This window comes from Dermacentor albipictus, chromosome 8 (genome assembly GCF_038994185.2).
Source record: "Dermacentor albipictus isolate Rhodes 1998 colony chromosome 8, USDA_Dalb.pri_finalv2, whole genome shotgun sequence".
Lineage (NCBI taxonomy): Eukaryota > Metazoa > Arthropoda > Arachnida > Ixodida > Ixodidae > Dermacentor > Dermacentor albipictus.
This window is the reverse complement of record NC_091828.1, coordinates 8,568,526-8,640,614: the sequence shown is the minus strand read 5'-3', so window position 1 is coordinate 8,640,614 and position 72,089 is coordinate 8,568,526. Positions and strand designations below refer to the sequence as shown.

The window sequence follows — 72,089 nt, the reverse complement described above, 5'->3', positions numbered from 1 at the left end:
GCAGAAAGTTAGGTGGGCGGATGACATTAGGACGTTTGCAGGGGCAACATGGCCACAATTAGTACATGACCGGGGTAGTTGGAGAAGTATGGGAGAGGCCTTTGCCCTGCAGTGGGCGAAACTACGCTGATGATGATGATGATGATGATGATGATCACTAACGCTGATTTCCAATCTTCCGGTAGGCACCCTGTATCGAGTGTTTGCTGAACTATTAGAGATAACAAAACTGAAGAGTAGTGCGAGGGGAATTTTAGAAGTTTAGCAGTTATACCGTCAGGACCTGGGCTGGCTTTATAAGGAAGCCTGTCAATGGCACGAGAAACACCATGTTCCGTTATTATGATGGATGAAAAAGGGAATCGAATAGATGGTTATTCAAGTATGTGAGTGTTATCAAGTGGCAGTTCGCTAGTTAAAACTGCAGAGACGCATTTGTTAAATACCTCAGTGCTATCTTTTGTGTTGAGCACTGCTCCGTTTTCGGAAAGTAGTAAGGGAGCAGTGTGATCTGCTTTTGGGTCAACTACTTGCCAAAACTTTTTAGGATCAGTTTTTATCATATTGGGAAGGGTGCAATTAAAAACTTGTGTTTAGCTTCGACAATTGTTGTTTCTGTATGGCCTGCTATGGTTTTGTAATTTTGCCAATCTTCTGGAGCATTTGTTGGGGCAGCTTTTCTGAACGCTCTTTCTTTCTTTTTTATACACTTCTTCACTTCGCGGTTAAACCACGGATCGTTCTGCCTTGAGCTGATGGTCATTCTTGGTGTGCCTGTAGTTTCAACTTCTTTGAGTTTATCGCGGAACAAGCTCCAGTTATCATGTACCATTCTGTTTTGAAAATTGCTTCAAAGTCTGCTGTAAATGAGGCTAACATGTCAATCGTTCTGCCAGTGTGGGCGCGTGCGTAGTTGAGAATGTATATGTTCGCTGTATATTTCTTGGCAGGTGTCAATGAAAAGGAACATTGCACCACCCTGTGATCACTTAATGGTTCTAGCACATGTGTCGCAGCAAGGTCTGCATGATTTGTTAAAATGATATCTAGTATGTGCACACGACTTGAGTTAAGTGATGAAAATACAAGGTTTGTAGAAAATGAAGACACTCAGATCTGTAGCAATTTCTCTTTAAGGAAGAGGTTGACCACTTGATACCTGGGTAATTAAAATCACCCCCTTATATTAGTATGCATTTTGCAAACTTGGATAAGACCTGTTGTAAAGCATCATTGAAAAAGTGAACAAATTCCAAACGGCTATCGGGTGGAGGATAGCATGCACCAATGACACATTGCGCATGTCCGCTACGTGCGGAGACCCACACTATTTCAAGAGGAGAGTCGAGTATCACTAGAGAGGGTTGATAGTCATCTTCAATGACCACAATAATTCCGCCTCCTCGGAAGCCTTCCCGGTCATTTCGAAAGATTACAAAAGATGGGTCAAGTGCAAGTTCGCTATTAGTGATGTCTCTGGAAAGCCACGTTTCCGTACCTATTACTATATCTGGTGTGCAAGAATGTATCAGCGTTTTCAGTGCATCCATTTTATGAAAAATGCTGCGGAAATTTGCCAAGAGCAACGAGACTGCATGTACGGGCGTAAGCTCACGCCTCTCAGTTGTTTTTCGTTAATTACTGGAAGGTTGGTTCATTGCAGCAAGCTGTACAACATTATTAGTGACTGAATCGAACCGGTAAACAGAATCTTTAAAATGTAGAGACATACAAGGAATAGAAAAACGTTCTTTTACCTCACGATTGCTCTTAGCGAACTCGCGCAACTTCTTACGAGCCAACTGTACCTTCGGCGAAAAGTCTTCTTCTATCCACACTTTAGGGGACTCGAGATTTTTCAGTTTATGGGCATTTTGTAGGACTTCTGTTTTAGTTTAAAGTTGAGGAATTTAATTATAGTAGGACGGTGAGAACCGTGACAGCGCTGACAAATACGGTGAGCGCGCTCAATGTCTCCAACGTTTACCTTCAAGTGAGTGGAACAAACTTTCTCCACAATGGCTTCGGATTCGGCGTATCTTTCATGGCCTTCTTCGGTATACCCTTGATTATAAGGTTGTTGCGCCTCATTCTGTTACTTATATCGTCCACAACATCGACGAGTTCTTCATTTGCTTTAGATATGTTTGTCTTAACTTCCTGAACAAAATTTTTGACAGCGTCAAAGTTCTTTTTGATTTGCGCTACGCTACTAATCCTTTTTTCAATGGCGGCGACCCGGGTATTTAAGCTTGCGATTTGGTCGTTAACTTGTGTTAAACCGGATGAAATTTCTTCACGAAACTCTTTCAGAAAGGTCAGTACGTCCTTAATCTTGGGCCCGGGATTACTCTCCACGTCTCCAGCTCGAAGCAAGAGGAGAGTGAGACAAATGCACAGCAAAGTCAATGAGGGTCTGGGGCTAAGCGGGCGAATAAAGCACGAGCTGTCGTGTAAAAGTTCAAGCCCACTGTGACTGCGGCATGCAAACAAAAGAATGCATGCGCGGTATGTGCACAGATCCATACCCATTTGAATATCAAAAAAGACACATACACGGGAGATCGACGGCCAAAACAAAAATCACCTAGGGCTAAACGAACAACTCAAAATATGGCCTACCTATGACAGCAAAACGCACAACTCAGTGCATGCTGCTTGTGGCCGCGAACCCCAACGAGTCGCTGCAGTGCTGGTCCTTTTATAGGTCCAGGTGGTGCTGCTTCCGATACCGGCGACGAAGACTCAGTGAAGTTCGCTGCGGAACCAAGATAATCTTCAGGTGATGCAGAGCTTCGGTTTCTGATGATGGGCGGCCAGGCAGCACACGGCGACAAGCACGAGTCAACCTATGACAGGAAAATACACAACTCAGTACATGCTGCTTGTGGCCGCGAATCCCGTGAGTTGAGAGGCTCTCATGAGATATATATTGCTCGCCGATGACATGCCGATGAAATGATGTTTAGTATTTTTCTCGCACAAAATTATAAACGAACTTCCTATTAGCCTGTGAACGAATGATGAGCGCAGCATATATTTACAGTACCGTGCATATTGCATATGTGCAAAACATATGTGCATAATTACGGACAGGAGTTGGCTCTGTCTGAAACCAGCTGATGTCTCCATTATAACCGTAAGCAGCAGTGCTTGTGTCACGCCCTGCTGCCTAATTTCAGAGAGACTAAGAAATGAATGAAAGACATAGATAGAAACATTGAGATGAGCTTTATTTATGTTCTTTTGCAATATCATGCTGCACTTACCACAAATTATAAACACGGCATTAAACACTGCAATAGTTGTCTCTAGCTTGCTCATTTTATTAAGAGTTGCATTCACAGTCTCAACTGAACATTGTTACAAAACATATTGACTTATTGTACTAAAGTCTGAAGGTGTCTTGGTTAGGCAGGCATTTACGTGTACTGGATGAGTGAGAGGCATATGAACACACTCAGTGCTGCTTTCCAACTGAGATTATTCAATCCATTGAGCAACCTGGCTTTAAGCCTTCGCAGGTGACTGTTCAAATCAATGCACATACATTTGCCCACATCTACTGTTTGTTCTATATTGATTTCTCTCTTACGAGTAATCATGGTGGATTATATGGGATACTACAATTTTAAACACTGAAGGCCATAATAATGGATATAATATAGCCTTTCAAAACAAAAAGCATAGCCAGGCTATCAAAATGACAGCAAAAATAAAGAATAAATTAATTATTTGTTTAAAAATAAAGCCTAATAAACTCGTAACTCAGCATGGATGAGATACTACCTGTAGTGTCCACAATTTAGTTAGCGGGGAGGCCTGTATAATGGTCGGCTCAACAAAGAACGCCACTGGTCAGGCATTTTGGCGGCTATACTACACAAACATACCACCTTTTCACAGCTGCACTGATGATGAAATGCTTGTACAGTTTTAATGTGACAATTCCATCTGTCTGAGAAAATCCGGGATTTAATCACCCATGACATGCCTCTTGGCTCTTGAAAGTTGAGCTCCAAGACTGGTAAGCTGTGTATATCACCGCCCGTAAGCACCAGACCAGCAATAGCAGAGTAACAGGGGAATCACCCATTGCAATCGCCTTTGAAAATTTGGTCAATGGAGTTAGAAAGCTCTTCTGAATCACCTTTATAGTAGCGGAGTAACACTGTACCATTTTGGAACAATACATTTGTGTTTCTCTGACATGACCCAAATACCTCAAATGGATCCCGGCACATATGGGAGAAGTAACCATGAATGGCTCTCCCAACCTCACGAGAAGGCCCATCGAGCTGCGTGAGAACTAACCCACTGCGGCTCGGACAGTGACGGCCCAACACCCCACAACCCCCGGGGAAAGAGGAAGGACTGAGAGGAGGTGACGACAACAAAGTAGCGATACGAAACAGGGATAGACCGGTCAGGCACCACGACATACTGACACACTATACGAAACAAAGCGAAACATACCCACGACCCCGCAAACAACTCGACAAGTCTCATGAAACAGATTGGAGAAGGTTGCAAACCAGAAAGTTCCGAAACCCAGTACATGTAAACAGAGTAAATTCAACACAATATCCAGATGCGAGCTGCAAGCTCTGCAAACACGAACACGCACACATGGCACACATCTTATGGAAGTGCGCACAGATCAGATCAATATATGGAGAGGACAAGATTGAACCGGGCCTTCTCGAGGAATGATGGCTAAACGCTCTGACTAGCTGGGAATTACACAACCATCTATGAGCTATCCAGTGGGCCTGGCAGCGGTGGAAAGGCTATGCCTCCCCGCACATAATGCCCGGGTGGCCCGAGTCCAGGCTGGCAACCTTGCAGATCCTTTTCTCACTGAAGTTCTTTCCGTATGCCCCTCCCTGGTTAAAAAAGCTTACCTTCCTAAACGCCACGTGCATCTTTAGAGCCATGACTTGTAGAGATACATTGGCGATTTAATCTCTCCACCATGGATGCTAGAAAGTCTCGAAAGGCAAAATTCTACTTGCTGATAGATGCTCCATTTCAAAGAACATTTGCCCCTTCTTACACGCAATGCTTTGTTTACGGTCACATTCAGAGCAAGTGAAAAGCACAATTAGGCCTATAATTCCCTGCCTGTAATGATCCTTTGTACAAACTTGCTGTGAAACAGTATTGCATGAAGTTACACTGATTCTCTACAGCTGCAGAAGATTACTCTCTTCATTCAGGCAGCAGTGAAATTTCTTTCCATTCATAGTAAGTGAGTCAAAATGCCTGTGCTCACATTATTAAAATTACGCATTTCCTGATGATAAATTGCAGTTAAGAATAATGTCCTTAACAGTGCTGGCAAAATTGATGCAGCAAAGGCTGTTAAATTTGAGCGTAAAAGCATGTGTCGCACCAGAGCAAACTTTCCGGGGGTAGAAAGATGGTAAGTGAGCCTGGCACAAGAGGTGTGGGTAGATACATGGTCTTGATGTTGTTGTGTTTGTTATCTGCCATGGCATTGAAAATGCCATAAGAGTGCCCCTGTACCTAGTGTAAGCAAGCATTAAAAGTGAGTAGCTGTGAAGCTTGTGTATCTTCTGAAAACGCTATGTTGCTTTACTGTCTTGCTTCAGCTGTTAAATGGCACCCAAGGAATTGGTGTGTGTCTGTATTTGGGCGATGTTTCATAAAAATGAGGCTGCCTCATTGGTATCATGTGTGACTTTACCGTGTACCAGCCCTGTTCTGCAGACTCTAGTCATGTATGGTATGAAGTTCAAGTAGAGTTACAGACATCCATTGCATATTCCTTATTTTTATAAAGAGGGAAGTACTTAAGGCTTACTCATACTATGCTTCCATCTCCTGTAATAGCAGCGCCTGTACAAAATACGTTGGTCCAAAGGAACATCAGTGTACAGCAGTGCCATAGCTTTAAGTCTGTTCTTGCACCCATTCAATCAGAAGTGACTGCAACATGCAACCTCTTTAATTCACATGCTCATTCACGTTGAATTAGCAACGCTGCCATGGTGTTCACCTGCGCGTGTTCTTGAGCGAACAGAGAGAGAGCAGCTATTGCCCTCATCACGTTCTGAATAACGATCTCAATCTGGTCTCTCTGCTTCGGTGAGAGCCAGTAAAACTGAGCCTGATAAATAATACGTGGCTGGAGTACAGACCAAACAACATTACTGGCTACTTCAGTACATGCCCCTCCATATTTTGAAGCAATCCTTCATATCAGCTGGGAGGTTGACATTGGTGTCTTCTTTACTTTGCCTAGCCAATTTTATCGTGTTCCAGATTGGCAAACTTCGAGACCAAGGATCTGTACTTCTATTTCTTGTAACGAGGACCAGTGCGGTAGCCACGAATATTTTAGTGGATGTGCGGGGGGCGGGGAAGCAAGGAGGGCAGGGGGCAGGTGAGCACTGCCTGCACATCGTCGTATGCCAGGTAAACAGAAATTTTGGGTTCGAGGGCAAGAAGTTACGTTCCCGGTGTCAAGCATGCTGCAAGGCAATGCCGATCTAGTCTGGCGTGGTTGGAAACGCCTCTCTCAAACTAATTGCCAAGAATTGGTAGAAAGCTATATTGTGGCTCCTTTTCCTTGCAGCAAGGTGTGTATTGTCCAAAATGAGTGATGCACGAATGATGGATGTCGCTGCACCTATTGCTGCCTGCAAATGTGAACCACGATTGAGGAGCACAGCAGTATTGGGCGGTAACGCTAGTAAATTGACATAAGTAGCAAGGCTTCATTATGCATATACTGGAGTTAAATGTAATTTTTGATTAAAATGGACGTGACATATGAGTAGGCTTTGTTTTTTGTGGCTATTATCTGGCTTTCGTGCACCCCCTGGACGGGCTGTATTATTCTTGCATCCCTCTGACAATAAACATTTGCTTGTGAGTACTTCTTGCTACCTTCATTATTTTTTTTCTTGATACTCAGATCCCCGTGTTTGCAGTGTGGCGTCCGGCTGTTTAAGTTCTTAGGAATGCAGACTTGTATGATGTTAACATACCTGAAAAGAAGTGGTATGCACACTGAATACTAGAATTACAGGAAGCCACTGCTGTGAAATTAATGGTTAGTCTTGAAAAGGGTCAGCTGAATTTGCCCCAATGAATAATTTACTGAAGCTATAAAAGCTGCTTTCCTCGATAAATTTTCCAAGACAAATACAGCAATATGTATGTCATGTTTGACTAGAATTCACAATTATCTGAAACATATTAGCTTTGAGAATTTCTCCCAGGTGCCAGAAGCACACTTATTGCAGAAGCTTGAAAGCAATACAATGACAGCCACACACCTCTACCACGTGGAATAAAAAAAGATCAGACGGTAGCACACTACCCAGCGAGTAAAAAAAAAACACATGTTGTCATTTACTGAAATTGCTCTTTATTTTTTAAAGTTCAATTCAGAACAAGTTGCTGCAGAGTCTATTAATGTTTACATCGGTTTCCATATTACATGCACCTCTGTGGTAGCAAAATGTTGCACATACACAATCAATGATTCGCGCCCTCCGACAAAGAGTGCATTTTCTGGATGAAAACTGAGTGAATAAAGTGACATGTGGCTCATTTGCAATTGCACGTAAACTTGATGGCTGATAACACTAAGGGCAAGTAGTAGTAGTATAAACTTTATTTCCCTTAGTGGTTTGGGCGGTCGGTGCGTACCTCAGTTCAGGGCTAAATTGGTCTCCGGTTTGCTGGGCTTCATCGAGAAGAGCTCTCTGGCTCCCTACATTTTCACTAGCAAGCCAAAGATCCCAGTGTCTGTTACTTGGCACTTGCGCCATAAGGGGCGAATTTGAATTTGGAGGCTGTAGTTTATACATTCATGTTACATGGGCAAAAGTTGGCAGCTCCCCGCACCACGAACACGTACTTTCATAGAATGCAGAGTGTATCTTACTGAGTATTTGTAGGTTTAGATACGTGTTAGTCTGTACACAGCGCTAATCCCTGGCCTGTTCTCCCATAAGGTTGGGGTGCGGGTGGCTGTATTTTTGTCTCTGCTTTTCCTGGTTTTCGAAGGGTTGGTGTGGGTCAAATAGGAACCCACTGGTGCTCGGATGCTTATTGCCCGAGCCGTTCGGTCCACCCTTTCATTTCCCTCGAGTCCAGAATGCGCCGGGCACCAAATTACTACATGGTGCAATTCTGTGAATTTTGCGTGGGATGGTACCCGTCATTAACAAACAGCATGCTGCCTTAGAGTGCATCATGGCAAATGCAGATTGTTTCTTTTGCTTCTGCATATCGAAAGGCCAGTGGATGTCCGGAATATGGCTGCTGCATCCACGGTACAGGTTGAAGGGTTCCGAATGGAGGTTATCACTGTGAGCCGCTTGAAGGCCACTATTGTGAATTTGTCTGTTGCCACTCTACACGCATCTGTGCAGTACGTGTCTGGATTTCTTTCATATTTCTTTTGTAAAGCCTTTGATTGCATTTTTCTACTTTGGTGGTGTTCCGTACCCATATTCTTTGGGATTGGTGAAACTAGAATTTTCTCCCTTGTTTGTGTGGGTAGCAAAACTGTTTTTTCCCAGCCATTTTGCGCTCTCAGGGGATATACCACCTTTTGCAATAGGGCATTTTCTTGTTTTGTCGAATTCAAACGTTCTTGTTCTGTCTGAGGCGTGACCACTGATGTGGCATGTGTTGTGAATACCGAGAGTTTTCAGATTTTTGGCGCTTGTGTTTTTGGGAACCCTAACTGCCCTGATGATGGAACTCACTTTAGATATTTCAGCCTTATTTAGTTTTAAAAGGGGGGGCTATAGGTCACCCTGCTAATGATGAATGCTTGCACAAGTCTGACTGCCTCCGCTTCTTTGAAGCTTCTTTGTTGTTTTGTGACTCTGTGGATCATTTGTACCACATTCCTTGTTCTTTGATTTAATGTTTCTAGCATCTGCGATGCCCTGCCGTTGTCTTGGTAGAAAAACTCAGAATACATTCAGGTATGTGGACACTAAGGGCAAGAAAAGAAATTGAGATTGGCTAGGTGCTTTCTTTTAATGCAGTGAAACAAAACTAAAGTCCAAGTATGCATTCACACGACATCTGCACATGAAGATATGTTACTAAAATACGTCAAAGCCTGACCAACCAGACAAATTCGCAGGCTTCTTTGAATTTATTCCATTTATCCATTTCAGCACTGGTCAAACGTGCAATACATGACTATGAAAACGCAGTTGGTGTCTGCATACAGAAAAAGAAATTGTATGCTGTAACTGCCTAAAATTTATTTCTAATGCACAATCTTTTGTGCATAGACAATTCGGTACAAGAAAGTGCTGGTACGGATTTCCCAGTGAAAATGCATGCAGTTTTAAGCTTATTTCACAAAACTGATAAAATGAACATAATTGTGTGCACACACTGCATGCCTCCTTTTAACACAGAAACAGGCTGCCTGTTCGTATTGTTCATGCCGCATAACAGTAATTTGCCGCCTTAAAAATAATGATGCTGTGACACAAACCGCTGTCACAACCTATATCGACATTTAGGGAATGGTTACCAAACACACCTCATGACGAAAATACAACACTCTTTGACCCACCGTGGTTGCTATAAGTGTCCTTGGCGTTGTGCTTAGTATTAAGCACGGGGTCGCAGGATAAAATCCTGGCCATGGCGGCCGCACTTCGATGCGGTGGCGTGCAAGAACGCCCGCGTGCCGTGCAATAAAGAACTGTGCACGGTAAAGAACCCCAGGAGGTCAATATTAATCCAAAGTTCCCAACTGCATGCGGCGTGCCTCGTAATCAGCTCGTGGTTCCGGCACGTAAAAAGGGAGAAATATAAAAAAGTCTCTTTTTTGTGCGGCACTAGCTCCTTGAGTTTTCTTGAGCGGACCGACGTGTCTCAACACCGCAAAAGAAAAGGTGTGAGCATTATGTGTATTAAGCAATGGGTCCGCGCCGTACTCACCAGCGCAGCTGAATATATAAGGCCACGTGAAACATGAGGCAACTGGGCAAGCGGTAATCCGAAACGCGCCGTTTCCAAAGCAGTCGACACCGTACGCGCTCCCATTTTGTGAGGACTGTGGGTGAGGTTTCACTTGACATAAAAAACGTTTACAGCGCAAACACATGCCTGTCCATGCCTGTCCAAACACATGCCTGTCCCTTCCCTTACTTTGTCGTTGCATGTGTTTGCGCTGTAAACGTTTTTATGTCAAGTATGCACCAACTCGCCCAGAAAGAAGTTTTAATGAGGTTTCACTAGCCGCTTTTATATTGTGGCGCAGTAGGGAATGCCCGAGCACGGCCACGCGAACCACAAAAGTGTATTGTAGTACACAGATCACAAGGCGACGGCTACGCGGTGGCCGATCACCGCGGTGCTGCGAAGTGGGGCAGGTAGTTTTCTTGTGAGGTTCCACATTAGACGAAACACTCTCCGACGGCCGCCGTAATTCTCTCGTAAGAACGCAATAGACACACACGCAGAACTAAAGAGCAAAGCAGGTGCCGTCACCGGCGCCGACGCCAGTGACGCTTCGCGGGCTTTGCCTTCAGTTTCACTTTTAGTTGATGGGAAAACGAACAGATGCGAGGACATTCTGCGGCCGAAGCCGTCGAAGTTTTGCATGGTCCCGCTTCCGAAGTCAGGTCGTCCGGTGCCGACCGGGGGTTCTGGCAGCGCGACAGGACATTGTGGTCGACGAGGCGAACAAATCGTCTATTATATTGCCCTAAATAAGCTGACTTGCACTCTGGAAATGTATAAAGTTGCAGAAATAAAAAGAAAGAAAAATAACCACTTGGACAATATATCTCTCCTTTCTCATCTCCTTCTCACAGATGTGTATATTAAAATAAAATAACGCTTAAAATAGGAACCAGAGAACTCCATTTACGCTAAAGGGAGGCCTCTATCTTCTAACCTCCCTCTTAAAAAGGATGTAGAATTGAGGTTCTTTCTCCTTCTTTCATCCCCAATTTGCGAGGGAGCGAAATGGAGGACGCTGAACATTTCTGCACCACTGTAAGGGAGCATGGTTTTCAAGCACGTAGTCTCAAGGGATGTCACATCCGTTAAAATGCCCTTCTCGGCTCATTTCCGTTTACAGTGTAAGATATCCGCTGACTTTCTAAGAGTCTTCAATTCTTGCGTCGAGGTGTGTAGCTGGTAGTTGCTTTTCTGCTATGGTATGGGGTCGTGCGAGAAAATTAGTTTTATGTTTAGAATGTTTGATTAGTCACTTACACAAATTATGGCTATGACTGGCTGCTACGCGCTATAATGCTACATCTTCATGTACTGGTTTTACGTAGTGATTGGTTGAGGATCGGCTGATGCTACAAACTTTTCTACAAATCCTGCTCAATATATATATATACATATATATATATATATATATATATATATATATATATATATATATAGCCAAATGTTTTTGATCCCCTTACTATCGCAGATTAGTTTAACTGCGATTGAAGTATGCAGCTGTATAGTAACTGCATAATCTTCCGCTGAAGCTAGTTTTTACGTCTGTAAACGGTACAAAAATTTGACTCAAGCTTTTTCGAAATATGATCGACGTATCCCACGACGTACTTTGCGCAAAGATTACACCGGCTGTTTAAGGTTGACAAACTAGTTCTACATAAACGAACTTGCCAAAAAAACTAGGTATTGATAAGAAGCAAGATGTGAAACCGGACTAGTTGCTATTCCATAATGATATTAGCAGTGGGAAAGCAGACACAGGACGCAAAACTCTCAGTGCTGGTCCTTCTCGTTTCTTTTCTGTAGTCTGTGTCCGCTTTTCTGCTGGTGGTATCATTATGACAAGCAAATGCACCAATATTAAGGCACTGATCGCAGGAAAAAAGTTTAAATTGTCTATACCAATATAAATATTGTGACAACTAGAAGGATTTAGATATAATTCCACAGATACCTTTCACAGAAAAATGTATCAAGCATAAGAGAAGTCACTATGATTAGCACCTATGGCGGTACATTTAGCTAATACGACATTCACGACCTCGGCTATCAAACTTCTTGCAGCGAACAATGGAGTTGGAATACTACATCAGTGAGGAGATGGCCGCTTAAAATAACGTGTCCGCTATCTTTGGTATGTCGGAGCCCATCAACTTCAAATCCAGACGTAATTTTTCTTTTTGATATACCGACAGCGCTTGTGCATGGTGCCAGCGTTGCGGCCGGAAAACTCCGCAAGAACATAACAAGAAGAGATATTATATTCGCCAGGAAATCAAAAGGAGAACTAAACATACATATTATATGGAACAATTTCTCTGATTGCGGTTTCTTGAAGCCATCAGTTTTTGGGGAAGCGCAAGCGAGCTCACAGAAAAATTGTTTCGGTCAAAACCATTTATTCAAGCCCATATATTAAGCTGGCCACGCTCCTCCAGATGTTTTTAGATGATTTGTAAGGGTTGATGCTGGTTCCTCCGTCAGTCTAGTAGTAAAAGTGCGTTTCTCCAAGGCTCCGTTCATGGCCTACGGCAGAAGTTTTGGTTTGCTCGAGTAATTTTCCCAGTAGTGGCGGCGGGAGCTTATGCTTGACGGTAATTTATTGTTTCGAAGGGATGGAAGCTCATTTTGCTGCTGTAGACGCAAGAGCCTCTTCCGAAGAAAATTACAGAAATAGAAAGTCACGTTTTTCGGAACAAAATTCATATTGAGCTACTTGATGGGCCTCCGCTCCGTTGTTTGTGAAAGTCTCCCGTGCTGTTATAGCGTTAGAGCGAAGAATTATTTCGATTTTCGGAAAAATTATTTTGATTTCGAGTTTGGTCTATAAACTTGTTGATGCTAAATGCTGGCAAGTTCGCTGGAACGGAAAGGCAGCGGTAAGAAGCCCATTAAATAAATTCATGACGAATGGTCATGTTTGCGTCATGAATGAATGCACTGGATTACGAAAACGAAGGAGAGGGAACTCACACGCTGAAAAGACCGATAAACATACAGTACGACGCAACTTGAGAAATAATATTTATATATCCAAGAATTTAGAAGACAGAAAAAGATTGCATCGTCGCGACGGCACATCAGATGTCGCCGTAGGTAACGAAGTCTCCATAGCGAAATTATTTTTGCATGGTTCTGATAGCGTACAAGCAACAATGGTTGCTAGGGTACTGTCAAATGCGCACATGCGGCGGCCTAAAGCTCACGGCATGGTGCGAAAACGCGCTCACAGAGAAAGCAAGACATTGTGCGCGGACATGATGCAGACGCGCAGCTGGTCTCCGCGATCCCGTGCGATTGCTGCATTAAGGCTTCATTCTGTTATGCTCCATTTGGTTATACAGACAGCCCTCTCTAAGAACATATTTCGCATAGTTTACTCTCTGCGTTTGCTTACCTTTCACGCAAGAAGCCGGTTCGGAAGACTCCATCGCGGCGACCATGCGCAGTGGCGTTCACTGTACGTACTCGGTAAAGAGATAGCGTCTGTAAACGATTCTGTGCTTTCAGTTTACAAAAGATTATCATATCGACAGTCAAAAACTTCCCTCGTTTCAAATGTACCCACATAAATGTCCAGGAGGGCTGCCGCGTAGTGTATTTATTGAGCGCCGCAAGCCAAACCTATGAGGAGCATGCCGCGTGATCCCTCATGCTACGCAACGGAGGCGCTTCCGACAGCTGGCGACTCCGTAACTCCTCAGCCCCAGTAAAAAGGAAGAACAAGCATGTGCTTGCTGCGGTAAATCTAAGGAAACGATGGATCATGTTTTATTAGAATGTGAAGACGTGTGCCCAAAGTCAGCTTGGGTTCAGCGAGAGCAGTGGAAAAGTAAACATGTCTGGCAATGGAGGTTAGTAAGGGCCAATTTGAAGATTGGTGGAAGAAACGTAGGGAAACGACCATAAATGAAGACATACAAAAGCAAAGTTCGCTATAGGGGATCAGGAAATTTGGTTGTCTGCGTTCATAGTGTTTTTCTTTCTTTTTTACCTAGGAGGACATCAGGCAGAGTAATAGCAAGAGCTTGGTGGCACAACCCACCACCCCGTTCCAGAGACACTTATAACATCCATCCACATCCATCCATCCATCGTGGGCCACGCAATCATCCGCGTTTCTAAGAGAAACGTGCCTTCATGCTTATCGTTTGCGGCCAGCGTTTCACGATAAACATTGCGCTTGCATACGCTCCGGTAGCCGGGAAACCTAAGAAGCAATCGGGGATGAAGAGTCCTTCATCTTTCTTTGCCTAGCTTCATTGTGGCAAGTGCAGTGACTAGCGCAATGAATGTGGCACTATCAGGCTTAAAGAAAGGTACGACTGGCAAGTAACTAACGCAAACTACCTTATGACACGCACAGACTGGAAGGACTTGCAATCAAAAAGAAAAAAAAAAGCTATAAACAGAGCTGGTGTTGCAGGCATTTCAGCCTTGTTTATCGTGCTGTTTTTATTGCCGGATGCCATTGTGCCGAACAGATTTAAGAAGAAATGCAAAGTTGCTGACAGGAGTGTGTACTCTACTCCGCATATTCTGAGAAAGTAGCTCGAACAGTTTACAGTTTTAAAAATGACGTAGCGCTCCTCGGTTTCGGTCTTTAATGTAGTAGAAGGGACCTGCCACGGTGGCTTAGCGGCTATTAGAGAGTCTTTCAACAGGGGCCCCAAATATTTTGTGATACCAAAGAAATAGCGTCTAAGCCACTGCACATGCGCGACACACTAACTGCATTTGGGTTTTGCGTCGTGCATGTAATTTCAATGATTCAGCAGGAGCCGCAAAAGCTGCCCCAAAAGCTTTGTGGCAACAAACATGGCCGCAAAAATCGATGCGACGACTGTAACCTAGCACCAAACTGGGCTCGATTCCTGGTAACGTGTGAAGTTCGTAAACTAGAAGTGGCTGCGGTTATAACTTTCTTTCAAGTAAGGTGTGTCATAAAGATTGATTCATTAGACACCGCTGATTCGGAATTCGATTGGTGATTTTATGGCTCGTAGGCTTAACACAGCTTAACTTGGTCGGTGAAGGCATGTAAAGGTGGTCACTTAAAACTAACTCCAACTAGTTGCTTGCTGCTACAACAATAACATAGATTTCGCGTAAACACGAAAGTCATAATTAGTCTTGTTATCATAATGTGGTATATTTTATTTCATTACTTAAAGTAGCTTGTCTTTGAACCCGTAGTCGCACTGTTAAGCGCAACACGCTATCCGAAAACCCAAATTACTATTCTAAATCTCTTCACTCCTCCGTGCCTCAATGACAACACCCTCAAAGCTCTTTAGGGCCACAAACGATATTGTGAAACTTTCAGTTGTTTTGCGCTGCTAAGCACGCCGTGGCGGTATCGTATCCCGGCCGCGGCGCCTGCATTTCGACGTCACCGAAATGCAAAAACTCTTGTGTTCTGTGCATTGGGCCACGTCAAAGGTCCCTTGGTGGTCAAAACTAATCCGGAGTCCCTAAGTACTGAAGAGAGAGGGAAATTTATTTAGAGAAAGGCAGAAAGGTCGGCCAGAGCTATTACTTGCTCTGGCCTGCTACTCTACACAGGGGAAAAGACAGGGAGGGAAAGGGCTGATGAATCATGATGGTACAAGGAAGAGATGCGTATATACAAATTCAGAGAGTTGTAGCATCTCTAAAGCCGTGCGTCCAGCCCAGTGGCTTGGAGAAAAGCTATAGCGGCTCTTGTTACCAGGGCTGCGTTGTTTGCATTAGTCCAAGGACCGAAAAGAAGCTGGTCTGATAGCTGTCTCTCATGGATCTTTGCAATGGAAGAGACAAGTTGCTGTCGTTCTTGCCCATACGCGGGACACACACACAATATATGTTCCAGTTTTTCTGGCACCTCACAGTATTCGCAGTTTGGGCTAGTATCACTGCCACCTATCATATGTCTATAACATTTGGTGAATGCGACACCAAGGCGAATCCGGTGCACCATGCTCGTATGGCTTCTTTTGAGCTTGTTAGGCATACAAAATTTCATTTTTTGGTCCCATTTGTGTAGTCACTTGTGTCGTCGATCAGGTTGGGTCCAGTATTCCAACGTAGAGTTACGGTTTACGCGACGAAGTAGGGCGTTTGTATATGTTCGTGAGAACGGAATGCGTACTTCACAAGCATTATCTAAAGCAGTTTTCTCTTCAACGTCTGCCTATTCATTGCCGATCAGGTGACAGTGTGAGGGTATCCACCGAAAGGTGACATTGTAGCCATTTCTAGTTGCGTGGTCCAGACGCTCCGTAATTTCTATGGCCATGGAATTATACGGGCCCCGTCTGAGGACACAGTCAATCGTTTGAAGAGCTGGCTTGCAATCGCAGAATATAGTCCATGCGTGAGGATGCTCCTCGGAGAGAAATCGAAGTGCCTCCCGGATAGCAACAAGTTCTGCGGCAGTTGATGTTGAGCTATGGTCAAGTTTAAACCACCGAGCGATGATCATATGTGGATTGACGAAGGATACAGTGTAGGCACTTGGTGTGACAGAGTCATCCGTGTGCACGTGTACAGTATTTTCGTACATTGCAGAAATGTGCAACAGGGTGAGTTGCCTGAGGCCAATAGATGCAATGGATGACTTTTTAGTAATTCCAGGGATCTGCAGTGTAACGACAGGTGTAGGCAGAACCCACGGGGGTATTCTCGGAATACAGGCGGGAGAAAATCTTCACGGCAAAACACTTTGATGACACGATATAGTCCTTGAAACGCTGGAACCTGGGTGGGTGGCAGGGAGCGATGACAGAGGATGGTGTCTGTGTCGGGTCAACACGCGATGGTACATTCGAAGACGCTCGCTGAGCAAGTATACCCCAATGGGACACGCACGAGCTTCCACTAATGTTCCATCGGTTGACGTGCATCGTGGGAGGCCTACACATGTGCGCAGTGCTTGAGCTTGAATGCTCTCCAGCGCGCACACACAGCGAAGCCCCATGTTTGAGAGCGCCGGAATGCTGTAGCGTATATACCATACAAATAGTGCTTGGCACAATTGAAGTAATGACGACTCCGAGGGGCCCCATCTTGTTCCTGCAACGACGCGAAGGACGTGAACAAAACTCTTCAGCTTTGGCTTCGGTGCGGCGACGTGTCTTGACGAAGGTAATCCCTGGTCTATGACTAAGCCAAGGAATCTGCGGTGTGTAACCGTAGGTATCGCTACTGCGTTAACAATTATTGGATACCTGGTCATTTGTTTTCGCGTGAATGTAATCACGGAACATTTTTCTGTTGAGAGTTGGAGGCCTTGACGCCACAGATACTTAGCTGTGATTGTCACTGCGCGCTGAAGCCTAGCACGCATTTCGGGACGGGTGGCTCCAGATGTCCCTATGCATATGGCGTCCGCATATGCGCTAGTCTTCATCGTGCTAGGAAGTTCGGATGCAAGGCCAATCAATGCAACAATGAAAAGAGTTGGACTGAGAACTCCCCCTTGTGGAACACCTCGATGTAAGTGGTACTGTCCGGTGTCGCCATTACTTGTCGACATATACACCGTGCGGCCACTGAGGTAGCTAACAATCCATGCATATAGCCAGCCACCCACGTCTAGGTCTTCCAGTGCATCAAGGATGGCACAATGGAGTACATTGTCACATGCACCCTTAATATCCAGAAAAACAGCTCCAACCAACCACCGGCGACTTCTTTCCTGTTCAACAGTGGAGACCAAGTCGATAACACCGTCAGTCGCAGAACGGCCTCTTCTAAACCCGTGCATAAAATTAGGGAAGCAATTATTTCTCTCCAGAAACCATTTCAGCCTTGAAAAGACCATTCTTTCCATTACTTTGCCGACGCAACTGGCTATGGCGATCGGTCTGTAGGAGAAAAGCTCGTTAGGGCACTTCCCCGTTTTTAGCAGCTCTACAACGCGACGGCATTTCCAACAATCTGGAACATTTCCTGTCTCCCGCGTCGTATTATAATAAGATAGAAGAAAACGTCGAGATTTGGTGCCAAGATGGCAGAGTGCCGCTTATGTGTTTCCGTCTGGTCCTGGTGCCGATGAGCGTCGAGAAACCGAAATCGCAGTGTCAAGCTTTCGCATCGTAAACGGTACTTCGAGTCACTCATCAGGTGACGGAGGTGCGATGGTGACAAGGATGAAGTCACTGCATTAGATGCGTCCACAATTAGTTAACAGTAGTCCTCTGCTACCTCTAATTCGGTCTGGCGTTGATGTAGAGCCACCGTACGGAATGGGTGTCTCTGTTGTGGAGTTGCCTGGAGACTTCGTATGACCCGCCATATCTTAGAGGCTCTCTTGGATCTACGGATCCACAGAATGCCCTCCAACGCTGTCTGTCAAGCTTCTCCAGATGTCGAAAAAACATGTCGTTGAGCTCGGCGACTGTTCGAAAGATCTGACGGGGACTTTGTTCTTCTGTATCGCCGTTCCGCGCGGTGACGGATTGCACGAAGGGTCTGATATTGTATGTCGACCGATTATCTGTGCCTCGGTATGTTGACTTCTCTGGTTTTGTCCCGCAGATTAGAGGCAATGATGTCCTCTATTTCGGATGGAGATGTCATACTCTGACAGGTGGTGTCGACAGAAGTCTTAAATAAAATCGAGTCTGTTTGACGAATGCAACGTGAGGCTGAACGGTGAAACCAGCTAAAGTGAACGTAAGTAGGGAGGTGGTCACTACCATTGGTCTCTGGATCCGTCGAACAGCATGCCGAAGACTGAAGCCTCCTTGATACAAGTGTAGGGTCTAGACAACTGCTGTAGGACGTGCCACGAATAAATGTAGGAGAGCCGTCATTCAGCACATCTTGTCCCTAACTACACATTAAGTCGGCCAAATATTTGCCATGAGAATTCGCAGAAGTGCTACTCCAAAGGGGATGGTGCGCGTTAAAGTCACCAATGGCAATATGAGGACCTTGCGATGCTTGCAGCAGAGACATCAGGTGCGAGCAATCGATGCTCGCTCTTGGGTGGATGTATCCTCCAAACACTTAACTGTGCGACATCTGTGTTTTATGGTGAGGCATAAGTATCCATTAGTGGTATGCGATGGGACGTCATGTCTTAAATACACCAGATCGTGACGTATACAAACTAACACTTTGCTCGAGGTTTGGTCGTTACGAGACCACATCTAGACATTTCAAGAAATACGGAAAGAAGAAACCATATTAGGTTCACAGATCATAATAACTGGAAATTGGTACTTAAATGCCCGCTGTCGGAAATCCGACAAACAACCGCGTAGACCATGAGCATTCCATTGCATAACAAGCGATTGACGCATCCGTTCTTCAAACATCATCGCCATACTTGCTTAGTGCAGAACCACTAGCAGTAGTTCGAACACTTTAAGTAGCTGCATGGCAGCCTTGGTAGCCGGGATATTTAAGCCGGAAAGAATCCTGCGCATAGAGGCAATCAAATTTTTCAACATACTTGTGACATCAATGTCATCCATCTTTTCATTTTCTTCAGTGCGTGTAGGAGTGGTGAATAAGGGCGTTCCCTCAGGCCTTGATGGTAACTCACATATCGAACCTTGACATGCGTTGGCAAAGTTTCCGACTGGAATACCAATTTCACACATCGGTACCGTATAAACGGTGAAAACTGACCACCGGAGCCGACGATGATAGTAGTTTCGCTAAGTCAGTGTCTATAATATCAATGTCCACGTCGTAGATGACGCCTGTCGTCGCTTCCTTGCCGTATGTGGGGAATGCGCGAACATGGATGTTTCCCAACTGAGTGACCTTTTTCAGTGTCTCCAGTACTGTCGATGTATTGACTTCCACCGAGAGGATGTTCTTTCGGGCGTTTATACGTATTTCTTCTACTTGACCATGGACAGTTCGTTCAAAACATTCCGACAGGCTCTGCCTGCTTAGTGTGTTGAGGTTGTCTGTTGTCGTGGTTGGTACGTATGCAAGGATGCATGACTGCTTGCCACTTGCCTTTTTCGTCGCCTGGCAACTGATCGCTGATGTTCTTTGTATCTTTCTCTTCAGACGTCGGCTTGACACCACGGTAAAATCACTGTCCGAGCCCACATCAGTAGAGGAGCCATCAGGTGACTCAATCGGGACCATGCTGGGTCGAAGCGGTCACCCACGTCACCAGCATAACAAACTGTAGCCGTTCAGGACCCAATTGCTGGACGGGGTTTGGGTCCCCCATTGCAGAGGACGATTTCCCCCAGTTTTCTTGTCACTGATTCCACCGATCACAGAAAATAACATAGCAGAGAGCTCGAATAAAATAGCGGAAAGCTCGAAGCTGAAGCTGCTCGCTACGATCACTTCTTCTTCCTCTGTGTATTGTATTGTGTGCCTCATAATCAAATCGTAGTTTTGGCACGTAAAACTCCATATTTCAGTTCAGTGATAGACGACGTATGTTATATTATCTTTGGAACTCAGCAACATCACAACGAAAAATAGGACCTAAATATAGGTTCTGACGGAGTCACATACGCTATTCCTTAAATTATCATGTCGCTGCGATTTTGTCATAATTCTGGTGTGAGTATCGTACCTCAGTACATGTCTCGCTTACATGATTTATTCTGTATGCTTGTTGCTTATTCTGTGTTCTGTATTTAGCTCATCTTTGTAATTCAGTGATTCACAGGTGCATACAGAGGTATCGTCAGCAATAGTCAACCTGTGGGGGCGCCATTCACTATCCGCGCAGTTGGTTTCAGGTTATCGTGCAAGCTATTGGCAAGACTATCTCAAGAACTCATTGGTGGTCAGCGGCACTAAACATGGAATTCCACTCTGGCCAAAACCGAATTGAAGCACAGATGTCTTCGTACTTCGGGATATATTTTGTGGCAGCGAGCACTTAAAACAGTGCCGTCTGTGTGCGCGTGGACAACTATCGGAGAGATAATCAAATCAAGCCAGTTCACGATTTGGATGCCCTGTGCAGCCCTCGGAAGCAGGTACCTTTGCAAGGTTGGTGCTTTTAGGTTACTCGTAACTTTTTTAATGTGGCGTCCTTTAAGAAAGCATTTTCTACTGGATTTGTTACTTGAAAATTGCTTTTACCTATGGAAATTGGGGAAGGACCTTGGCTATAGCTCACGGCTAAGAAATTGGGTCAGGAATTGTTTGAGCCCAGCCGCGTGCCTAACGTCTATGCGCAATATAAGGATAACCAGTCTAGTGGGCGATATTTTCCTACACTAGCCTCTTTATGCAAGTTACGATGCAACAAAATATAAAAGAACTACAAGATCCCACATTTTCCCGCAGAAGCGGCTTTTCGCGAAGCCTCCAGCACATATTTCTCACAAAGAAACTACTAGAATACGTTCACCCGGCATGCATATATAAACCCGAGCGCACATATAAGGAAACGGCCCTGTTGCAACTCGGGGAAGCGTTTGGGCCATGAATCTTCTAGGCACAGCGATGACTACGTTCGGGAGCAGGATCGAAAGAAAGGGGTTTATTTTACATTTATTACGCGGCCTCTGGATATCGGAGCGCACTGCACGTAAAAATTATTTAAATGTTTGACCTCATTACACGTCAGAGCACACATCAGTACACACACGTCAGCAGACGTCAGGACACAAACTGCATCAGTGATGTCCGCTTTTAAGCACTTTATTTCATTTGGCGACTATACCAGGCAATCTGATAACTGTGTCACGGCCAATCACAATCGCCGACTCGTTCGGAAAATCTTTTGCATGACGTCGCACCGTTCCGACGGACTCCGCCGCCAGCGTGTTGCGTGAACGCCCAGCATACGAACAACCACGTGGTAATCTCGGAAACTGGTGTCAGCGAAGTGTCCACGGAAGACGTTGGCCCTCTGCATCAGTTAGTGGACTCTGCGTGACAGAGACCTAGGAACCTAGGACCTAGGACCTGGTTTTAGGGCCTGGTTGTAGGTCGTAGGAACCTACGACCTAGGAAGCCTGGCCTTCCCGGTGGTTGCCACGTCTACCGAATCCGGTGATCGTTGTAAACTTTAAGGGAGCTTTGTGGACTTGTCAGCAGTCGGAGCCCCGGCTGCTTCGATGTCTGGGCGGGGGCTGCCTTTTGGGAAGCATCCAGGGAATGCCCGTTTCTGTTTTGAGACGTAACAACTTATACGTATAGCCCAGGGGTGTAGCCAGGGGGGGGGGGGGGGGCGGGGGGGGCTTATGGGGCTTCAGCCCCCCCCCCCGAAATTTTTTCGTGCTGTCCATGCACCGCCGACCAAAGTGACCCCCGGCGCCGGAAATCACTCTGGATTTTCTCTAGAATGTCTTTTTGACGCTCGAAAAGATATTTAACCGCGAAGATTGCAAACTCGGGCTGGATTTCGTGGCAACGCCCATACACCGGGAGTCACATAACGCGAAGCAGTCCCATCCGATCACAAAGTTTCAAGGGCGCTTTGATGGTGAGCGGGCTCGCCGCGGCATCTCACTGAGGCCACGGAATCTATGGAGCGCATGGATTTCAATTGCGAAACTTTATGGGTATAAATCTCATAAGCTCTTGATGTGAAAGGTGCATTGACATTTCCAAGGTTGTGCTTTAGATTTTCTATTGCGGAACTTTGTGGGTTTAATGTTGTTGTAAACATTTGACGCCAAAGGTCTATTGACTTTTCTAAAGTGTTACATCGGAACATACAACGAGACAAGCCTAATCAACACACTAGCAGACGAGTTGACAAAGCAGGCAGCGAGGCCCAACGAGACGAAGCGTTGGGGTGGCTCATTTGTGCCGTCATGTCACATAAAAAATATCAACATTTTTTAACCTACGCCAGAACATCCATGTCAAGACACTAAAGCCAGCCAAATTAATTACGTTCTTATTTCTTTTTTCTACTTTGACTTTTATTCGCGAGGACACATTGAGCCTCTTCAATTTTTTTTGTTCTCGCTACCCTACCCGCGGTCTGCCAGAACCAGTCAGAGCGCATACGTTTTTCTCGTATGGCCCCGACCACCGTGCGGTGCACTTCGGTGCGCGTTCGGTTTGCTCTGGCCGAGAGGATTTTCACCGGACAGAGTTTTGGACGCTTTCTGGCTAGCAGACAAGAAAAAAAAAATGGTCGCTCGCCGCCATCACTGTGGGGACTCGAAAGGATTGCACCGCATTCCTTGAGCGGAACCTTTCCGGAAAGTCTTGTTTCGCCGCTGTAGGATACTGAGCAGTATGCGTATGGTTCTCAGTGGACCAAGCGTCTCATGTTTTCTTCGGTATTTCTTCCGTAGCCCCATTAGGTGCCCGAAGTAGGCATTAGATTCTGGCCAACATACTTTCCTATGCGTTTTTTTTTTCATTTCGGTGCCTCTGCCTCACAGAAAAAAATACATTGTTGCGGTGCAGCGAATTGTCGCATGGTGAAAGTTCGATTTTGATACTTCTTTTGCGGAAAGTATTGGGCGACGGGACGCTTCAGTTGCCGGATACGTTTATTATATTATTGTGAAAGCAATTATATGGACACTCCAGGCGCATTCTTGCCATCGCCCTCATGTTTCGTATAAAGTCCAAGGGTGATAACATCGTGACCACGCGCTGCATGCTGTATGTGCGAGTGAAAGCGTAGGAGGGGAGGTGGAATGGGTGAGCCGACGATGGTGGCTCAGTCTTGTGTGCGCAAAGGAGAAAAGCGGGGAGCAAGAGCGCCGCTTCCGTCGTGCGCAATACATCGGGGGGAGTGGACGGAATAGGGGCGGAATCTAGGATTCTGTGAATCTATGATTGCGCAACATGTTTATTGGCCTTGTTTGACGCATTATACAGAGTTACTTCTTCTTACATACATAGACTCATTGGAGACTTATACGCATATTTAAATATCTTGTTGCGAGGTTTTGTGTATACATGCAGTGAACTTTGTTTCCAGTGACACTTTTCTGTCCTTTCTCAAGCCATATTTTCGCATTTTTATATCCCATTGTATCTTTGCATTTCTAATGTAGGAGGGCGAGTCAAATGAAAGTGAGCCTACCCTAACCGCGCAATAATGGTTCGCTTCATTATCTGTGAGGCATGCGCGCAGGAGAACGGCATGTCTCATTTACAAAAGTGACACGCAGGTGTGAAGATGAAGGTTCTTTAATGCTCTCATACACTGGGTTGAATATGGTTGCGTCACATAATGGACACTTCAAAAGTTGAACAGCTTGGTGTCGCGAAGTTTTTGACAGCTGAAGGTGTTTCCAAAACAAAATTAATCACCATATGACTGCCGTGTAGGTTGAACACTGCATTTCATTGACCACTGTAAAGCGTTGGAGCGAACGGTTCAAAGGACGTTGCAAAGACATTCCAAGACCAGGAAAAAACCATCGTGCAATCACCCCCCACACAATTTCAAAGGTTCTTGAGCTGCTGAAGCAAGAACGGAGGATAAGCATCGATGAACTGGCAGACCGTATGAACATCAGTCATGGTTCGGTTCACGCCATAATTCATGAGCTTCTCGGTTATCGGCTCTTTGGTGTGCAATGGATCCCCAAGATTTTTATCCATCGCGAGAAGACGGAGAAGTTTCACGCTGCCTTGACTCATCTGATCGGGTATCACAATGAGCATGACGACTTCTTGTTTGCAACTGTGATCGGGGACGAACCTTGGTGCCACTACTACGAGCCTGAAACATGACGGCAAAGCTTACAGTGGCAGCATTCGAATTTACCACGCCCAAAGAATGTAAAGGCCATCATTTCCGCTGGAAAGGTGTTGTTGACTTTTTTTTTTCGATTGACAGGGTGCATTACTGATAGAATTTGCTAAATCTTGAGAGGCTATCAATTGTTTCTGATATTGTGAAACGCCAGAACGGCAGGGTGTCGCAATCAAGAACGAACAACGTGGAAAATTGACAATTGTCCCACGACAATGCCTGTCCCCACGTCGCTTATGTGGTTAATACAAAACTGGCAAAGTTCAAGTGGGAAACGCTGCAACATCCCCCTTACAGCTCAGACCTGTCACCTTGCGACTTCTACATTTTGGGGCAACCGCAAAAACAGTTCAAGGGAACCAGATACAGACTTTTTGAAGCAGCAACCCAAGGAGTTTTATAAGACGGGAATCACGTGACTCGTTAGTCAATAGGACAAATATCTAAATTGTCATGAAGACTACTTTTAAATAAAGTACCCCGTTGTTGGCTCATTCATTTGACTTGCCCTCATATATCTTGCAGAACTCCTGCTTTTTATACGTGCTCTCTGTCGCGACTATAACTTCGGTGCAATTACTCACGATACACGACAAGGGACAGCTACTCCTGCGCAATACATTGGAACAAACGACAGCGTCATTGAGATTTTTCACTGGCCATTGCATATATACAAGGATGTAAGCACGGTTCTTCAATGACAAAGTTTTATTAACATATTCGTCCTCAACTTGTTCAGTTCATTGCCTTTTAATTTTTCATATCAGCGGCATGCACTGCTTTCCTGGTTTCGAACTGATATAGTTCTAAAGTTCGTGTGATATTTTCTTGACTTAGTAAATAGACAAAAAACATGGAAGCATTGACGTCAGTTATGTTGGACACACTTTTTGGCACATACGAGTATAATATTTTATGAAAAATTACATATTTTACTTGTATTTACAGTGCGTAGCTTTCAAGAATTCGTTTGCAGCATCTTTGGCAATGTCAATGCAGTTATTATTCATGTATTTGATCCCTCGATGAATAGTTTAAGAGGAAGCTTTAGCTCGGGCCCAATCCGACACGGCCTATTCAAATACTTGTAAAACGCAGAAGCGCTTTTCTGAGATAATCCTGCGAATCGCTTTTACTGAAATTGGTTGCAATTGAGAGAGAAAGTTGGATCGTAGTGTCTGTTGGAAACAGAACTTCGATTTAGGGCCTCAATTTTGTTTAAAATATTTTGGAAAATTCGAAAGTTTGAAAAAATGGAAGCACGACGTTTACAAACTAATAGCTATGCATGAAGAACAGATATTGTGGTTCTGTACACGGCATTTATTATAACACTCAAAGCGGACAAGTTTGCTGTGTGAATTTGTACCTTACGTGAATTGGTTACGTTGTGTACAAGGGTTCTGCAAAAGCCGTATTTCCCCAATACTAAATTGTTTAGAGATTCATGTGCAACATATCTATTTTGTCCGCTGTAGATGTACTATTAGATGCAATTCACAGAATTGTGATATCATTTTTCATTGTTGAGTCACGGAGTTTTAAACTTGATAGTTTCGTTTTCAGAAAATTTTCAATTTTGGCCAATTGTTGATAAATAATTGACCACCTAAATGAAAAATTCGAAGCCAGTAGTCACTAGAATTAAACTTTTTCTTTTAAATGCAACAAACCTCCTCAAATTTGGTGAAGTGGTTGCAGCGAAAAATGAATTCCCCTTCTACATGTACTTAAATAGGAGCACCCGAGCTAACGCTTCCTCTTAAGGAGGAGGCTGAGCTGCAACGTGCAGCTACACACACACACATACATATACACACACACACACACACACATATATATATATATATATATATATATATATATATATATATATATATATGAACGAGAAGAAAGGGGGTTAACCGAGGGACCCGATATTTATTAGTCATATAAAGCCAACAACCACTGACACCAAGTACAACATAGGGGAAATGCGGCAAAAAAGATGTTCCACGTCCGCCGCCAAGGTCCTTGAGTGGGGGTGCTGGCTAACACTCCCAGGGTTCTATAGTACACATAAACACCCAAGAAAGTGGATGGGGAAACGCCGCCGCGGTAGCTCAATTGGTAGAGCATCGCACGCGACATGCGAAGGTTGTGGGTTCGGTTCCCACCTGCGGCAAGTTGTTTTTTCATCCACTTTAATTTCCATTAATTTATCATTATTTTATTTCATTCTTTAAGCACATGCAATTTCCCCTATGTTGTACTTGGTGTCAGTGGTTGTTAGCTTCTCATTATATGACTATATATATATATATATATATATATATATATATATATATATATATATATATATATATATATTGGGCCAGTGGCGTGCCCCCCCTCCCCAAACAAAATTTCTGGCTACGCCACTGGTATAGCCATCCATACTATCACATGAGATGCGTCTGTTACGGGCTACGTTTTCTACAGAAATAGGCAGAGAACTAGTAAACGTTATAATAACCTCACTGAAACAAAGGTACGCAGTCACGCGCATTAATCCTTTAACGAACCAAATTGATTTCATGTATTCTTGCTCCCACTTTGAAGGAAGTAGCATTCTTTGGCTCTTTAACCAGTTTGCTTGTTTGCATATTCTCTGCCAAGCGCCATTCCTCCCCTCTAGCACACTTCGGGGGCGCGTTTGTCGACCAAGGCAAAGTCGCTTTAGGCGCACGTGATGCCGCGCAAGAGCTTCGTTCGGTCTACTGGTTTCGATTCTGTGGTAGAGCTGTGTCGTGTTTCTCCACTGCGTGAGTGCAAGGTTCCAGGCCTCGTACGTCATCAAGTGTGCTGCGCGGCTCTTGTAGAGCCGCACAGAAATACCTTCTTCCTCCAAAGGGTATACACATTCCAATTCTATATATTTGTCAAACGAATTTCTAACTACATTCACTGCTGCTATGGCAATCAGAGGTCGCAGTTACTGCGGTAACGTAGTTTGGTTCATAATTCTCATAGCCCCTGGATTGTTTTAGTTTTCGACAATTTTATTTACTGTTGCCACTTCTAAATTTTGTCGCGGCATTTCTCAATTGTTGTGAATATTGTTCTGAACTAAGGCGACAGCTGGTACATTGTGGCAATGTGTCTAAATGCGTTCAAACTCACGCTGCAATGCACAAATGACGCACAGACACAGTGGAGGGGGAACTGATAGCGAAACGTCAAATTAACTCTCTCTTTTAGTTTAGTTCTAGGCTTCTAGGCTCTTGCAGCTGCTTTGTACCTATGAGTGCGTTTTGTACTAGATATTGATTGAAACTTTCAAAATGAGAACCTAAAGAACTTCTTCATGTCTTTGAATGCAAAACTTTAAATATACGTTAATCCTTTATTGTGTGAGCCTCCAACCTCAATTTTTAATGGACCTGCCTTTTGATTTCGATGTTATATGCGCAGCTCCAGTGTTGCCATAAACACATGCGAACAGCAAATTCACAAAAACATGCTATGTTGCTTCAAGTGGCCCTGTTCTTAAAGCGAAGAAAACTTGTTTATTCTATTTATCACATTGACGCACAATACAAGTATTATTCTAGTTTGTTCAGGGCCTCCCTCCGGCTCTCTGCCCTCTTTTCGATGTGCAAGCACGACTGTGTTGATAATGAAGGCAGTCTACTACGGAGTGTCGATGTGCTACCCACATCGGCAAGTTTGGTTTTCACCAAGCACTGCTAGCACTTATCACAGTGATTTCATGAGGCTCGGAGTAACACAATGCCCGTGCAACAAATACAACGCCTGCAAGTATAACCCTGGCAAGTGTGAAAGCATTTATCCATTAGCCTGATTCCATTAAAATTTTGAAGCGCGCAGAACTCGCTTGTCGAGTCTGATTGGCGCACCTCGTTTCCCACCTACTCGGTTTATTGCATGACAAGTATCGTAATTTTGAACATGGTGAAATGCCAGAGCACAAAACGGGCATTGTGAAAACTAGAAACTCGTTATAGTTCATCAACTTCACTCCAGTGAACTGTCGATGGCCTCAGCCACGTCATTTGTGCTTTGATAATATTCCCGGTCACGACAACCCTGGTCTCTTTATGGTCACTGTCATAAAGAGATATAGAAAATACATCGTTTTTTAATGAAATGAGAGTGACGCCATGAAATTTCAGAAAGTAGATTGGCAGGCAACATTAGGACTGTATTTTAGAGGCCACTGAATCGACGTTAAAAAAAGAGAAGCCGCTTTTTTTCAGTGATGTGTAACAGCGACAATAAGACTCCGAGTAAGATGTTCGCGAGACATGACTATAGAGTGCATCGAACAACTTCGATACGTCGGTAGTGTTATTGTGACTCCTGGTTTTGACATCAAGGGCAGAAAGAAATGCCTTCCCTATTGCCACCAAAACCTGAGCCGTAACAATGCATTAGACTATCATGCTCCGTTTAAGCCGAAGTTTCACGTGGCATCACCACTCACATATATAGCCATCCGCCAAAAAAACAAAAGAGCAATGCCCTGATTTCATAGGACAAACGACAATATCAAGTTTTCGCTCTTCCACATACTGTATATTACTTGATCCTAAATTTTGAAGGTAACGCATATTGTTGCGGCCTATGTATAGCATTATCGGATTGAGCGAAAACAATTGTCAAGGTTCTTTCCCATAACTTGTAGTATTTAACAAGTAAAATGAATATTTCATCGCCTTCCTGAATTTATAGCACTATGTAATGTGTTGAGAAACAGAAAAAATCACTCAAATTCTCAAGAGAGTTCTCTTGAGAATTTCGCATAAAAGTGCCTAGAAACTTTCTCCAATCACATCACTACACAATAATTATACGCTGAGGTGGATATCATATGGAGGGGAAAAGAGTACAGCAGTACTGTATATAAATTAAGCATTTACATCAATAAACATATAGTTCTAAACTTTACAGCACATCTTTCTTTCGTAAAGTTCAAGGAAATCATTGCAAACATTGTTTCGTGCTGCCACATTTGAAAATGGACATATCGATTACAATGCCTCGCGTACAGTTATTCGTTCAATTTACCTAATTCAGCAATAGACAATGCAAAGTGCAACTCACGGATCAATCTCGAGGTGACTGTGAGCCCAATGAGTCTTAGGCAAAGGGCCAATGGGCATCAGCCTGTGAAATAATGGACGTGAAACGGCAGCCCAATTTAACGCCTACCTTCTACCTCACACAGGGATAGTATAGCGAGCTTCGCTTGGCAAAGACACGTATCTAATCAGGCAACATCAACATATAATTTTACGCCAATTATTTGGAGAAACTTGGAGACTAACAAGCTTAAGAACAACTTAAGGGCCACGCAAAGAGCGATGGAACGAACAATTTTCGGCGTAACGTTAAGAGTCAGGAATAAAGCGGTGGGGATCAGAGAGCAAATGGGGATAGCCGATATTGTAATTGACATTAGGAGAAAGAGAGGAGCGGGGCAAATTATGTAATGCGTACGTTAGGTAAGCGGTGGACCATTGGGGTTATAGAATGGGTGCCAAAGAGAACGGAAGCACCGTCAATGATGGCAGAAGACTAGACGGGGACGCGGAATTTGGGAATTCGCGGGTGCTAGTTCGCGAGCGCAAGAGAGGGATAAGTGCAGATCGCAGGAGTGGCCTTCATCCTGCATTGGACATAAAAATAGGCTGATGATGAGAATTTATTCTGATTATTTGACTTATGGTGTTTACGTGCCAAAGCCACAATCTCATCTTGAGGTGCGCCATACTGGGCGTGTCGCGAAATTTTGAACACCGACGTTTTTTATTGCGCACCCAAACCAAGTAAACGAGTCTTGTCGCGATTCGGTCCCATGGAAACGCGGGAGCCATGGCCGCGATTCGATTCCGCGCCGTCGTGCTTACCAGCCCACACCATAGCCAATAAGCGGCTGAGTTATGTTGACTTGCTTGGCCAATTTAAAATGTAAAGTAGAGTAGTTTGCTGGGCCAGTAGGGGCATGGTGAACGTATAACGGTTTTCAGCAAGTACAGACGCGAGCACAAGTAGAAACCATCAGGACAACGCTCGACAACGTTGAAATGTAAAATCGCGAAACCTGTCTTTTAAGACAATTTCTCTAAATTTTGGCGGCATGCAAAAAATGAACAGAACGTCATAACTCTTGCAAGGCAACACAACAAAATGTCATGACACAACACTACATACAAACACATTCAGCAAATTTAGGAAACATAACACTAGTATTACTAACGCAGCAAGATGCCTTTCTGAGCAAGTGGGTCTGATGGCATGACGGAAAGCAGCGCAAAAAAAAGAGAGAGGAAAGAGGCGGAGGAGGCGACATAGCGCGACTTTGCTGCCCTTATTTTAAGGCCAAGCTGTCTAGCTCTTCCGACCAAGAAATTTTAATGTCGTTGGCAGTCTAAGAAAAAAAATTACCGACGATTACGTTACTTCCTAATGCGAAATTTGAGCGCAACAAATAAGCTGTTTCACCTTTTCGATAGATTGAGGCAAAGAAATCGAGCAACACATGTATGCGCTATAACAGAATTTTTTGTTTATTTTTCACACGTATTCCTTTAACAAAGACTCCACTAACAGTTCTTGACAGTCATGAAGGAAGCTTTGTGGTCGGAGAAATAGACTGATATATGTTCGACTTGGTACACCAATGCTTGATTCTCAAAGACGAGATCTATACAAGTGCCTCGCGAGGTTGTCACAGCCGTGGGACGCGTTACGAGCGAGAGGAACGGGATGTTCTCCCGCATAAGTGTTAGGAAATTGCTGTTTGTCTTTATGTCAACATTAAAGTCCCCCACTACTAACATCGGTTTGGATCGATGGACGGTTAATGCGAGTTGCAGGAAGTGCACGACGTCTTTCGTGAGTGCGGTAGCGGACTCACGAAAGCGGTATCAGTCGGTCGCTGCTAGCGCTGGGGGGATGAAAGGGGGGCGGAGCTGGTTACGAGGCCGACGACAACGCCGACGACGACGCGAAACCCAGGAACGGAGGCCAAAGAGCCATTTGTGTAGCCAGCCCTCCTCCACAGTCTCTCCTCCTCCCTTCCATCATCCTCTCTCGCCCGGAGAGCCGACAGCGCGCATGCGCGGCGGCGGAGCAGGTTACGAGGCCGACGACGACGCCGACGACGACGCGAAACCCAGGAACGGACGCCAAAGAGCCATTTGTGTAGCCAGCCCTCCTCCACAGTCTCTCCTCCTCCCTTCCATCATCCTCCCTCGCCCGGAGAGCCGACAGCGCGCATGCGCGGCGGCGGAGCAGGTTACGAGGCCGACGACAACGCCGACGCGAAACCCAGGAACGGACGCCAAAGAGCTGCGCTCTAAAAAAACTCCCCAAGCACGGACCGATAGCGGAGACAGTACAATACCTTGCCCACCGGCGGCTGAGGTGAGTGGGGCAACATGAAGCAGGCGTTAAACATTCCCCACACGTGGGCCCGTCACGAAGATAGTGCATTGCCATGAAGACCGGCGGCGCAGGAGAAGCAGGCGTTAAGCACTCCCCATACGTGGGCCGATCCCGACGATAGTGCAATGCAAGGCAGACCCGTGGCGGAGGTGAAGCAGGCGTTAAGCATTCCCCATACGTAGGCCGATTCTGAATATTGCGCAATAGCGGCCCCGCCCAAGGCGGACGTGAAGCCGGCGTTAAGCACTCCCCATACGTGAGCCCATCCAGAAGATGGTGCAATGCAGGGCCGACGCATGGCGGAGGTGAATCAGGCGTTAGGCACACGCCATACGTGGACGGGTCCCCAACATGATGCAAAGCCGGGCCGACGGGCGGCTTACGTGAAGCAGGCGTTACGTATTCCCCTCACGTGCGCCGTTCCTGAAGCTAGTACACTGCAAGGCAGACGCGCGGCAGAGGCGAAGCAGGCGTTAAGCACTCCGCATATGTGGGTTGCTCCCGCAGACCGTGCAATGTTGGGCCGACCCGCAGCGGAGGTCAAGCAGGCGTTAAGCACTCCCCATACGTGGGCTAATGCCGACGAAAGTGCAATACCGGCTACACCCGCAGCGGATGTGATGAAGGCGTTCAGCACTACCCATACGTGGGCCGATCCGAAAGACGGGGCAATGCACGGACGACATGCGGTGGAGGTGAGGCAGGCGTTAAGTATACTCCACACGTGGGGCGATCCAGAAGTAAGTGCAATGTCCGGCCAACCCAAGGTGGAGGTGAAGCAAGCGTTAAGCACTCCCCATACGTGGGCCGATACCGAAGAGAGTGCAATATTGGCTCCACACGCGGCGGAGGTGAAGCAGGCGTTAAGCATTCCTCATACGTGAGCCAGTCCCGAAGTTTGTGCAAAGCAGTGCGGACGCGCGGCAGAGGCGAAACAGGCGTCAAGCACTTCCCATAGGTGGTCCGATGCCGAAGGTAGTGCAATGCCGCGCCAAACCGTGGCGGAGGTGAAGCAGGCATTGAGCAGTTCCAATACATGGGCCGATACCGAAGTTAGTGCAATACCGTGGCGACCGGCGGCGGAGGCGAAGCAGGCGTTAAACACTCGCTATACGTTGGCCGATGCTGAAGATTGTGCCATGCCGGGTGGCCCGCGGCGGAGGTGAAGCAGGCATTAAGCACTCCCCAGATGTGGGGCGATCCGGACGATGATGCAATGCAGGGCTGACATACGGCGGAGTTGAAGCAGATGTTAAGTACTCTCCAAGCGTGGGTGGGGCGATACCGAATATAGAGCGATGCCGGGCCCAGCCGCGGCGGAGGTTAAGCATGCTTTAAGCGCTCCCCATACATGGGCTGATACCAAAGTTAGTGCAATACCGGCCCCTCTCTCGGTGGTGGAGCGCAGGTTAAGTACTCTCCATACGTGCGGCGATCCCGAAGTTAGTGCAATGCCGGGCCGACCCTCAGCGGAGGTGCAGCAGGTGTTAGGCCCTCCCTATGGGCGGGCCGATCCCTAAGATAGTTCAATACTAGCCCGACCGGCAGCGGGGGTGAAGCAGACGTTAAGCACTCTCCATACTTGGGCTGATCCTGAAGTTCATGCAATGCTGGGCCGACCCGTGGTGGATGCGAAGCAGGTGTTAAGCACGCCGCATACACTTGCCGATCCCGAAGATAGTTCAATGATGGTCCGACAAGCGGCGGAGATGAAGCAGGCGTTAAGCACCCACCCATACGTGGGCACATCCAGAAGATAGTGCAATGGCGGGCCGTCACGTGGCGGAGGGGAAGTTGGCGTTAAGCACTACCCACTCGTGTGCCGATCCCGAAGATAGTGCAATGCCAGACGGCGCGCGACAGAGTTGAAGCAGGCGTTAGGCATTTCCGATTCGCGGGCAGACCCCGAAGGTAGTGCTATGCCGGGCCGAGATGCGGCGGAGGTAAAGCAGGCGTTAAGTATATTCCATACGTGGGCCGATCCCGAAGAAGTGCAATGCCGGGCGGACCCAAGATCGAGGTGAAGCAAGCGTAAAGCACTCCCCATACATGGGCTGATCCCTAAGACAGTGCATTATTGCACCCCTCGCGCGGAGTTGCAGCAGGCTTTAAGCACTCCCCTACGTGGGGCGATCCCGAAGTTAGCGCAATGCCGGTCAGACCCGCAGCGCATGGGAAGCAGGGGTTATGATATCCCCATACGTGGGCCGATCCCGAAGGCAGTGCAATGCTGGCTAAACCCGCGCGGCGGGGATGAAGGCGTTAATCCGTCCCCTTACGTGGGCCGATCGGGAAGATGGTGCAATGCAGGGCCGACATGCGGCGGAGGTAAAGCAGCCGTTAAGTATACTCCATACGTGGGCCGATCGCCGAGATAGTGCAATGCCGTGCCCACCGGCGGTGGAGGTGAAGCAGGCGTTAAGCACTCCCCATGCGTGGACCGATCACGAAGATTGCGCAATAGCGGCCCCGCCCAAGGCGGAGGTGAAGCAGGCGTTAAGCACTGCCCATACGTGAGCCCATCCCGAAGATGGTGCAATCCAAGGCCGACGCACGGCGTAGGTGAAGCAGGCATTAAGCACTCCCCATATGTGGACGGCTCCCCAAGATGATGCAAAGCAGGGAAGACGGGTTGCTTAGGCGAAGCAGGCGTTACGCATTCCCCACAAGTGGGCCGATCCTGAAGATAGTACACTGCAGGGCAGGCGCGCGGCAGAGGCGAAGGTGGCATTAAGCACTCCGCATATGTGGGCCGTTCACGCAGATCGTCCAATGTCGGACCGACCCGCGGCGGAGGTGAAGAAGGCGTTAAGCACTCCCCATACGTGGGCTGAACCCGAAGAAAGTGCAATACCGGCTACACCCGCAGCGGATGTGATGAAGGCGTTCAGCACTACCCATACGTGGGCCGATCCGAAAGACGGGACAATGCACGGACGACATGCGGTGGAGGTGAGGCAGGCGTTAAGTATACTCCACATGTGGGCCGATGCAGAAGTATTTGCAATGCCGGTCCGACCCAAGGTGGAAGTGAAACAAACGTAAAGCACTCCCCATACGTCCGCTGATCCCGAATATGGAGCAATGAAGGGCTGACTCTCGGTGAAGGTGAAGCAAGCGTTAAGCACTCCCCACAAGTGGGTCGATCACGAAAATAGTGCAAAGCAGCGCCGACCCACGGCGGAGGTGAAGCAGGCGTTAAGCATACCTCATACGTGGGCCGATCCCGAAGTTTGTACAAAGCAGCGCCGACACGTGGCGGAGGTGACGCAGGCGTTAAGCACTCCCCATACGCGGGCCGATCCCGCAGATTGTACAATGTCATGGCGACCGGCGGCGATGAAGCAGGCGTTAAGCACTCCCCATATGTGGGCCGATTCCGCAGATCGTCCAATACCAGGCCGACCCGCGGCGGAGGTGAAGCATGCGTTAAGCCCTCCCCATATGTGGGCCAATCCCGAAAATAGTGCAATGCCGTGGCGACTGGCGGCGGAGGCGCAGCAAGCGTTAAGAGCTTCCAAATACTTGGCCAGATCGCGAAGTTAGTGGAATGCCGTGCAACCCGCGGTAGAGGTGAAGCAGGCGTTAAGCACTCTTCATACGTGGGGCGGTACCGAAGATAGTGCAATACAGTGCAGACGCGCGGCGTAGGTGAAGCAAGCGTTTAACCTTCCCTATATGTGGGCCATTCCCGAAGATTGTGCAATCCCGGGCTGATCCGCGGTGGAGGCGAATCAGGTGTGAAGCACTCCCCAAATCTGGGCTGATCCCAAAGATTGTGCAATGCCGGACCGATCCAAGGCAGAGGTGAAGCAGACGTTAAGCACTCCCCATACGTGCGGAGGTCCCGAAGGTAGTCCAATGCCGGGTAAACCCGCGGTGGAGGTGAAGCAGGCGTTAAGCACTTCCCATATGTTGGTCCATGCCGAAGATTGTGCCACGCCGGGTGGCTCGCGGCGGAGGTGAAGCAGGCGCTAAGCACTCCCCATATGTGGGGCGATCCCGACGATGATGCAATGTAGGGCCGACACACGGCGGAGCTGAAGCAGGCGCTAAGTACTCTCCATGTGTGGGTGGGGCGATTCCGGATATAGAGCGATGCCGGGCCGACCCGCGGAGGAGGTGAAGCATGCTTTAAGCGCTTCCCATACATGGGCTGATATCGAAGTTAGTGCAATGCCGAGCCCTCCCTCAGCGGAGGTAGAGTGCACGTTAAGTACTCTCCATACCTAGGCCGATACTGAAGTTAGTGCAATAGCGGCCCCTCCCTCGGCGGGGGTGAAGCGCACGTTCAGTACTCTCCATACGTGGGCCGATCCCGAAGTTAGTGCAATGCCGGGCCGGCCCTCAGTGGAGGTGGAGCAGGCGTTAAAACCCCCATGGGTGGGTCGATCCCGAAGATAGTTCAATACTGGCCCGACCCGCGGCGGGGGTGAAGCAGGCGTTACGCACTCCCAGTATTTGGGCCGATCCCGAAGATGTGCAATGCCGGGCCAGCCCGCTGTGGAGGATAAGCAGACGGTAAGCACTCCACATACGTCAGCCGTTGCGAAGATAGTGCAATGCCGTCCCAACCGGCGGCGGGTCTGCTGCTCGCCATTACAGTGCCCACTAAAGAGCTTCGCCGGTCTTCCTTCTTCACAGAGGGGATGGGCACTATGAATTTTTTAAGGCGAAAGCCTTTGTAGGCTCATGATGAAGTTTCTGCCACCAGACCTTACTGCCGGAGTGCCCGCCGAAGCGTCATCCGGCTATACGAAGAGAGATTAAAGACAGCTTACATAATTAAGAATGATTGATAGTTGCAGTTATTGAATCACACCGTTATAATAGAAATTGTTGTAGGTTAATAATGACCAGTAATGACTAACAGTTAGTTGACGTGACTACTAATGACACTGAAATGTCCAATACCTTTACTGATGGCTTCTAGTGACCTCAATTGTTTAGAAACGACTAGAAATGCTTAGTAAGAATAGTAATGACTAGAATGGAGCACTAAAGACTTGTAATGACTATTAATGATTACGAAATGACTAATATGTCTAAGATTGCTTGTAGTGACCACAGTTGATTCCAGCTGAGTAAAATGTTTACTAGTGGTCGGTAATGGCTGAAATGGCTTGTAATGACTAAGAATGACTTTGAAATTACCAATATGCTTAACAAAACATTTAATTACCAAGTGATTTGAAATGCCTAAAAGTAGAATTAATCAGGAATGACCATTAATGAGTGAAATCAGTTGTAATGAATAATAATGACTCCAAGATGACCAATATGTCTAACGACAAATTTTAACGACTACAATTGATTAGAAATGACTAAAATGGTTAGTAAGGAGCAGTAATGACTAAAAATGACTGAAATGACTTGGAATGACTACTGATGTCCAACGACGTCTTGTAATGGTCAGCAATTGATTACAAATGACGAGAAATGCTTAGAACTTAGCTGTAATGAGTAATATTGACTGAAATGACTTGTCATGAGTAGTAATGACTACAGAAGAAAGAATTTGTCTAACGACAAATTCTAACAACTGCGATTGATTAGATATGACTACAGGTGCTCAACAATGACGATTAAATACTAATAATGACTAAAGTGACATGTAAGGACTGCTAATGACTATGATATGACCAACACTTCTAACGAAAGCTTGTAATGACCACAATTAATTACAAATGACTAAAATGATCTGGGATTGCGGCGCGAAGTGTCACGGATGGTAGACTTCACACTAAAATCCAAGATCATGTTACCATACCTTCTCGCCCAGCTTTGTATCCTTTTGCATTACTAAAAATGCTTAGTAGTGAGCAGTAATGACTAAATGAAAGATGAGAAACAGAAGAGGCAAAGGGAAAGAGACGAATGATTAGACGAGGAAGAGTATGTTTTCGCCGTTCACCTCTTAAGAGAGATCTCGAGAGACTCACTAATTATTTTTTTCTGGTTTCGCGGTACTTTCTATTTTCACATCATGAATCTGTGGTAACATAAAAACAACAAATTTTTCATATTTTTTTCAACTGCTGTTGTAAACGAACGAGTTGGAAGGTGCTTCAACCTCCAGTTGAAGTGAATAAAAGACAGACTTGCTGAGTGATTTGTGGCGGTGAGAATTGGCCGTAGTCCATGCAGACGATACTCTATTGTGGCGGGCTTCACGTGGGTAGAGTAGGATGAGTGTATAGCTCTTAAATGTATTCACTGCGCTATCTTGGGGATCGGCGCATATTTTAGAGTGCAATATATTCGGCATTGGCATACAATTATAAGCTGCACAACTTTTGGAATCGGCTCACATTGTTACGTATTATGTCGTGTTTAACCAATCTTAAGGAGTATCCGTGTTTTTATGCACGGGAACTACGACCTGACTATGAGGCATGCCGTTGTGGCGGAAAGCGTCCGTGGTGTGATAGTTAAAGCGTCGGGCTTATGTGCAAGGAATCGTCTGTTCAAACCTGCCCAACCAATAAATTTATTTATTTACTTCAAGAAATGACCGATTCGCCATACCTCCGAAGCAATGGATGCAAAAGCAGCATGGTAGAATAGTACTCGAAGTCAGGCTCGTAGCTTTGGTGGAACAACTAATTGCAGTAAACATATGCTAAGTAAACATGTGTGGTGTGGTGTGCGCAGACACACAGGAACAGGGCGATGTAAATGACTGCGGCACGCATTTGTAAGAACAACATGCACTCGTCGGCGCTGTCCCCTTGCGGCAAGCTCGCGCAGCGCCTCCTTTGGGCGCGTCGGGCATTGACCTGTGTCGTGCACCGCACGGGCGCAGCAGCACGTTGTTCCAGCGTCCGGACCAGAGGGAGGTCTCGGCGCGTACGAGGGCCCGGCTGGTTTCACTGCGAGGAGGCATCCTAATGGATCTTCTTTTGCGCGCCAGTCTGCGCAAATGAAACACGAACACGCATAAACATATCTTGCCACCTAGCGTTCAAATTCTGACGCAACAGGAAATCGTACGGTCAATGTGAGTTAGTTTCTTCAAATAATTCCTGAAGACATACTCTTATGATAATGGTGTTGCCAAAGAGAGCTATTTGTCTCAAGATATACCATCACTCGCTAAGGCTAATCCGAAGACGTTCTGGAAATTAATAAGTACTTATCGCGACAGTAATTGCATTTCCTTGCTTGATGAAAATGACGCTCCTCTCCCCGACAGTGATTATCCATGTTTTTAACTCATTCTTTGGTCTATCTTTACTAGTGAAGATGACCGTATTCCTCAGATTCTCTATAAAATTTACTCTTACATGGCACCCATTGATATTGATTACAGTCCAAGCTAGTTCTAAAATCATAGAGAACCTTTAAATGTCTTCTTCTGGTATTAACAATATTAGGTGCACATTTTTTGAAGAATAGTACATAAGTCTCGAGGGGCATAATTTTATTCTACATATTTTGGCAGTCGTTAACTAGTGCAAGGTGAGCTGCTGACTGACAGACAGCGAATGTTGTGCCAGCACATAAAAGTGGAAATCAAAGTTCACCTGTACATTCTCGCCCAATTTCCTTGACACAGTACGTTGCAAAGTGGTTCCGGGAGATAGTGCCATCAAAACACTTATGAGGCCTACACTCATGCTACTCTTCCCACGCGAAGTGTGCCATTACGAGTGCCGTGCGCATTGACTCCACCAAGTATTTCTGTTTCCTTCACTTCAACTGGAGGTTGAAGCGCCTTCTAACACATTTTTTTTACAATAGAAACTGACCCTGCAACGTTTAACACCCGGACTCTCTCGAGTGAGGCTAGCTTAGCAGGACTCTTTGAGGAACTTTGAGGCATTGTTTGGAATATGACTAGCCTTAGCGCGGCTACTACTGAGAAGACGATAAATATGATCGCTATGGCGCAAACAAGGAAGGAGGGAAGGGAACAAGGGGGGCACTAACCTTCGACTGTTTATTCTCTATTGTATCACATGCAATATACACACGCAGGTGGATGTGCAGAATACCAAATAGCTTCAATGGCGTAACAGGCTAATGACAGCAGGCTATCAATAAACCTTCTTTCTTCGTGCAAAAGTAAAACTGACGTGTCGATAATACAAGACAAACACCGCGCTTTAATATGAAATGCCTCTAACAATTCACGTGCAGTGGTGTTTCTGCTTCTTCCAAGAATCCGTAGCTTGTCCAGTGATGGGTCACACGGATATGAATTGCAGTTCTTAGGCAAATGTAGTCCGTCTTTACCTTTCAGTGACAGCTTGTGTTCCCGTGTACGCTCAATTACGTATCGCCCAGTCTGGCCGACATATTTCGGCCAGACTCGCCAGACTTTTGCATGCCTAATATCAACTCATTGTTGACAAAATTTTAGTGGCCTTTTGCCGTCTCGGGAAGGAACTGGTTTTAGTCGCGAAGTGCCTTCTTGCAATTCCTTGCAATTTTTAGATCTTAACATCACCTTGCATACGGGACACACAGCTGGCTTTATTCACCTCGGAAAAGAAAGGAATTACTGCCATATGAACCGGCACATTCCAAGGCAGTTCAGCGAGCCATTGATAAACATTTCCTGGAATCGTCTCTTTTACGCTCTTGCTCTCACGCAATGCAGGCAGGCTTTATGAATGAATTCATCCGACTATTGTTCCGCTGGGTTTCCCCACGCGCTCATTATTGCCGTTACGGAGTCGCTCCTCCAGCAATTCAAGAGCGACGAACGCAAGAGAAGGGCTGAGCAAGCGCAGAGAAAAGTGAGACCGGAGGTCTTAACTTATATGCACCGTGTAACCCACAAACTAAAGAAGGTTGCAGACAGACATGGGGTGCCAGTCGTGTTCTCTGCGCCCCGCAAGCTCGCCCAGCTGCGTCCTTGCATTCTTTCTAATTGGAGCAAGGTATCTGCTTTGTTAAAGTACATGCCAAGTCGTACACAGAATGTGCTACCGCAATCGTGTATGAGCTTCCGCTGTCTTGCACTCTAAAAACAAAGAGAGTTCCGGGCTTTCTCTTTGAGGGAGCATCTGCTTGTCCCACATTTCACTCTCTTTTCAGTAGTAGATGGGCCCTATTTGAGAGAGGGTAGGTCAACTCCTCCTGACAGAGTTTTTTTTACTCCACCACAAGGGAGTGTTAGTAGCCTTCCGCAGAGTGTTAACACTCTCTCTACACGGAAGTTCTAACACTATCCCTACAGGGGTAATAGCACTCTCACAGGCCGAGTGCTTCTACCCCTCCAAACCGAGCACATCTACACCTCCAAGGCGAGTGTTTCTACTCCCCCAAACAGAATGCTGGTATTCCTTCAGAACAGAGTTCAGAACAGTATTCTCAGAACAGAGAAATAGTTTCAAAGCACGATTGAGGTCCATGGTCACCATTGAAGTGATTCTCAATATTTACCATGTGGGGAATATTTTATTACTTCATATGCAGCTTCTGCACTTATGCTTGGCGAATGGGATGTAATCTGCCGTCGCCGAGTCACTCAAATAAAACACTTTCTCTGTTAAAAGGACAAAACGTTTATTCATTAGTTACAAGACAAACTGAACAATAATTTGAGAAACACTCACAAACACGTAAAATCAGATTACAACGATGCCCATGAACTTTAGAACAGATCTTGTAATAAAACACAAGTATATTCTTTAAAGTTTCATCAGTATTACAGTGTAGAAATATCCTTTAATTTCAATTTGCTCTTTCTTTTGAAAAATAAAGTATACAATTGTTGAAAGGTAAACATAGAACAAATGTGTACAAACTCACAAAGTATTGACACTATGGTCGAAGAAAGCTATGCACCGTATTACTGACCAGCAAACCAATTTCTGGCAGGAAACGCATAGACTTATATGGCAGAGGCTACCAGATGAGCTGCTAAGCATGGGGCTGGTAATGTAGAAAAATTGTGCAAGAAACATTTTCTGTGCCATATTCTAAGTCAGCTGTGCATTTTATAACGTCCTCTACAGCATTCGATGTTCCTGAGTGAGAGTACAGTGCATTTGGAGATGTATTTTATATTGTAACATAGATTGAAGACGGAGTCTTGGAAAATAGGCGCTTCTGTTCAATGGCGGGCCAGGAGAAGAACGTGCAGCTCACGCACTTCATCGTCTTTCATGGCGCCGACGTTTGCGCGGGCCGTCCCGCGGTGGGGAAGCCCCACATCATTTGGTTAATTGGCCCCCCTTTCCCCCATGCGAAAAGCGAGCGTCTCGGTCGCGTCAAAAATTTGTTGCGGCAACAAGAAATGGAGCTCCTCAGGTGCATGTCGGCGTTCACGTACGCGCATAGTAGGGTTTCATGCGCACTACACGAACAACGTCCGTGCGAAGACGACGACGGAGCTAACTGGGGTCAGAACTGCAAGGGTGACTTCGTAGGTCACGTCACTGCGGCGGCGTGTAACCTTGTAGGGACCAACATAGCGGCCGAGCAACTTTTCCGAGAGTCCACGGCGACGGATGGGCGTCCAGACTCACACGAAGGTGCCGGTATTCTAATGTACGTCGCGTCGACCCTGGTTGTAGCGAAGCGTGTCGTTATGCTATTGGCTCTGGATACGATGCCGAGCAAGCTGGCGTGCTTCTTCTGCTCTTTTTACGAATTCTACCGCGTGTTCGCTGGGCGGGCTATTATCAACCAGAGGTAGCATGGCGTCAAGTGTTGACATAACGTGGCGCCCGTATACAAGTTCGGACGGCGTAAACTGTGTAGTCTCCTTAACAGTGGTGTTGTACGCGAAGGTTACATAGTGTAAAATATTATCCAACGTCGTGTGCTCTACGTCGATATGCATGGAGAGCACATCAGCCTGCGTTCTGTTCAGGCGTTCAGTTAATCCTTTGGTTTAAGGGTGATACGCAGTGCTCTTGCGGTGAGAGCAATGCGTCAGCTGGAGAACGTCCTCCATAAGTTCGGCTGTAAATGCTGCACCGCGGTCGGTGATGAAAACAGATGGTGCACCATGTCGTAGGACGATGTGGCCTACAAAGAACTTGGCCACTTTATACGAGTTTGCTTGCGGAATAGCTTCGGTTTCGGGGTACCAGGTAAGTAGTCGGCAGCGATGACTATTCATTTGTTGCGCGAAGAGGCCACTGGGAAGACCCAAGTAGATCCATTAATATTTGTTGGAACAGTGCTTGAGGAGGGTCTACAGGGTCAAGAAAGCCAGCTGGTTTACCTGGTGGCTTCTTGCGGCGCTGACAACCACGGCACGTCTTGACGTACCGTTGCACCGAAGAAAAAAGCAGGGGCCAGTACTACTTCTGGCGTATCCTTGCTAATGTCTTAGCGGATTCCAGGTGTTCCGCACATGGCTCATCCTGGCAGGCTTGCAAAATGTCTTGGCGAAGCGCCGACGGCACGACAAGGAGGTGCGTATTTGGACCACTTCCGCAGTTTTTCCTGTAAAGGACGTTGTTGTGCAAGGAGTACGATAATATGCCGCGCACGAGCGACCGAGGTAAGACACCTTCGATATTATTATGTGAGGGCACAGGTCTAGCTAGCTTTGCTCATATTTCGCGTAATGTCATTCGCGTATGGGCTGCAAGCCATTGTTTCTAAGTGTGTATGGTCGTGGTACTGCAGCAATATCCTGCCTGGTCTCAAATCAGTAAAGAGGTGTATTATATTTCCTGTTCGGTTGGCCTCATGACGAAAGTAATTTCCTGGTGCTGTTGGAATTCGTTCATTAAGCTTTCTCACGAATAAATAAAATAAATTTACAATATTATGTAGTGTCTAGCAAATAAGTATAAAACTGCGAGCAGCATTGGCATTAAAATCTTGTTCATCAAATTTCTTGTCATATATGGTTGCTTTTCATTTCCATAAAGGCAAGAATGCTATAGTTCTGAGGAGTAACTTCCATAATTACATGCTAAATTATTGTGATTCGTTGAATATGCAATCTAACTGAAGTGCAGCATGGCTTCAGATGTGAACCAAAAATAAGGTGTGATGACTATGAAGCATCAAAGGTGACATAAGCATAAGTAAAGGCAGGGAAGTGCACGAAAAAGACAAAGAAGGAAAACATAAACTGCGAATGGGGCCATCTGGTTTCACATATCCCTTGCATGCACGTAGATTTTGATGCGACTATGCATATACTTGCACAATGAACGAAGTACCTGAAGCCGAAGATTTTTTCCTACTGAAGTGGTTAAGATGCGCTAAAGTAAGGAAAATGATCACACTTACAGAATATTCGCCTCAAAATAAGTACATATGTGTCTAGGAAGTATAATACATCACCTCACTGTGCACTCTATCTTAAGTCTAAAAGAATTATGTCTACAGAAGCCAAAAAACTAACAGGCTTTTGCTTAACACTATATGGTCACATCTGCCAATTGATGAACAAGTGTTCTACTCAGTGATCCCAGTTCTTTGCATTGAACTCATCTCTACCTCTACTAGCATATTTCGTTGGCAAGTAGTTTGGAGAAACCACAATTTTACATTTTTCGAATAATTTTCAATTACAGGTGACTCTCTGGCTTCTAAGACATAAGGTGTGCAGCACAGTGTACACAGTCAAAGGCCTTAATTGCTCCTTGCATTCACTTCGGGAGGTACGAGTGTTTCTGATAAACTGGTTTCATGAGCATGCACATAAACCATAATGACTTCTTAAACATGGGATTCCCTTCCCCCTTTCTGGAACCTAAAAGGAAGGCATAATTCTAAAATTAAGTGTAAAATGTAGATAAAAAGGAAGACCTGAAAATCTGCCTGCTTGATGTCAGCATTTAAGATACAGAATCACAGTGGTTTGTATCTGCACCCTTATTAAATGTGAGCTATTTAAACTGTTAAATGTTAAATGTATGTAAGCACCTAACCAAGCATGAGCTGTTGCTTTTTATAGTGAACACAGGCACCAGGCTTATTGCAAATATGTATCATTACGCTAAGCAAATATGCAATTTCATTGTGCCACTATTTTTTTATCACATGCATATATCTGTTGAGAGGCAAGACAAAAAGCAGTCACTTCTCACAACTAACCAACTTTTTTAAAACACATTTCTAACTTCTCAATGACACTTGTTCCTATGTGTTTGTCTCCACAAAGCATACTTGAATTTGACTTTCCCATCAGAGACGTTACATAAATATACTGTGTTAAGATGACTGCCTGGAGTACGTGAGAATATACATCTTGGCGTGGGATACTGTATTTTGATTTTGTTGAAATTTAGTCAAAGGGTACACCCAATATACCCACATTCTAGCTTTCCTCTATGGCAATGTATCTTGATTCTTTGGCGTGCGTTCCACTCCACAGTCACGCTGGGCTGGCTCTTTGACATCCTTGTGTCCTTGCAGCTGCCTTCTTGCATTATATAAAGTGGGTGCGTGAAAAATACCGTGTGCAAAATTCAACACAAGGACATGGTGCAAAACAACAAGACAGTCGAGGTTATGGCACTAAACGAAAGCCTCTTAGTCTTTCTACTGAAATGCATAAGAAGCATCTAGATGACTGCAACAGTGAACCGCTAAACTAACTTCAATTTTTAGGTTTAAACAAAAAAGAAATAACCGACAGTTCATTCTCGTTCGGTACCAATGTTAAAATACTCCTGTTAATAAAAAGAATATTGGTCATTGTGAGATGTCATAAGTCTGTTATTAGTCTAGTGTATCGCAAACACCACTTGTGACACATCCTAAGCACATACCCAATGTGCCCCCAGCACCAGATCTGTTTGTGCCCCTGCTGAAGTCATAATTTGAGGATCATATCTGCAAACATTCAGCTCAGTAGGGATGAAAACATGGTCCTCCAGTTCAATAGATATGAGTGGATGTGCCTAAAAGTAAGGGCAACAAGGCTTGTTAAAGCAAGCTTACCCACATTTCAATAATAACAACAAAGTTCACTACGCCCTGCATCCAAGCTTACTAAAAGGCATGAACTTATTTTCACTTATGAGGTGCGCAATGGAGTTTTTTTTTCACAGACTCGACTACTGCTGCAGTTTGAAATCTAGTATTTTACATTCTTGAAGGCATGTAATGGTTGCAGTTAGACCGCAGTTATTAGTTTAATAGACCAACTCGTTGCTTCGTGCACCACAGACGACTGATAACACGGAATTAAAGCAACATTTTATTTTGATGCTTTATTTCTCTACTAAAAATATAAAAGCGATAAACACATTTTGAGCTGCCATGCAGTATCAAGATGCACACATTACGCTTGTAACCCCCAGACGAAGGGTGATTCAGCTGTTCATATATCGTAACTCTAAAAAGCCAGCTCATATTAGAAAATGCACAGGCATGTCCAAAACAATAAGCATATGCAAAGCGCCCCTGCAATTGTAATTCCACACAGCAGCGGTTATATTCGATGCCGATGCATAACTCGCTGCTTGGCTATTCACCGAGTTCGTAGACATAAGCACCATTTGATGTTTGCACCGTGCTCGAAAACCGCAACAGGAGACCTAAAATCAGACATATAATCACACTATTTCAATAGATGAACAAAATCAGATCAGTCTTAGTGCTAAACAGCATGAGAGCGATCTAGTGCGTGACGGCGACGAGCGACGGCTTCGAGCGACAAAACGGGCCATCACTTGAACAGATCGCTCGGTTCTGGAAATCTAGAAATCATTGCTTATCTCCCGGAAGTTCTATGAGCGACTAGCCAATAGCGCGGAGCCGGAACTGGATGTACATCGCTCAAATTCTTCCGATTGTGGCTTGCAACGAAAAGACGATTGCATTTTTATACGTGCAAGGATAAGAAACTGCTGCAAGATCTTCCGAAATATTTTATGCTACTTTTTACAGGAAAATACATCAACTTAAATTACTAAAGCACGCGCCACGCTAGTTTCGAAACGTGTTTGCAGCTCTCACACCGGCAACGCCGGGGAGGCGTCGCTCAATATTGTCGCTCGCACAGAGTACGAATATAGGCCACGAGCGAACGCGAGAGCCATCTCCATCGCATCGCTTGTTGCTGTCGCCCGCAAGATCGCTCATATGGGGTTTATACTTTATTCAGGATAAAACATCGATTCCTCAGCGTTTTCAGTTACGTCAAGATAACGCGCCCAACTGACCCCTTGCAGCACGCAGTTGAATACCTGTGGCAATCATCGTAACTAGCACTGGTGCTGCACGTAACTTCAGTGGTGGCAGGTTACCTCTCTATGAGACACCATCAGGCTCTCGGCTTACTTATTGCGAAAGCATGCCGCCAGCACCATGACGCCTTCTGTTATGTGACTCCTTATTTCAACAGCATTCCGCACAAAGTAGCCTGATAAACTGAATAAATCCAAACATTGAAACACACGCTCCGCATAGATTCAGAATGACGGGCTGGTGAACAAACCATTTTAAGCATCCTCTCGCCTGACGTCTTACTGAACATAATATGGTCGTGACCGCGTTTGCGAATTTCAAAGCTCTTATGGACAGCGGCAAGTAATATAATCACATGCAGTTATCGCGACAACTGCCTTTTTAGATTGACATCGAGAGACACAGAGCGCTTGCCTATTCCATTGTCAATCGTGTCGGCCAAGCGCAGCGACGACTTCCTGGCGATAGCATGTCATACGCAGAATGTGCACCTAAGTTAGAATTCAATTACCGTGGAGGATTTGTTGTTATATCCAACGAATGACGAAGTACTGTCGTGTTTTCGCGGCAACGTGAGATGGCTGACACACGATCTCCCTTGAATGCCCTTCGTTGCAGCTCGCTGGATGGATCACCTTTCTGCGCTGCTGTGCTGTTCCGCGATGTTGATCGCGCGCGTGGTGGAGCATCATCATCATCATCAGCAGCAGCAGCAGTATCATCATCATCATCATGGTTACGCCCACTGCAGGGCAAAGGCCTCTCCCATACTTCTCCAACAACCCCGGTCATGTACTAATTGTGGCCATGCCGTGCCTGCAAACGTCTTAATCTCATCCGCCCACCTAACTTTCTGCCGCCCCCTGCTACGCTTCCCTTCCCTTGGGATCCAGTCCGTAACCCTTAATGACCATCGGTTATCTTCCCGCCTCATTACATGTCCTGCCCATGCCCATTTCTTTTTCTTGATTTAAACTAAGATGTCATTAACTCGCGTTTGTTCCCTCACCGTTTGGTCCCTCACCGTTGCCTCAACGTAGAGCGCTCGCTACGCGTTCCTTTGAACTGTGGCTACCTGTTCTCTTAGAAGCAAAACGGTGTGTTCTTTGCTCAGCGTGCGTGAGTGATAGATCGGCAAGTTCGGGGCCAGCCTCTTACAGTTGAAGCAGAAGATTACGCTGCGTTTTGTTTTCCACCTGCCATGGTTGCTCAGGGGCTATGCTGTTGGGCTGCTGAGCACGCGGTCGTGGGATTGAATCCCGGCCACGGCGGACGCATATTGATGGGGGCGAAAGGCGAAAAGACACGTGTACTTAGATTTAGGTCACTTTAAGAAACCCCAGGTGGTCGAAATTTCCGGAGTCCTCCACAACGACGTGCCTCATAATCAGAAAGTGGTTTTGGCGCATAAACCCCATAATTAATTAAAATTAAAACCTTTTGTTCTCTATTACCGCAATAGAAGAACGGGCATTGTACTCTCTCTCTCTGAAGGGCAGAGTTAACAGCACATTTCACTCTCTCGTTGGTGACGGAGTAAACAATGCACGTCACTCCATTCGACATTTTGGGAGAGTAAAAGAACGCTTTGAAGAGTAAATCGGCCGCTTCACTCCTGCGATACCCTCCCTTGTTTTTAGAGTGTGCGGTAAGACGCTAATAAGTCCGCCATACTGGTCGATGTGAAAATGAGCGTGCGCGGGAACACAAGCTGCCACCCTAAGGCAAAGATGGAGTACATTTGCCTAAGCGCTGCAATTCACATGCGCAATGCGCAAGTTTGCCTGGAAGGAACATGCCAGCCACTACTGCTTGAGATAAAGATACTTGGCAGGAGTGGTGATGCGTTAGCAAGAGAACTTTTCGAAGAATATCACATAAAAGTAAGAGGCACGAGTTGTATTAGTCACACGTCTGTTTTTCTGTTTGTAAAGGAGTTGAAAATGTTGAAAACGTCACTGTAATCGCTCTAGGCAACACAGATGTACGCATGGGCATTTGTTCATTCTCCCTGCCCCGCTCTAAGAATAAAATCAATTGAAGTTCAGCGCTCAATCTGTCGTGTCGTAATCTTCCTTACAATGTATTCATAAGATCCCAACCAACTCGCCCAGCAACAAGCTCTACTCCCCTTGTTCCCTTCCATCCTCCCTTGTTTGCGCCATAGCGATCATATTAATGGTCTACTTAGCAATATGAACGGACAAGCCCGGCAAGATGTACTTCTGCTTAGTGAGGTTAGAATAACTGGTGAGGCTTATACGTTGCTAACTAACGGCAATGTCTTCGGCTATAGAGGTATCCCAGATAAGGAGCAATACGGGGAAGAATTCCTAATCCATAAGGACCTACTGGACATCATTGACAAATTGTACAGTGGTAATGAGAGGGTAGCAGTAGTAATCGAACTTAATAGGAGGTATAAGGGTTGTGCGAAAGCTACGCTCCAACAGCCAGTAATGATGATGATGAAGTAGGTCGGTTTGATGAAGATGGTAAATTAGTGATGAGAAATCTGCAAACACAGTATGTTGTAGCAAATGGCGGCTTCAATGCAAAAGTAGGGGGAAAGCCAGCTGATGAGCAAGGGATTGGCAACTACAAAGCCGATTGTAGGAACGCTTAAAAAGAGATGGTGGTACAAGTTGCGGAAGAAATAAGCTGCGCACAATGAGCACCTTCTCCAGGAAGCGTAGCAACAGAACGTGGACCTGGAAAAGGCCTAATGGTGACACAGCAAACAAAATAGATTTCATACATTCTGCCTATCCAAGCATATTGCAGAATGTTGAAGTGTTAGATGGAGTAAAGTGCAGTGATTAGAGGTTTATGAGGCCTAGAATTCACCTGAATTTAAAGAAATAAATGAAAAAATTGGTCAGGGAGAAACAGGCCAACCTGGACGCAGTAAAAGCAAACCAATTCAGGCTGGTACTTGCAAACAAGCATCCAGCCTTAGAACTTAGGGCGATGACGATGACACAGCGGTCGAAGGGAACCGTAACTAGCCTGGCTTCTGAAGCAGCAATTGAAGTGGGAGGCAAGGCACCAAGGCAGCCAGTAGGCAAGCTCTCCCAAGTAACAAAGGAACTATTAAAGAAGAGAGAACGAATGAAAGTGTCCAACTCAAGAAATAAAACAGAATTCGCGCAATAGTCCAAACTGATCAACAAGCAGAAAACAAAGGATATTTGAAATTATAATGCAAGAAAGACTGATGAAGTAGCAAAATTGGGCGCAGACTGAAATTAGTCAGAAGGATGCTTGGCATAGGACAAATCAAGATGTATGCACAGAGAGAAAAGCAGGCTATATCATCAGCAATCTCGAAGATATAGTAAAAGCGGCCGAATAATTTTATAATGACCTGTACGGTAGTCAGAGGAGTCAGGATACCTCAATTAAGAAACAGCAATGACCAGGATACAGAAACTCCTCCTACAAATGGCGATGAGGCGAGGAGGGCCTTGCAAGATATGAAACGGGAAAAAGAGGCAGGAGAAGATGGAATAACAGACTACTTAAAGATGGAGGAGACCTAATGCTTGAAAACTGGCGACCTGATCATGAGAAGGAAATTCATAGACGAATAATAATAGGCTGGATCACATACGGCCGACATTGTCAGCTCCTGACTGGAAGATTAACATTATCACCGAAAGGGAAGGTGTATGATCAGTGCATTTTACCGGTGCTTACTTATGGGGCAGATACTTGGAGACTTACAAAGAAGCTTGAGAACAAGTTAAGGACCGCACGAACAGCGCTGGAACAAAGAATGCTAGACATAACCTTGAGAGACAGAAATTGTGTGGTTTGGTTCAGAGAACAAACGGGGATAGCCGATATTCTAATGAACGCTAAAAGTAAAAAATGGAGCTTGGGTGGTCATTTAATGCGTAGGTTAGATAACCGGTGGACCATTAGGGTTACACAATTGCTACCAAGAGAAGGCAAGCGCAGTCAACGATGCGGCAGAAAACTACATGGGGCGATGAAATTACGAAATTCGCGGGAATTGGTTAGAATCGGTTGGGGCAGGACAGGGGTAACTGGACAACGCTGGTAGAGGTCTCTGAGCTCCAGTGCACATAAAATAGCCTGATGATGATGATGATGATGATGATGATGATCATGATGATGAACATGTTGTTCCCTAGGAAGACACCGACGAAAAGCTATATACAAGTATATTTACAAGGCAATACGTCGCACTTGGCCAACAGGCAACAGCTCGCGCTAGCCTCTAATCGTCGTCGTCGTCTTCACCCTGCTCGCCTCTTTGTCATCGCAAATACTGTTCCGTAGCACTACCCCCGGCAGCAAGAGCGCCGCCCCAGAGCGACTAAACGCAGGACTTGGAAGCATTGTAGTAGGCCTTGAGCCTACTGACGTGCACAGCATCACTAGATACCTGAGTAGAGAACGAGGTTGCACGCACAGCAGCCATTTTGTATGTCTCAGGCGTCACCTGACGCAGCACGCGGTAGGGCCCTGTATATCACAAAAGGAGTTTCTCTGAAAGTCCGACGTGACGAGCGGGCGTTGTACGCTGCTGAGTAGTTTGCGAGGCCGTCAGTTGAGTACGGGCAAGCTGGCGCGCATGGTTCGCGAGGCCGATGGCATCGCGCGCATACTCGCTTGTTGAGATCGCAGCAGGAGGAAGTGCTTTGTCTAGGGGCAAGGTCGGCTCGCGACCGTACAGTAAATAAAATGGAGAAAGTCAGGTTGTCACGCGCCGGGAAGAATTGTACGCAAATGTGACGTAAGGATGGGCAATGTCCCAGTCATGGTGGTCCTTGGAAACGTACTTGGACAGCATATTGGTAATAGTACGGTTTAACCGCTCTGTCAGGCCATTGGTATCAGGATGGTATGAGGAAGTCAGCTTGTGTTGAATAGAGCAGGAACGCACAATGTTGGCAATAACTCTCGAGAGGAAGTTACGACCACGGTCAGTAAGCAGCTGTCGCGGGGCGCCGTAAAGTAAGATAATGTGATGCAAGGGAACGTCGTTGACGTAAGTGGCACAACTGGTACGGGGAGCGCTCGTGATAGCGTATCGGGTGGCGTAATCAGTTGCGACGGCTACCAATTTGTTCCCAGAGGATGACGTGGCAAAGGGACCGAGGAGGTCTAATCCAACACGAAAGAACGGTTCCACAGGGACGGTGGTCTGCTAGAGATTACCGGCAGGTAGCACGTGAGGTGTTTGCCGACGCTGGCAGCGATCACAGGCAGCAACAGAGCGTCGGACGGAGCCCGCGAGACCAGGCCAATAGAAGCGGCGGCGGACGTGGTCGTACGTGCGGGTTACCCCAAGATGTCCTGAAGTGGGTGCGTCATGCATCTCAAAGAGCAGTCTGTCGTATATGTTTTGGCAGGACAAGAACATCAGAGCCTTCAGGCACGAAATTCCTTCGGTACAGAATGCCCCACTGGAGGACATATCGGCGAACGAATGCGTCGGTAGGAGTAGAGCGCAGACGCTTGATGAGTACTCGCAGCGATAGGTCTCGGTACTGCTCATCGGCGGTGCTAGCGAAGGCAGACACAGAGAAAATGCTGTTGGCGGTATTATTGTCGGCGTCGTCAGGCACGTCTACCGGGTAGCGAGACAGGCAGTCAGCGTCCTTGTGTTGTCGGCCAGATTTGTAGGTGAAAGAGTACGAATATTCTTGGAGGCGTAAGGCCCAGCGACCAAGTCTTCCTGCAAGATCTTTCAGTGAGCTTAACCAGCAAAGCGCGTGATGGTATGTGACAACGGAGAGGGGTCGGCCATATCAGTATGGGCGGAACTCCGCAACCGTCCAAACTAGGGCCAGACACTCACGCTCAGTGATGGAATAGTTGCGCTCCGCGGACGAGAGGAGCCTGCTGGCGTAAGCGATAACACGGTCATGGCCGCGCTGGCGGTGTGCCAGTACTGCGCCAATTCCGTGACCACTGGCATCAGTACAGACATCAGTACATCAGTACATCAGGTAGGCGCAGAAGGATCGAAATGGGCCAGAACGGGACGAGTTGTTAGAAGGTAGATTGCATGCGAGAAAGCAAAGGCCTCGTTATCACCTTACTGGAAAGGGGCGTCTTTTTTTCAAAAGCTTGATTAGTGGTCGTGCTATGGCCGCGACATTTTTTCACGAAACGGCGCAAGTACGAACAAAGGCCGATGAAGTTGCGCACATCCTTGACACACTTTGGAACAGGAAAGTGCGTAACAGCATGGATCTTACCTGGACCCGGCTGCATTCCATTCGCGTCAACGAGGTGCCCGGCGACGGCCGAATTGGCACTTTGATGCGTTAAATTGAAGACCGGCTCAACGAAAAACATCCAGGACTGCTGAGAGGGCCAAGAGGTGCGTAGCGAACGTTGGGGAGAATACTGACACGTGCACTTATCTTTATCGGGCGACCAAGTTTCGCCGCCTAACAAATGTAATCGCACAGCGCGGGACGCGCCTGCTTGTATCCGAAGTTTCTGGAAAGTTATCCATGCTCCTACCCGGCTGTCTGTTGTCGCGGAACCTTCTGTTATCTGATTTCATCGCGTGAGGCGAATGGTATAGAACATTGTGGAAGACACGTGGGTCCGAACGATTAGTCTGGAACATTCGACTACTGCTGTATAAAAGCGGACGCGCTTGAACCGATGATCAGATTTTCGACAATCGCCGACTGTGTTCGCCGCTATCATTGTGCCCTAAGTGCAGCTTGTTTTGTGGGCACAGGTTCGCCCAATAAAAGTTAGTTTTGTCGTTCACAGTATTGCTACTGTGTTATTCAACGTTACCACAACGTGACAATAATATAACGTCGTCCAAGTAGCACAGGCACGTAGACCATTTGAAACCACGAAGAAGGGAGTCCACCATGCGTTAAAAAGTGGCAGGAGCGTTACATAGAACGAATGACATCTTTTTGAATTGACAAATACCGTCGGATGTTACACAAGCACTCTTCTCACGGTCGAGATCGTCCACGGCAATTTGCCAGTAGCCGGAGCGAAGGTCAATAGAGGAGAAATAGCGAGCACCGTAAAGGCAGTCAAGGGCGTCATCAATCCGAGGTAGGGAATACACGTCATTTTTGGTAACCCTGTTAAGGTGCCAATAATCCATGCAAAAGCGCCCTGAACCATCCCTCTTTTTTACCAGTACAACAGGTGACGTCCATGGACTACATGACGGTTCAATAATGTTTTGACAAGCATTTTGCGAACTTCGGCGTGAATAACTTGAGGCTCAGCCGGTGATACTCGATAAGGGCGGCGATGAATAGCAGGGGCATCACCGATACCGGCGATGTTTAACAGCTGTAGTTTGGTCCAAAAGACGATCGGTAAGATCAAAAATAACGTGGTTGGAAAACAGAACGCTGTAGAGCTCACGAGCGTACTCGTATGGCATGACGGGTGCAATCATTTTCTGTGTGTCGGCAATGGTACAAGTTGCCGACTGCGACGGTAGAGGAGGATCGGCTGAAGTATAGTTTACTGCAATAGTTGCTACTGAGTCAATAGCCAACGTTTCACGCTAGAACGTTATCTAGTATCTAGTAGAGGGCAGTAATGGGATATAATAGGGCTCAGTGAAGTTAGGAGGCCAAAAGAAGCATATACAGTGCTAAAGAGCGGGCACATCCTGTGCTACCGGGGCTTAGCGGAGAGAAGTGAACTAGGAGCCGGATTCCTGATTAATAAGAATATAGCTGGCAACATACAGGAACTCTATAGCATTAACGAGAGGGCGGCAGGTCTTGTTGTGAAAGTTAATAAGATGTACAAAATGAAGATTGTACAGGTCTACGCCCCTACATCCAGTCATGATCACCAAGAAGTCGAAAGCTTCTGTGAAGACGTGGAATCGGCAATGGGTAGAGTGCAAACCAAATACACTATACTAATTCGCGACTTTAATGCCAAGGTAGGCAAGAAGCAGGCTGGAGAGAAGGCAGTGGGGGAATATGGCATAGGCAATAGGAAAAGCAGGGGAAAGTTATTAGTAGAGTTTGCGGAACAGAATAATGTAAGGATAATGAATACCTTCTTCCGCAAGCGGGATAGCCGAAAGTAGAGGTGGAGGAGCCCGAACGGCGAGACTAGAAATGAAACAGACTTCATACTCTACGCTAATCCTGGCATCATACAAGATGTGGACGTGCTCGGCAGGTGCGCTGCAGTGACCACCGGATGGTGAGAACTCGAATTAGCCTAGACCTGAGAAGGGAATGGAAGAAACTGGTACATAAGAAGCCGATCAATGAGATAGCGGTAAGAGGGAAAATACAGGAATTCTAGATCAAGCTACAGAACAGGTACTCGGCTTTAACTCAGGAAGAGGACCTTAGTGTTGAATCAATGAACGACAATCTTGTCGGCATCATTAAGGAGTGTGCAGTGGAAGTCGCTGGTAACTCCATTAGGCAGGATACCAGTAAACTATCGCAGGAGACGAAAGACCTGATCAAGAAACGCCAACGTATCAAAGCCTCTAACCCTACAGCTAGAATAGAACTGGCAGAACTTTCGAAGTTAATCAACAAGCGTAAGACAGCTGACATAAGTAAGTATAATATGGATAGAATTGAACATGCTCTCAGGAACGGAGGAAGCCTAAAAATAGTGAAGAAGAAACTAGCTATGGGCAAGAATCAGATGTATGCGTTAAGAGACAAAGCCGGCACTATCATTACTAATATGGATGAGATTGTTCAAGTGGCCGAGGAGTTCTATAGAGATTTATACAGTACCAGTGGCACCCATGACGATATTGGAAGAGAAAATAGTCTAGAGGAATTCGAAATCCCAAAGGTAACGCCGGGAGAACTAAAGAAAGCCTTAGGAGATATGCAAAGGGGGAAGGCAGCTGGGGAGGATCAGGTAACAGCAAATTTGTTGAAGGATGGTGGGCAGATTGTTCTAGAGAAACTGGCCACCCTGTATACGCAATGCCTCATGACCACGAGCGTACGAGAATCTTGGAAGAATGCTGACATAATCCTAATCCATACGAAAGGGATTATAGACCGATCAGCTTACTGTCCGTTGCCTACAAACTATTTACTAAGGTAATCGCAAATAGAATCAGGAACACCTTAGACTTCTGTCAAGCAAAGGACCAGGCAGGATTCGGTAAAGGCTACTTAACAATAGATCATACTCACACTATCAATCAGGTGATAGAGAAGAAGAAGAAGAAGAAACTTTATTGAAGAATAGTCCGGCAGTTCTTGCTGTGGTGGCCTCAGGTGACGGCTCGAAGTCCTTGGACTTGAGCAGCATCTTCGGCTTGCCCGACGGCCCAGAGCTGGTCTGCCAGCTCTGAACTTCTGATAGCCGCCTCCCAGCGGCGGCGACGCCTATGGAGAAGTTCCCCGGCAGCTCCCGCATCCGGGGCGGCGTCGGGAAGAAGTGAGCTCGAGCCTTCTCCTACCCTGGCAACTGCCGCGAATATGGACGCGACGCCAACGGAGCTGGTTTGAATACCATTGTTGCCGGCACACTCCCAGAGCATGTGCTGCAGCGTTTCTCTCTGTCCGCATGTTTTACACGCGTCTGTTGAATATAAACGCGGATAGCAGTGGCGTTAGATAGCGGGGCTAGGGTACGTGTGTGTTTGGAGCAAGCGTAACGTTACGGCCTCGTTCCTGTTCAATTTATCGTGCGGTGGCGGGAATGTGCGTCTTTCGAGTCTGTAGTGTTGGGTGAGGTCTCTGAACGTGGTTAGGCGATCGCGCCACGCCCAGTGTGCTTCGTGTTGTGTTTGTGTTGTAGTGTCCCGATCCGGCAGATCCGATGCCCCGCTCTCGGGGGCGGAGGCGGCCACATAATCAGCGGCGGCTCGGCGTGTGAGACCTCGAGCCGTGGCGTGGGTCGCCTCGTTGCCCACGAGCGGAACATCGGTATGTGCCGGGGTCCAGAGAAGGAAGACCGTAGAAATTTGGCGTCGCGAGGGCGATGACGAGTCGCCGTCGTCAGAAATTTGGAGTATGCGGGCCGCTTCCCGCGACACAAGACCGCGCGCGAAGCCGCGGATTGCCGCCTGCGAGTCGCTGATCAGGATCGCAGCGTTCGGCACCGCGACGAGTGCTAGGGCTATCGCGGCTTCTTCGGCCACCTCCGTGTGTCCCGTGGTCACCGTGGCGCTCGTGAGGCACTTACCCGTGCGGTCTACAACAGCGATCGCGTGTGCGCTTCTCCCTCCTCCATATCGCGCCGCGTCTAGGTATACAGCCTCGTTGCTGTTACCAAACTTCTTCTGTAGGTCGCTTGCTGGTTTGTTGCGTCTCCCGGTGTGGTGCGTAGGGTGCATGTTCTTGGGAAGCGGTGGGATGATGAGGCGGTCGCGGACCGAGTCCTGAACCGCCATCTTTTGTGCATGCTGAGTGTGGTACGCGATGCCGAGTGCCTCGAGGATGCATCGACCTGCCTTTGACCTCGATAATCATTCGTATTGTGCAATGTCGTGCGCCTCGATTAACTCGTTAAGGGAGTTGTGAAATCCAAGCTCTAGAAACTTGTCGGTGCTCGCGTTGAGTGGAATGCCGACCGCCCTCTTGAAAGCCTTTCGGATCATGCATTCGAATTTGTTCTTTTCGGACCCGATCCACCTCAGGTAGGGAGCAACATACGTTATGCGGCTTATCGCGTACGCCTGCAAGAGACGGATCCCGCACTCTTCGCGCATACCATTGCGTCTATTCGTGATGCCGCGCAAGAGTCGGATCGCGTGATCTACCGAACGACGAAGTATTCGCACCGTCTCTCCGTTATGGCCGTTTGCCTGCAGGTGTAACCCTAGGATTCTATATTTCTCTACGTGCGGTACGGGAGTACCATCTGCCAATGTAATGCGTATTTTGGAATATTCCCGTTCCTCTTCGCGCAGGGTTTTACGACCCCTCCTTGTGGGTTTCTAGAGTAAGAGTTCGGACTTGGTAGCCGAGCACTCGAGGCCAGTTCCACGCAAGTAATTCTGAACCGCATCTACTCCTGCCTGTAGCGTTCGCTCGACGTGACCGTCACATCCTCCCCCGGGAACCCACAGGGTGATGTCATCCGCGTAGAGACTGTGATGTGATCCTTCTATTTCTGTTAATTTCTCGGGTAGACCAAGTAGAACTAAATTAAAGAGTAATGGTGATATATCGGATCCTTGCGGCGTGCCGCACGGACCCGTCTCAAATTCCGGCGATTCCTCGTCGCCGACGACGACGCATGCGCGCCTGCGCGTGAGGAAATCTCTAACGTAATTATACATTCTTCAAAGGCCTTTTCATCAAATGCCTTTAATATCTAAGCCTAGAATTACCTTAGTGGAGGTGGTAGTGTCGTCTACGATCTGGTGTTTAAGCTGAAGCAATACGTCCTGTGCGGAGAGGTTGCGGCGGAATCCTAGCATGGTGTGCGGGAACGCGTCATGATCTTCGAGAAAGTCGGTCACGCGTGCGAGAACTGCGTGTTCCATGACTTTGCCGACGCAAGACGTAAGCGAAATCGGTCTTCGATTATCGAGCGTAACTTGCTTGCCAGGTTGAATGTGCGGAATATAACCAACCCTTATATAGAGCTTTCATTGACTACGAGAAAGCGTTTGATTCTGTCGAAACCTCAGCAGTCATGGATGCATTACGGAATCAGGGTTTAGACGAGCCGTATGTAAAAATACTGAAAGATATCTATAGCGGCTCCAAAGCCACCGTAGTCCTCCATAAAGAAAGCAACAAAATTCCAATAAAGGAAGGCGTCAGACAGGGAGATACGATCTCACCAATGCTATTCACAGCGTGTTTACAGGAGGTATTCAGAGACCTGGATTGGGAAGAATTGGGGATAAAAGTTAATGAAGAATACCTTACTAACTTGCGATTCGCTGATGATACTGCCTTGCTTAGTAACTCAGGGGACCAATTGCAATGCATGCTCACTGACCTGGAGAGGCAAAGAAGAAGAGTGGGTGCAAAAATTAATCTGCAGAAAACTAAAGTAATTTTTTAACAGTCTTGGAAGAGAACAGCAATTTACAATAGGCAGCGAGGCACTGGAAGTAGTAAGGGAATACATCTACTTAGTGCAGGTAGTGACGGCAGATCCGGATCATGAGACGGAAATAATCAGAAGAATAAGAATGGGCTGGGGTGCGTTTGGCAGGCATTCTCAGATCATGAACAGCAGGTTGCCCTTATCCCTGAAGCGGAAAGTGTATAATAGCTGTGTCTTACCAGTACTCACCTACGGGGCAGAAACCTGGAGGCTTACGAAAAGGGTTCTGCTCAAATTGAGGACGACGCAACGAGCTATGGAAAGAAGAATCATAGGTGTAACGTTAAGGGATAAGAAAAGAGCAAATGGTGTGAGGGAACAAACGCGAGGGAATGACATCTTAGTTGAAATCAAGAAAATGAAATGGGCATGGGCAGGACATGTAATGAGGAGGGAGGATAACCGATGGTCGTTAAGGGTTACGGACTGGATCCCAAGGGAAGGGAAGCGTAGCAGGGGGCGGCAAAAAGTTAGGTGGGCGGATGAGATTAAGAGGTTTGCAGGGACGGCATGGCCACAATTAGTACATGACCGGGGTTGTTGGAGAAGGATGGGAGAGGCCTTTGCCCTGCAGTGGGCGTAACCAGGCTGATGATGATCCTCGAATGATCAAAGTTGGGCCAGAGACATGCCGCCTGGCAGCACTTGTGTCGTCAAGCCAAAATTGACCACTGGCAGGCAGACGCAATTCGCCGTAATACGTAAAACTGTGAGGTACTGTGATCCCGCGTGTAAGGAGGACGTCTTGCTTAGGACCCGCGATGTATTGACCGTCGGGGACTGGTGGGGATGACACGAAGTCAACGTAAGTCAGTGCTGAAGGTGGCAAGTCAACGAAGTCGACGGAACTGAGGCGACTGGGGTGTGGTTCAGCGGGATCCAGAACAGGCAGGTCAAGGCGGAGTGTGCTTGCTGAACAATCGATGAGAGCAGAAAGTGCGGAGAGGAAGTCTAAGGCGAGGATCATGTCATGGGGACAGTGGGCGTTGACTGTGAATAGCACGACAGTGGAGCGGCTGGCGAAGGAGACGCGGGCGGCACACATACCAATTACAGGGGCTGTTCCTCCATCGGCAACACGGACAACAGGCGTCGTGGTGGGCGTGATAATTCAGCCGGCTTTGAAGGTCAGTGCTCATTACGGACAAATGCGCCCCAGTGTCTATGAGTGCAGACACAGAAACACCATCGACTTGCACGTCAAGAAGGTTCAGATGAGTGGGCAACGTCAGTAGAGGATTTGGTGGTGTAGGGAGCAATACAGCGTCACCTCGAGGCACTGCATCGTCTAGTTTTCCGGCTGGGAGCGGCGTCTGAAAGGAGTCGCCGAATAGGAGCGATGGGTCTGGGGGGAGCGAGATCTTCGTCGTTGGGGCGGAAACGAATGAGAATAGGGGCGGTTCGGCGCAGGGGAATCTGTGGCGGCATTATCGGAGCGGGCAGCATGGGGACGAGAAGGGCCACCTGGGCGGCGAGAATAGGCAGTATAAGTAGACCGGTTCGGAGAACTCCACCGACTGCGACAGTGCCGAGAAATGTGCCCGATTCGATGGCAGTGAAAAGAAATGGGTTTGTCGTCTGCAGTGTGCCATTCGGACGGGTTGCGGAAACGTGGTGGGTAAGAAGATGCGGGACGGGGCGGAATCAAAGAAGCCAGGTGGGTAAGAGGGTGATGGAACGAGCAAATGGTATGAAGACCTATGTTTGCGAACGTCTGGTGGACAACGGCCTGAATCAGGGAAACCGTGACTGCAGGTGCGTTGGAGGAGCTGGAGTCGAAGGCAGCCGGATAGGCGGCTTTTGATCTCACGCCGGACGATTCTGGTAACATCGCCAGTTTTGTGGGGACGAGGAGCGTCCGTGCAGGAAAATCTGGCTGGGGTGTTGAGCAGACGGGCGAACTGCTGTTCCATACGTCGGCTTTTAGCGAGTTGAAGGCAGCGGCACTATTTTATCACTGCATCAACCATCGCCACGTAATTAAAAACGAGCAAGTTGAAGGCGTCATCGAATGCCTTTGAGGATGTGCGAGACCTTGTCGGACTCAGTCAATCTGCGTCGACTTCGCGACACAGAGTCAAGAGGTGCGAAATGTACGCGACGTAGGGCTCTGCTGACGTTTGCGCACGGCCGGAAAGCGCCCTCTGCGCGGCAAGTTGGTGCCGAACAAGTCTCAGAGTTTTTGCTTAAGCGAATCCTAACTGGTGTGCTCATCTTCGTCCCTCCGAATCCAAACTCGAGGTGTGCCACCGAGGTAAAAGACTACGTTAGCGAGCTTGATTGCAGGGTCCCACCGGTGTTTGCAGGTGACGTGTTCGTCGAGGCTGATCCAGCGCTCGACGTCTTCCCTATCTTTGCTCGAGAATACGCAAGGATCACGGGGAGCGGGGAGAGTGATGTAAGTCGTCGAAGTGGCAGCAGCTGTCGGAGGCGGGGGAGTCAAGTTGTCGTCGCCGGGAGCCATAAAGGAAGGCTCGACGTACCGTCCACTGCGAAGCTCCGTGACGAGGTACAGGAAACGTCCACCTCTACCAGATATGTTACGTAGGATGACGCCGACGCAAAGCTATATACAAGTCTATTTAGTAGGCAATACGCCACACTTGGCCAAGAGGCAACAGCCCGTGCTAGCCTCTAATCGTCGTCATCGTCTTCACACTGCTCGCCTCTTTGTCATCGCAAATACTGTTCAGTAGCAATACCACAGCTTCTTACACTTACGCTCATCTGAAGTGTAACGGTTTACTTTTCACTAGTCAGCATGGGCTTCTTAAGGGCTTTTCTTGCGAGACTTAACTCCTTGAATTTTCCACTATCCTGCATGCTTGATCAGCATGCTCACTGCCGCTTGATTTGGTAACTGTCATCGCTAAGACTAAATTACCTTAGGACAGCATCACTATGTGATACTCTAACAAATGTGCAGCAATTTACGGTAGTAAGCAAATATTCTTCATCACTTTGTTACGTTTCCTGTAGGGCAGCGCAAGGTAGCGTTCTAGTCGCATTACCCTTTCTCATTTACATCATTGGCTTGCCTTACAACATGTATGTCCTTGTACGCGCGTATTTGCTGATGATAGTAAAGTGTACCATCCAATTTACAGCCAGAGCGGCGATCTCGCGGTTCAGCAAGACCTTGTACGTATTAGTGAATGGCGCTAGACCTGGCTAATGACCTTAAATATTTCCAATTGCAATGTAAGCAACTTTAGCCTTACCCTTTGCAACTGTAGCGGCCTATATAATATCTTTAAGAACATTGTAGACTGTGCTATGCAGTACAGTACCTACGCACAAACCTAAGTCTGAATCTTTCTTAGTCCGCACATATTCCATCTGTGCTCACCAATCAAGGTCACTAGGTGATCTACGCCGTAACCTGCATCATTATCCATCTAGTGTATGTAAACACGCCTACCTCTCTTCAAGTCGGCCTCAACTTGACCTAGACTCCTCAATTTGGTCCCGCCATCAACAATATCTGATCAACATGCTAGAAGCCACTCCGCAAAGAACCAGTCGGTTTATTGCAGATAATTACAGATACTCATACAGCATAGCACAAATTAAACAAGACCTTTCACTTGAATCATAAATTGCTCGTCATGGCAACGTACTCTAATCACTATGTCACAAGTCCTTCACACTACTATTGAGTCCTTTGTACACCTAAATCTCACTCATCGAACTTCACGCATACTGTATAACAACTTTGGCGTACCATGCACGAACGGTGATACTGGTGCGTTCAACTAATCGGCTGTTCCACGAGCTACCCGCTTGGGGAATCATCTTCCGGATAACTTTGTATCACAGTGAGATCGGGCAAAGTTTTGCGGTAATCTTAAAAAATTTCTTTCTTCCAAAGTCTGAGATTTTGACTTTCCCACTTTTACTACTACCCTTGCCTACAGTACTGTTGCCGAGAACTCCTTTTTTTTGCTGAAGTATGATCATTTGTGAGTTGTCTTTATTCTCCTTAGCACTGTTGCCATTCAGGTAAAATTGCTTGTTTCGTTCATTGTTGCGTTCATATTTGTGTCTTTTTTTAACTTTGAATACTACTGTTACTCCCTTGCTTTAATAAAGTATCTTCTTAAGTTATCGCATTTATTCACATCTTTCTGCACTAATCAATGCTTTACTTTGTTAAGGTGTTATTGTATTTTTACGTTTATGAATGCATTTTTCTGTACTGCCCCATTTACACAATGCTCCACGAGGACTTTGTAAAGTACTCATAAATGAAGTAATAACCAACCATAAAATGCACCCAATTTGTAGGTATATCGTATCTGAGAAAAAGAAACCGAAAGCCTTCTAACCTGTCTGACCTACAAGGAGGCCTTGGATCTAATACGTCGTCAGTAATATCCACTGAAAGTTTTTCCACGTAAGTTTTATAGATGGGCAATGGGGAGGGGAAATTGTAAAAACCTCAATTAGTCAAGAATAGCTACCTTCCGACAGTATGTTCAACTAGGCTGGGTGGTACACAAGGAATCACACTTGCCTAGAGTGCTGAACTGATCTGTGTTGGACTGCTACAGAGTCCGTAACTGCTGCTACGCATGTTCGTCCTATAGCGGATGAACCCAGCACGCGACGTGGCCATGCATGGCCTCATGGCGACCTGGGCCTGTGCCTTCTTTTGTGAAAATTGCGAGACATCGCAGCCAACTCGGCTGACTGTCCATTACAGACAAGTGTGATTACGTCTGTACCCGTTAAACAGCAGCTTGAACAGCGCGACAGAGGGCACAAAAAAATAACCACAAGTGAGAGCACCGAATGACAACCAAATGCTTTATGTCCAGCCAGTGGCAGTGATTACATACTAGAATATTGTACAAGTACTAAAACCTGATTATGCTGCAGAATACGTTGTTGCAACATACTCATGCAATTTCCAACGAAGGGAAGCTAGCATTATACACAGGAACCATCCTATAACTAGATGTCTCTCGTGTTTCTGTGATCATTCGCCGTGATACGAAGCCCTATATTATTACGGTAGTGTGCTCTCTACGAAGCGCGCAGTCAGCGCTCTTCATTTCTGCTCAGTTTGGAGAGAGAGCACAGGGACAGGGACGGCTGCGAACAATTCACTGGCTTGCCAGCTTGACTACGAAGGAACCCCCGTCGGCGATATCGCGAAGAGCCGAAATTGCTGACCTGTCACTCGCCAATTTATGCGCTACTCCACCGGCTGAGACAGACTCCAGCAGAGTTATGTTTAACTTTTAACTTTGCTGGCGTAGAAGCTTCTACTCAGCCTTCAGCTATCGTGCAGAAATACCAATATATTAAGTCGGGTGGTATATCTTATTTCTACGAGATTTGTCAGAATCTAAAAGAAGATAACTAAGTGTTCAGAAGGACACGCCGTCGTTTTTCTTCACCCCTAAAAATGTTTTTATGACTTTCTTGGCTAAGTAACCGCGACAATGCTCAGAAATAGTTCCAGCAAAGAAAAACAGTCATATTTGTTCCCTGCACTGTCAGCGTTAGTTGCCAATGTTTTTGATGTTGCGCGAAGCAATATGTATCTGATTTGGGACGTCCCACAAATAAAATAATATTGTAGCAAAGAGAGAAAGAAAAAAAAATTCATCACCTATGGCTCGCCTTTCATCAACATACTGTGGCTTTGAGCCACTCTATATTCTAACGCATGAAGTTACCTAGGAGAAAATTATTCCAATGAAACTGTTGGACAAATTACGTTGACTTTGGTTATTTGTTCTACTGAAACGATAAAGGGAAAGGAGGGCAAATTGGAAGAAATGACAACATGCCACAGATGGCAGCCGCACTCACAACCTTCTCAAGACCTTTTCGACCTTTTTGCTACCGCTGTGGCTGTGCAATGTCGAAGGCTATATCAAGAAAATTTTCGAAATGTTTTCAAATAATGAACAGAGATTTTATTAAAATAAGAATTTATTAATTTATTTACTTATCTATATATTTTACATATTTTCAAGGCCCGTAGGCGCTACAGAAAGTAGTGGTACATACACAGAAAAAGAATGTCGAACAATGAAAAAAAGATTTGTTAGATGGTCTGGAGAACAGCAGTGTTGAACCTCGATGCGTCAGTAATAGTGGCGACTGATGCGGGCGGGTGGTTCCAGACATTGCATGTACGAGGAAAAGACGAGTAGTAATACGCGTTCGAACGACAACATGGCACGAAAACTATGAAGGTGATCACTGTGGGAGGAAAAGAGAGAAGGAGGTGTTAAACGTTTCTCTTTTAATACCGGGTGGCGGTAAATCTTGTTGAAAAGGCCGAGGCGACTGTATCTCTGACGTACTGAAAGATCCGGTATGTTAAAGGTTCGCTTCATGAGTGTTGCGCTAGCATGACGAAAATGATTATATCGAATAAAGCGCGACAGGCCATTCTGAATTGCTTCGAGGGAGAGGGTTAGGGGTGCTTGAGGAGTGCTAGCGTGCGATAAGCGTTCGAAGTTATATGTTCAACATGCCTGTTCCATGATAGATCCTGAGTTATATAAAGGCCGAGATACATGTAGAAATTAACTTCACAGAGAGAGGCGCCATCGAGAAGATACATGCGTGGGACAGTATTCCTAGCGCTGCGTGAAATACCCACATATTTACATTTATTCACGCTTAATTTCATGTTACATGACTTGCACTTTATCGATAAATTGTCAGGGTCTTGTATATTGATGTAATCGATGGGGTCTCTAATTTTGCGACATATTACGCAGTCTCCAGCAAATAATTCACTTCAACATGATGTCACGCAACCAGGGAAGACAATAATATAAATTAAGAAGAGCAAAGGCCCGAGGACGGATCCCTACCGGACCCTGATGTAACCGGTGAAAAGGGAAAGGAGGCGTTATTAGCAGTCACGTAATGGGTTCCATTAGAAAGAAGGTTCTTTATCTAACTAGTACTATAGTGTCAATTTTAGGCTGACCGAGTTTGAGGTTTAGTAGATCGTGCGTTACGGTATCAAAGGCCTTAGCAAATCCCAACAAAATACAGTCAACGTTAAAGTTGCAGCAAAAAGATCATTAGTAAACCAAGCTAGTTGGGTATCGCAACGATATCGATAACGATATCGACAGGAATTCAAGAATTCAAGAACACCAAAAAGCCAACAAGGTGAAAGTAAATGATGCGTTCCAAAAGTTTGCATGGGCTGCTTGTGAATGAAATGGGATGGTAGTTATCTGGGGCATGCGCACTGCCTGACTTTGGGACTGCAACCACCTTTCATTTCTTCCAGTCACGCGAGAGCGATAAAGACTGCAATGACAGAATCAAAAATTTAAAAAGAATAACAAATGAAAACACTTCAGTGCATTTTAATACTTCGACATTAGAACTATCACGCCCACTGGCAGACGAAATCTTTCGGTTATTGATTAGCTGGCTAATACCAACCCAGTCAATAATTATTAGATCAATTACAGCGAAGATTAAATTTGGTGCCTCAGCGAATCCACGATGATATTAGTATTGAGGAAAGAGACAAACGACTCATTCAAAACACTGCAATAATAATTAGGTGGAATACAGGGTGCCATCAGGGTAAGGTAAATGTATGTTTGTTTTAGTACTATTCACATTCCTAAAGCAATGTTTAACAGTCTCGGAAGAGAACAGCAGTTTACGATAGGTAGCGAGGCACTGGAAGTGGTAAGGGAATACATCTATTTAGGACAGGTAGTCACTACGGATCCGGATCACGAGACTGAAGTAATCAGAAGAATCACAATGGGCCGAGGTGCGTTTGGCAGGCATTCTCAGATCACGAACAGCAGGTTGCCATTATCCCCCAAGAGAAAAGTGCATAATAGCTGTGTCTTACCAACACTCACCTACGGGGCAGAAACTGAAGGCTTACGAAAAGGGTTCTACTCAAATTGAGGGCGACGCGACGAGCTATGGAAAGAAGAATGATATGTGTAACGTTAAGGGATAAGAAAATAGCAGATTGGGTGAGGGAGCAAACGCGAGTTAATGATATCTTAGTTGAAATCAAGAAAAAGAAATGGGCATGGGCAGGACATGTAATGAGGAGGGAAGATAACCGATGGTCATTAAGGCTTACGGACTGGATTCCAAGGGAAGGGAAGCGTAGTAGGGGGCGGCGGAAAGTTAGGTCGGCGGATGAGACTAGGATGTTTGCAGGGAAAACATGGCCACAATTAGTACATGACCGGGGTTGTTGGAGAAGTATGGGAGAGGCTTTTGCACTGCAGTGGGCGTACCCAGGCTGATGATGATGATGATGATGATGATGATGATGATGATGATGATGATGATGATGTAGTCAGCTGGTACAAGCAGCCTGCGGAAGGCGAAATGTAGAAACTTCAAGCTCCGTGCTTCGCCGCTGCCGCCGGTGCCACGTGATGGGCCTGGGTGCGTGAACTATATTTATGACAGGGCGGTCCTAGTCGCCAACATCCGCAGTCCGCTGACGTCAGCTGTAAAATAAGGAAAACCTCCAACTTTGTGAAGTCCGGGCAATAGTCCGCAACCTGGGCGGTACGCGATGTAGTCAGTGGGTATAGACCGTTTTTTCGTAGGCGCCGCCATATTGTGAACGCAGTGGCGCCGCCCATACAGGCTTCGGTGAAAGTGGCCTTTTGCATGGCAGGTATACGCTCGGCGGTAGGTTCTGGCGTTTGTTTTCGCGGTCGTGCGGTCTGTTTAGTATGACGCGCGTATTCTACGTGGTAAACGGTTCCGTGAGACGTGCTGAAATGGTTTAAGGCGTCATGGCCGGAACTTCTGCTGGCGTTGAGGTCGACGGAACACGCAGCGCGATGTTGCGCGCATATCTGAGCTTACAATTAGCCCCGGAGATCAGTCGCGTATTTCTGATTGTTCCAGTCATGAATGTGACCTTATTGCAGTATTACCCTCTATTTATAATCTGCGGTTTAGGAGCCATGAAACATACGCGACGATCGTAACAACGTGGGTACCGTTCTCCTACGATGGGAGCACTGATGTTATACTTTGACAAGCCTTCAAACTGTTCGCTGCAGGTTACATTGCGTGAATACTTGGTTCGATGGATGAGGTTTCTGCCCCTGAATAAAATAGTTTTGGCAAGCAATAGCTGCTTACCTTAGAGTCTGAAATAAGCTTGTCCAACAAATGGACTATTTACGAACTGTGCGAGCCTCCTAAGCAGTGGTAGGTGCTGGATTACATATATCTTTGTTCTACGTGCCGCATGGTCCAAGCATACGGCATCAGCGGTTATGTATTTATAAACGTTGTGCGGCGTGACTATGCGAGGTCCTATTGCGGCGTTAGCCCGTTTTCTCTGGCTTTTTCGAGAAAGATGATGATAACCGATTTTTTTTTTTCGGTTGTGTTTGTTCCGTTCTCTACGACGCACTCACACATATTACGGAAATTTTGTCCTCAAAAATAGACATCGCGTTTTTTTTATGCGATCCCTCTCTGTATGGCTGTATGCAGGCCAAAAAGGCAATGCCGAAGCGCACAGCTTACATATGTATCGTGCTGGTTCACCAGCAGCAGTGATCGCTGTGTTGAGCAGCGCCATCGGCCTCATGCCGGAAGGCTAGCGTAGACATATGGTAATTTGAAGCCTACTAGACTTGAAATGCGCGAGAATGATGCCGGTGCATCACAAATATTTGATAGCGCCTGCCGCTTACATGTTTCGTGGTTGCCTAAGGTTGGCCGTGCACGAGCATGCGCTTTTATGCTTTATGTTTTACTCCCTACGCCAAGCGACTCGATAGTGAGCAGATTTACCGTTTCATGCTGCCAATACAGAGACACCGGTTTTCTTTGTTGAAATAAAACCGATATAAGCAAAATAGTTCACAACACATACACACACCGCGACTAATAATGTGCGTACACCGCGGCTGATAAAACGCGTCACATTTCTTCGCCTCCAAGAGATATTTCCGCCTAATGTAGTTACCGACGCACCGAAAGGGTTCCCTGACGACCTTATATCAACGGACATGGCGTAAATTTCACAAAGTACGATCTAAAACATGCCAAAATCGTTCCACAGCGCGCGATAGCAATACTTTCAAGCAGCACCGCGCCGGATCGCCCAAGCCAGAGAGAAGGAAAGGCTCTCCGCGCGCCCTATCCTCCTCGCCCGATGAAACGGTCATATAGGTAGCCTGCAAAAGTCAAAATGTAGAATCTTTAAGCTCCGTGGTTCGTCATACCTTGCTGGTGAAGCAACGCACTGACACGGACACAGTGAAGACAAACAGGAAAAGACGACACTCGCGGCACGCGCAACTATTTTATCTCAGAACACATACTTCATATTTATATACCTGCGCACCCTCAGGCGTCAAAGAAAATCAAGGCAAGATTAAAGGCATTTTTTACAAATCATTTGCCCGCGCATACTCGGGCGTCAAAGATATGGCACCTATCTATCATGGTGTGCATTCCTATCGTAATTTGTTTCAACCCTAACAACCATTTTTATTAAACAATTTTTTTCTTCTTTTTAGTGTACTTCCAAAAAGGCAACCTCACCATTGCTTAGATGTACAGATGGCTGACTGATACAACCCTCTTCCCTCTTCTGAATATGAAAGACTTCGATTATTTCCCTGGCTAGCTGATCCTTATGGTGTGATAAAACTGTGGTATCATTGTAAAGCGGCCAGCACCCATGTTGTGAGAAGTGCCCCTTAATGTGGGAAAGAGTGTTTCCCCCCAATGACCTTTTGTGCTCCAAATGTCTCGTGTTTACACACCGACCCGTTTGGCCGATGAGCACTTTTCCACACGATATGGGCCAACATTAGACTACAGATGACCGGCACTCGAGAAGTTTTTCTTTATGCTTGACTGTGCACTTACGACCTTTTACATTTACTTTTGTTGAAACTCTACGATCCAGTCCGGCACATATTTTTCCGAGTTTGTTAGGCGCTGAAAAAACTACTCGTAGACCATATCTGCCACCTACATTGTTTATGTTATGCGCAATTTTGTGTGCATATGGTAGTAACACAATTTTTTGGCTGTCAATCTCTTTTCTGTTGCGCTCTTTCTGATAGCCATTGAGCACATAACGAAACAACTTATAAGCTGATGTACAGAGTACATGTTTTTCATATCCTGCATTCTTTAGTCTGATAACCTGTTGGCTGAAAGTTTCTTTTATTTTTTCCGGGCAAGACTTGGTTAAGGCCGCCCTCAGGCACGAGAAAGCTGTGCCACTTTTTACAATTTTTGAGTGTCCTGAATTATAGCTAAGCATAGGATTTTCTCATCGTGGATTGTATGCCCAGCAAACATGGTCCGGTGTGGAAGTTAACGCCAAATCTAAAAACTGTAGCTTGCCATTCTTCGCCAACTCAGCAGTGAAAGCCAGTCCTTGGCTGTTGTCCTTGAACACTTTTAAGAATTCATTCACTCTTACGTCCAAAACACCACGTTCGACTATAAACAAAAAATCGTCCACAAAGCGGAACACTTTTGCCGCTAGGTCCTTAAGGTTTGCATGTATCGCTTTGTCTATGCTACCAAAGAAAATTGTGCTAAGTACCGGAGCTACTTTTGAGCCTATACATATACCGGACTTTTGTCTGTACATAATATTATTCCACATTACAAAGGTGGACTCAAAGTAAAAGGTTAATAGTTCAAGAAATGTATTAACTGATACGCCACATTTGCTGACAAATTCCATCTCGTCGTTGTCTTCCGTTATACAATGCCTAACACTCGATAAGAAGGGATCATGCGGAATATTGTAATACAGATCCTGTACATCAGCCATCAGCCATCAGTCAGCCATCTGTACATCTAAGCAATGGTGAGGTTGCCTTTTTGAAAGTACACTAAAAAGATGAAAAAAATTGTTTAATAAATATGGTTGTTAGGGTTGCATCAAATTACGATAGAAATGCACACCATGATAGATAGGTGCCATACCTTTGATGCCCGAGTATTCGCGGGCAAATGATTTGTAAAAAATGCCTTTAATCTTGCCTTCATTTTCTTTGACGCCTCAGGCTGCGCAGGTATATAAATATGAAGTATGTGTTCTGAGATAAAATCGTTTCGAGTGCAGCGAATGTCGTCTTTTCCTGTTTGTCTTTACTGTGTCCGTGTCAGTGCGCTGCTTCACCATCAAGGTATGATGATCACTCACCAACTAGCCCAACTTTCCACTTTACTGAACTTCATTTCCATTACAAAAAAGGGGCCCTTTTATATTTTCGAACAACTTCAAGCAATATGACCTTAGCACCCTGGCTACAGTTATGGCGATATGCGTCTGCAAGGCAAGAGTGGCATCTTGGCATGTAAGGTACAACGTGTGCCCCCAGGAACTCGAAACCATGTGCGGTTTCCTTCAGCCATCTTCAACACACTCAAAACGAATTTGTAGGATTGTGAAAGCTGAATTATGGAGACAAGCAAGACATTTCAAGGATTCCCTGAGAGTAACGTGCGCCTTGCTTCACGGTCCAGAGCTCAACAGACGCTTCAGGGAATGGTGTAGGACGTCCGAAAGTTTGGCGGAATGGTTATGGGCGACTACGAGACCACACCTACCTAGACCAAAGAAGCACAGACCACCGGAAGGAAGAGTGGTCACCTTGGGAGACACCACCATTCCCGAGAACTACAAAAGGATTCTTGGACTCGGTCCGAAGTTCTGCTTCGAGCCGGCCTTCGCTCCACCAGAAAAAGTTGCACTGACCAAGACCATGGCCCGTCGCGTGGCCGAACAGCGTCCCCGTTTCATCACAGAGTGTATGGATGTGCTTTCCAGGACAATGACCGCCGACAGAAAAGAGCAACTCGTAAGGAATCTAGTGAACTT

At 46.3% G+C, this 72,089-nt stretch overlaps 1 long non-coding RNA gene across 1 annotated transcript; it reads right to left on the bottom strand.

Annotated features, from left to right (window-relative positions):
• Positions 1-38,544: 38,544 nt before the first annotated feature.
• On the bottom strand, positions 38,545-53,545 carry LOC139048355 (uncharacterized). The gene is made up of 2 exons (XR_011507631.1): positions 53,425-53,545; positions 38,545-38,982 (listed from the first exon to the last, which is right to left on the bottom strand). It is a non-coding gene; the product is annotated as an uncharacterized lncRNA (long non-coding RNA).
• Positions 53,546-72,089: the final 18,544 nt, after the last annotated feature.